Source organism: Rhipicephalus microplus, chromosome 9 (genome assembly GCF_043290135.1).
Source record: "Rhipicephalus microplus isolate Deutch F79 chromosome 9, USDA_Rmic, whole genome shotgun sequence".
Classification (NCBI taxonomy): domain Eukaryota; kingdom Metazoa; phylum Arthropoda; class Arachnida; order Ixodida; family Ixodidae; genus Rhipicephalus; species Rhipicephalus microplus.
In genome coordinates this window covers 122,459,177-122,531,265 of record NC_134708.1, presented here as the reverse complement: position 1 = coordinate 122,531,265, position 72,089 = coordinate 122,459,177, and positions in this window count along the sequence as shown.

The following is a 72,089-nucleotide window of genomic DNA, read 5'->3' as shown; positions in this document are numbered from 1 at the left end:
TGCAAAGAGAACGCCAATATCGTCCTTGTACATTTTGCAACCATTCTTGAACATGTAATTTTCATCCATAAGTGGTACATACTTTAGTCGCCTGACCACGCTATTCCTGAAATCTCAATAAAAATTACAATGTGGAAATTCGCTTTGTTTTTTATATTTGAAAATGTTCAGACTGCACGCCAAGCTTCTAAAATTCATATTGACCAAGCATATTCACTAAACCAAGTGAGAAAGGCTTCAAAGAACAAATAGAAACTGCTAAAAAATTTCAGTCCATAATCAGAATAAGCATTGCAAAACTCTCTCCCAAGGCCATGAATTAAAACTATGTTTTGCATCATATTTCACAATCGCAGCACACTTTGGTACATATAGTATATTCTGAAAGTGGGCAACAGCTTGTTATTCACAGGTTAAGTGAATCTTCATATTAAAAGAACAGCAGCGCACAAAAAGACAAAGAAGAGAACCACACACAGCGCCGCACTCACAACTGAAAGTTCAATCCGAGCAACAAGAATTTAAAAAGTAATAGCCGCGCATGACAAGTGAGGTACAACGAGATTAAGTGAGGTACAACGCTTTTCTTTTAATATGAATATACACCAACTCGCCCAACTTTCTATTCTGTTAAGTGAATCTTTAGCAACGTTCGTGCATGTGGTTGTTCAGTAACAATGTCTATACATAGTAGTGTAATAGGGTTTCACTGGAAAACAATAGACGCTCCATAGTGGCATGGCTGCAGATGTTCATAGCCAGCCAATTTAGTGTTAAGCATGATATTGAAGTGAGAAAATGCATCTGTTTTCTCAACAAGGCCTGCGCATAGATTGATTGTGCCACTTAGAGGTTCCCTGAAAGCGCAATTTCAGAGCCAGAATCTTTTATGTTCCATTCTCCCACACACATAAGTATCTCAAACTATTTATTAGACTTTTTTTCTGTGTTCTTGGGATGATTTCTAGGTCCTGATCGCTGCTTACGCCAGTGGTGTTTCAAACATTGCAAGAAAGAAACAATCATTCAAATAGTGGTGAAGATAGTTTTTTTTTTCCTGAGGGATATTGCAAAACAGGTGCGCTGCCAGCAGCTTCAAACAAAGTTCAGCAGAGGACTGTACCTGATGCTGCATCACCGACATCATTTTTGTCTCTCAGTAAGCTATGCCACTGCAGTTCGGCCTGGCACATAGTAACGTAAAATCTCATTATTTGAAACTGTGTTGATTCAAACTTACAGTTAATTCAAACTGACGCCCTGGTCCTCCTACAGCTTGAGTATTTGAATAGGGGAAAACTTCCAATAATTCGAATGCATCGGTATCAACAAACAATGTCTAATTCAAACTGGAAGGCCCTGGCTCTCGGCTACCTTCGCAGAAATTGGCCTAGAATCAGCACCTAAATTACTCAAGACTGTTATCTGTGTAAAACACGTGTAGTCATTGATTTCCATCTATGCTTTTATGGTTGTAAATCTAGTTTGCTGCTACTGCTGTATGGGTGGCATGACCCAGTGCGGCAATGTTTGTCTTTAGTCGTGTTCCTTCAGACAAATTTCATTATTATTCTAAATAAACTAATAAAGAAAAACTAAATTTTGATTGCATTAACTCTGCCATGTAAATGAGTGTATTTTGGAACACCAATAGCCTTACATATTTTGTTACTTTGACCCACTGCTCACACGAATGCGTCTCTGCTTGTATGTGACATCCCTTACTAATTAAATTGTGTTCATTGTTAGAGCATGAACTTAAATTTATGACATGACCTGCCACAAATGAGCAGTATATACTAATTAGCGGGAACGAGTCCAAAGATGCCTTCTATAGATTCTTGCCGCACCGTGTGACGTGATGTCTGTTCATTATGGTGACTGCCCGCTAATTTGAAAAATGTTATAGTCTCCTCTGAGTTTGAATTAAAGAGCTTTTACTGTAACATAGTGCTCCACCGTGCTTTTGTGCCAATTTGTAACATTTTGGTGGGTATTTTGAAGCTATCACTGATGCCAAAAATGTATATCAACTAATGATGCTGGCACATTGCAGTGGAGCATTTTCAATTCAGTAAGATGATCATCAGACAAACACTTGTTACGGCATAAGAGTTGCTAGCACTTGTTTGTAAGAGGTCCATTAAAGCTATATTAAAGCCACCTCACCAAGTCACCTGAACAACTCGGCTACCTGAATGAAATGTAGTCACTATTAGCGTTTACTTCAACATGCTGATAATAAGTTGCGTGTACTTAAAGTGAGAAGAGTTTGGGAAAATCTTCAAAGGCAAATATTTCCAAATGGCTGTAGTCAGCATGCAAGGTGATTACGACATACAACTCCATATTTGTCGTGTGACTGTCAGCTAGGAAGACAATGGTCAAGTTGTAAAAAGATGTTTTATCCTAAACACACAGAATGAATATGTGTTTGGAGATTAGGTGCAGCAGTCTATGATATAAAGTATGAGTGACTGCTGCTGGTCTAGGAATAACTGTTATTTGCTTGTAACAGTAGTCTTGGAACCTATAGTTGGTGGCAAATGTCATCCAACTGTTTTCCAACGTGCTCCTTGTTAACCAAAGATGTTTGAGAGTGCTCATCGCCAAATTTGCTCTTCTGGATACCACTGATTGGCCTAGCTGAATTATGTGCCACAAATTGAGCAAGTGGTGACCGGTACTGCTTCAACATTGTGTAAGGAATCTGGCAAGCAGAGTCATTTCAGGTCAGCTGCAGTGATTGTCGGGCTCTCGCTATCCACTCAACACCTGCAGGATCCACGCTAAAGCAGTGATAGCATCACTCCTCAAGACACAATTACATAGCACAAGTTAACGCCGATTGTTCTCAGACACTGTTTGTCCACCTGCCTTTGGATATTGTAGCAGCTCAAGAGAACAAAATAAGAACGGGTAGTAGTGTGGCGGAGCAGATTTTAATCACTTTAAGTGTTGGTCTCTCTTGCACGACAGGCCCCGCCGTGGTGGTCTGGTGGCTAAAGTACTCAGCTGCTGACCCGCAGGTAGCAAGATCGAGCCCCGCTGCGGGGGCTGCAATTTTGAAGGAGACAAAAATGTTGTAGGCTTGTATGCTAAGATTCGGGCTCACATTAAAGAAACACAGGTGGGCGTAATTTCCGGAGCTCTCCACAACGGTGCCTCTCAATCATATAGTGGTTTCGGAACGCTAAACCCGACATATCGATCAATCTCTTGCCCGATGGCGCATTGAGAGGAGCCTGACCCGTCAAGCGCCCTGCAGTCGCCAGCAATGGCTGGTTCTTTGACAAGTTCAGGAGGCAAAGCAGTGTCAAGAAGGAGAGTATAACTCTAATTGGTTGTAGCTGCCTTGATATACAGCATGTGGCTTCATTAGTGGTTCACCTGATTTAATGATCATGTAACCCAAATTATTACAAGATTTCAAAAACCGTTTCAAGGTCCATTTGAAGTCAAGTGTGCCTCGTATCCTATTTGAAATTATGCTCATAAATATTTTCCACAATAATGAGACAGAGTAGTCTAATCATTATACCATATGGTGAAGTGGCACACTTTTCATGTGGACAAAGGGGACAAGAAATGCACGACATTCTTGTTGCCTTCGTCCACGTGTCAAAAGTGTGCTACTTAACGATACAACATAATAATCAGTCACAAACTAGCCCAGCTCTCAATCTTACTGATCTGTCTAGTAAGTTACATAGCTGCATCTCTTTTTTTTTGCATCAGTAAAATAAACTGCAGTTCTTGGAACTCTGATACATTCTAACTTTTGCATCTTGCCACATGACTGTGTGCGCTATCACTGGGGCATCACACTCCGCATACCTTTGCAAAAGAAGGGCAGCTGGATAAACTGCCTGGACTCTAGACAAGCATGATCTCGACTGTAAGGCATGCTTGGATGTTAAAAAAAAACAAACGCCAGGCCTCCACGGAAGGCACAGCACAATCACAGCGAAAGCTAGAAGAGCGGCCTTTCAGTGCCTTTTCTAAACACGCATTGGGTAACTGATGCAAGCACACTTGCTGGGTATGCACTACGGTATTAATAACAATAATTTCTGGGTAGTAGGCCCGCATTTGCTATGCTATTTTTCATAATTCTTCTAAGAAGCGTGGTTTTTGCTAAACACCTGCAAGGAATTTTGTGTGTGCCAATTGTTCTTGCAGTGGCTGACGACAATGAATTTTGCCTGAAGTGGGTATGCGCCACAGTTAATAGGGGATCAAGAACAAGCTTTTGTAACGAGTTAGAGCATTGGATGACCCACTCGGTATGCTCTTTGCATTGTACGATGACTGGTTGTTCTTTAGCTGTTTTAAAAAAATTTATTGCTCATAATAATGCGGATGCTTTCCCGACATCAAGCCTGCCTGAAGAAAATTTGCGAACAAGTTTCAAGCATCGGCGTGGCTCTATGGTAGAATAATGGGCCAGCACACAGCGGACCCTTGTTCGAGCCCCACTGTGTCCTTGGTACTAGGTTTTTTTTTCTTAACCCGGGATGTTGATTACTGAAACTGGCGGCGGTGGTCAACTGCAGTGCGGCACGTGACCCAAGCTTTGATCTCATAACATCTTTTGCTGTAAAACAGCACAAAATTACAACGACGAATGTTACGAATGCTGCGCAGTCGCCACAGTGTGCCATGTGACTAGGTCCTCTGCCTGATATATGTGTGTGTTCGTTATAATGAATTTTAGTTGCGAGTTCAGCACCATGTCATCTTTTCTTCCACCTGTCTGTCGGTAATTTTGTGCTGTTTTTACATTCAAGTATAAGCCATCAAGTAGCCGAACTGTCGGTTTTTGTAAGACACGTTTCAGTGCATTAAAGTGTGCTGCAGTGCACCAAAATAATGTATTGACAAATTCAACATGCCGTTTTAATAACGACAGACTACATTACAGTCGCCGTTCTATTTGCTTTTTGGTTGCAGTTTTGTTAAATCGATTGAGATGCTATATTTTCAATTTATTAAAGCAGTTTACTCAGTAGATTAGATTGAAAAATCAGATTCTAGCTGAACGTAAACAAACTTTGAGAAACAAAAGCTTCCTAGTGTCTTCGGTAGGCTTTGGTGTAAAAAGACCCGGAGGGGATGCCACAGATGTTAGCAAAGCGAATTGTCCAAACAAGCTTGCGTATGTTGGGCTGTAGCAAGAATAGAGGGAACGTTTATATAGCTGAAGCGTTCTTCAGGGCAAAAGGCTCTTAGGGCTTCATCGACTACCAGCATACTGGGCCTGGTCCAAGGCTACCACTAAGCTTTTTAAGGCCTTTTCAGAGAGTTGCATTTCTGACGACCAATGTGGTATTGTGTTAGTCTGTATTGAGTACACCTCACCTGGACATGAAGGGCACTCGTACAGAATATGTGTAAGTGTTCGCACCACTAAGCTCTAGGGGCACTTGTCTCGGTACACTGTGGAGCGCGGCAGTGAGTGTGACAGTAAATTTGGGTCAACGCGTAATCCAAATCTCTGGGCTTTGAGGATGTCAGCTTGACTGAGTAGTTGCTTACAGATTCATCCCATGGCACTTCTGTCGCCCAGTATGTATTCGCATGAGGGGCAGCCTCCATGTCAATTTCCTGGTACAGCAGTGTGTAGAGAGCACCAAAAGATGACGTGGTCTTCCGTAATATGACAGTTTGGGATTTTGGTGGCAAGGCAATGCCAAATGCCTCCACCTAATTCGAAAAAAACTTTAGGTCGTTCAATTACCGTAAAGGAAAATACGCACCGTTTTGAACTTGGAATTCTCACTTCTATGTCTGCAAGAAAAGCAAACAATGCAATGCATTAACAAGCTTGGTTTCACTGCTATGCACGTGCGCTGCGGAAAGCACGTGGTAAAGTCTAACACAAATTGACCGATGTGGCATTTATACGTTCGGCTTCACCGCCGTGCACATGCGCTGCAGAGAGGCACGCAATAAAAACAATTACAAATTAATCAATCTTACATTCACAAGTTCGGCCTCACTGCCTTGTGCGTTTGCTACGGAGACAAAAGGTGTTTGTGCAGTATCTCCTAACGCGCTGGAAACAATGATTTTTTTTTCGACAGAAACTAATCGAAGTTCACAAAAGCGTGCGTATGTATGTTTTACCTGAGCATGCGATGCCATTACAACTATACCAGCGTTATTCTCTCACTCCAAAATGATCAACGCGAAACAATTTAGTTTCGCCATTCCAGCATATGAGAGTAATGGGAGGATGACTCAGAGAATTTAGCACTTTTGTGCTTATCCACATGGGAAGCCTCTGCGAAAGTGTTCTCAAATCTCGGCGGCATAGCTATCTGATATAATCAGGCATTTCTCGCTGTTACATATGACACGGTGACTAGCAAGGCAAAGTACAACTCCAAATAATAAAGACACCTGCTTACCTGTTGTGGCAAGGCAGCGCATTGCAGCTTGCGACGGCTGTCTATCGAGCAGCCGTATGTTGAAATCGCTATGGGCACCGGTTCGTGTACCACGTTGTCGACACGAAAGCTGCACGACTCACGGGGACAAAGCAGGCGGAAGGTATGCAAGTACTTCCAGAGAACACCCATCAGGCCTCAACGACCGGCGAGGCGGCGTGGCCACAGAACACCTAGCAGCGTGGCGGCGATCCGAAAAGCTCGGCTGTGACGTAACGACGCCAACGACGTAACGACGCCATCGAAAATCTCTAGCTCACCCCCCCCCCCCCCTCCCCGAAAAACAAAACAAAAACTTTTCCTAGGTACAGACAAATACTGGCGCATACGCAGAGCGAAAATACTCGTTGGCAACGAGGGCATTTCCTAGGTTTGAAGGTCTCGTCGCGCCGACGCGGGCCACATCCGCCACCGCGGCGGCAATCTTGGGTGGCTCCACACATGCCGAGATCTGGCCAGCACAAGATGAGAACCAGATGTGGACTTACACCGACTTTTAGATGTGCACAGTCTGGTTTTGTGCTCAGCGTTCACAGTTTTTTTTTCATTCTCGCAAACCCATTCCAAGGCGGGAGGGACACCGCAGCAATTCCTTGTCCCCTCCCGCAACTGTTAGGAAATAAATATATTAATCCTCTTTGACAATGCTGCCGTTGTATTTAATGCCCCGCCATGGTTGGCTTGTGGCTAAGGTACTCGGCTGCTCACCCGCAGGTCGCGGGATCGAATCCCGGCGGCGGGGGTGGCATTTCCAATGAGGGCGGAAATGTTGTAGGCCCATGTGCTCAGATTTGGGTGCACGTTAAAGAACCCCAGATGGTCGAAAGTTCCGGAGCCCTGCACTACGGCGTCTGTTATAATCATGTCGTGGTTTTGGGACGTTAAACCCCACTTATTTATCAAACCCAACCTGTTAACATGAATGCCTTAATCATATCATATCAATCAATCATTGTGCTGTATGCCATATATATATATATATTGTTACCACATGTGTAATTTAGGTATGTGCACCTGTGTAGCGGGGAACATGGTGGTAGCAGAAGAGGAGGACGTTCGGTTGGTGGCAAAAGCTCGCTGCTGCCCGTTCACTGCGGTATACCGTCGAGTCGACCGTTACGTCTGCTTCGAATAAACCCCTCGTAGACGTAACAGAGTGGTGGAGGTGCTGGGTACGACACATCGACGTACCACGGAGCTACAGCTGTTCGGAGTTCGCCGGAGCCGTCGTCTTGCCGGTCTGCCGCCGACAACAGTCGTCATGGCCCAGAGCGAAGGTCAGGAATCAACCGCCTCGACTTCGCGCCAATCTACACTGGCTACACCAAGGCATCATTACATGGAGCCCCGCCCGTTAGCGGAAATTGCAAGAGAAGATGTGGACGCGTGGCTAAAGCACCACAAAAGGGTGAGCCGGTACAACCACTGGAACTCTATCGATCAGCTGGAAAACGTCGCGCTGTTTCTCACGGACACTGCCCTGATGTGGTATGAAAACCACGAAGAGTCCTTGACAACATGGGCTATTTTTGCTCAAGAACTGAAGAAGTGTTTTGGTGACTCCGACTCAAAAAAGAAAAGCGTGGAGCGGACTCTTGCTGGAAGAGCCCAGACTCCTGGAGAAACCTGCACTGCCTATATAGAGGACGTTCTTAAGCTTTGCAAGATTATAAACCCGCAGATGTCTGAATAAGACAGGGTCGGACACCTATTGAAAGGCATAGCAGAAGACGTTTACAATTTTCTGATAGGCAGGGATGACCTCACCTCTGCCTCCGACGTCCAACATCACTGCCGCACGTTTGAAAAATTGAAGACTCGTCGCATCGCCCCGAAATTTGGTTGGCTGGCGAATGTGACAACGGTTGCCAGCGTCGACGTGAGCCCGCCCACCGACCTTGCCGCTACTATTCGGGCAATTGTGCGTGAAAAGCTGCAACAACAAGGTGGTAGGGTTGACGAAACCATTCCTCATCCACCTACCAATCCACCCTACTACAGGGCGGCACCATCACCTCCTTTGCCACCATCGGTATGTGTGGCAGACATCAGCGAAACTGGAAATCCGCGGCCACGTCGTGACTCATTCGTGGCAGACCAGCGATATGGCCGACGCCTTCGGCACGGCTCCGCCACACAGAGGTGGGCAGCCCCCGCTCAGCAAGCTCGTCACCGACCCTTCACAGCTGAGCGGTCCCAGCATTGGTTCGGCGAGCGTCCTCTACCAGTCTGCTACAACTGTGGCTTCGAAGGACACATTGCCAGGTATTGCAACTACCGGCAGCCGCCAAGGTATGACAGATAACCGAGATTTAACCGTTCTGGCGTTACCCGAGCACCGACATTTCCGGGAAGCGCGTCTTACGAGATCCCAGGACCGCTACGAAACCATTCTCCGGCCTCTGACCGCAGTGTGACACCACCACCTGCCCCTCGTGCCAACCGATCACCGTCTCCTCGGCGCCGCCACTCCTCGCCTCCTACGGAAAACTAGCCGGCGCGGCCGTTGGAGGTGAGGTCGCCGGACAGTTTTCGATTTCAACAGATATACCTCCGTTAGCTTCCATGTTTAGAAATAAGGTTCGAGTGCTTATCGATGGTGTACCAACGATGGCGTTGGTGGACACAGGTGCAAGCGTGTCAGTGATGAGTTTAGTTTTTACCCGCCTGCTAGGACGAAAGGTTATGTTTCGTTGGGACCGTCCTGATACGTTTCGTGGAGTGAGTGAAGAGGTGTTACAACCTGTTGGTGTCTGCACTGTGACTGTTAGTTTGGCGTGCCAGAACTTTGTCGCAGAGTTTGCTGTTCTCCCTCATACTACGCATGACGTCATTCTGGGACTCAATTTCTTGAAGCTATGCGGTGCTACTGTCGATTTCCGCACAGGACAAAGTACAGTAGATTCTGATATCCCAGTTTCGTTTATGAAAAACTCGCCCTCTCAAGAAAGTGCCCTTTGCGTGTCTGTGGACACAACTGTGCCGCCGTTGTCTGCAAAATGCGTCCCTATTGTCTGTTCACCTGCAAGCGAGAAAACATTTGACGCAACTGTGGAGCCCGTGAATCTCAGTCGCATAAAGAAGACAGTTTTATTACCATACTGTACACTATCGGTTGCGCAAGGGCATACTGATTTGTGGGTGAATAACTGCTCTAGTGAACCTACAGTGCTGCCGAAGGGTCTGAAACTTGCATAGATTCGTGAATACCAAGTATTCTCGCTTGCCACCCTCGCAGAAAGCAATGATTCTCCGGATAAGACCCGTTGCAATAATCTGCACGCCAGGGACACCACCATTATGGCTATGATTGATAAGTCACTCAGCACCAAGGAACGTAATGAACTGGCGAGTATTCTGCGCAAACATGCCGGTATTTTTGATTTCGCTCAGCATGATTCACCGTCATTTCCTGCTTCTCGTATAAAGCACCGAATCGACACGACATCTCACAGACCTCTCCAACAGAAACCATATCGTGTATCGCCGTCAGAACGCGCAGTGATCAATGAACAGGTTTGCGAGATGCTCAAGCAAAATGTAATTCAGGAATCATGTAGTCCGTGGGCCGCTCCAGTAATTCTAGTGAAGAAGGATGGGACATGGCGATTTTGTGTTGAGTACCGCCGTCTCAACGCCATCACTAAAAAAGACGTATACCCACTCCCGCGGATTGATGATGCTATCGACTGTCTATCATCAGCCTCTTACTTTTCGTCTGTGGATCTGAGGTCAGGCTACTGGCAGATTCCAATGCACGAGGAAGACAAGGAGAAAACGGCATTTGTTACAACAGATGAACTATTTGAATTCAATGTGATGCCGTTCGGACTCTGCAACGCGCCCGCAACTTTTGAACGATTTATGGACAACATTCTGCGTGGATTGAAGTGGGAAGTGTGTATGTGTTACTTGGACGACGTTGTAATTTTTGGGCGCACCTTTTGTGAGCACAACACACGCCTTGGCCTCGTACTGGACTGCCTAAGCAAAGCACGCTTGGTGCTCAACTCAAAGAAATGTCGTTTTGGAGAGCGCCAAACACTCGTCCTTGGGCACTTAGTAAACAAAGAAGGCATACGACCGGATCCCGCCAAGACGGCTGCAGTGGAGGCATTTAAGCAGCCAAACTCGGTGAAAGAACTGCGCAGCTTTTTGGGGCTTTGTTCATACTTTCGCCGATTCATTCCTGGCTTTGCCAATATCGCATACCCGCTCACGTGTCTGCTTCAGAAAGGTGCGCAATTTGACTGGACCCCGGAATGCGAGTTTCTCGGAGTTGAAGTTTCTTTTGACGTCCCATCCGATTCTTCGACACTTCAATCCTCTCGCTCCCACTGAGATTCACACAGACGCCAGCGGTATTGGTGTAGGCGCTGTCCTGGTTCAACGCTTGGGTAATCAAGAACACGTCATAGCGTATGCAAGTCGCTCGCTCAGCAAGTCCGAGCGTAACTACACTGTCACAGAGCAAGAATGCCTCGCAGTAGTCTTCGCAGTGCAGCGCTTCCAGTTCTACCTGTACGGACGCCCCTTTACCCTCGTGACAGACCATCATTCTCTCTGCTGGTTGGTTAATCTGCGTGACCCATCTGGTCGGCTGGCGCGCTGGGCACTTTGTCTACAAGAATATGACTTCACGGTTTCGTATAAAAGCGGCCGACGTCACGCTGACGCACATTGTCTTTCGCGACTACCGCTTCCAACGATGAAATGTGACGCGGACACCTTCGATACCTACATTGCATCACTCGACTAACCATTTCCCGATAACAAGACCTTTAAGGATGAGCAACAAAGGCACAGCACCATACAACAGCTTCTTGCTACCAAACCAAAATCGTCGCCTACGCGCTTCTGCATCCGAGACGGGCTAGTTTACAAAAAGAACTACACCAACACCGGCTCACGATATCTTCTGGTGGTTCCAAAGAGTCTTCGCGATTATGTCTTGCAGGCTATGCATGATGACCCAACATCCGGTCATCTATGCACAGCAAAAACTCTTTGCCGTCTTCAAGAAAGATTCTACTGGCCCAAAATGCGCCACACGACGGAACAATACGTGTCTAGCTGCAATGAGTGTCAACGTCATAAGCGCCCAACAAGTGCTCCTTTAGGGTGATTACATCCGGTGCCGCCCCCTAGAACTCCATTCGAGCAAGTCGGGATTGACCTCCTTGGAACCTTTCCCCGGTATTCTGATGGAAATCGCTGGATAGTCGTTTGCACCGACCATTTAACACGGTACTGCGAGACAGCTGCCATACCATCGGCAACTGCAGCTGATGTGTCTTCCTTCATGCTACGCTTTGTAATTCTTCGACATGGGCCTCCCAAAATCGTAATCAGTGACCGTGGCCGACAATTCACAGCAGACGTGATGGAAGAGATGCTTCGTGTCTGTGCTTCAAGGTTTCGGCACTCTACGCCATACCATCCCCAAACGAACGGTCTAACTGAACGAACGAACAGAACTCTCTCGAACATGCTGTCTATGTATGTTGCATCCGATCACAAGGACTGGGACAGCATTCTACCCTTTATTACATATGCATTCAACACCGCTCAGCATGAAACTACCGGCTACAGTCCTTTCTTTCTTCTATATGCTCGACCACCTCGTTATACCCTGAATACAATCTTCCCGTGTTTGGACCATCATGATCCCTGCATATCCGAGATCATCTGTCGGGCAGAAGAAGCTAGACGCCTTGCTTATTTGCGCACTCTTGCTTCGCAAAATTAAAACCGCTCTAAGGCACATTTTGACCGCCGACGCCGACACGTGACGTACAATCGCGGCGACCTAGTGTTGCTCTGGACACCAACTAGAAAACGCGGTTTGAGCGAGAAACTGCTAGCGCAATATGCGGGACCTTATCTTGTTGTAGACCGTATCAGTGATTTACCGCATAGCGCGTCTCCATTCAAACGGCCGACGGTCTGCAAAAACTGAACTTGTCCACGTGGCACGTTTGAAGCGCTTTATTCCTCGAGAGACAGTTTGACTCGCCCAGTGGGCCTCGTCTGCGCGGAGGGAAATGTTACCACATGTGTAATTTAGGTATGTGCACCTGTGTAGCGGGGAACATGGTGGTAGCAGAAGAGGAGGACCTTTGGTTGGTGGCAAAAGCTCGCTGCTGCCCGTTCACTGCGGTATACCGTCGAGTCGACCGTTACGTCTGCTTCGAATAAACCCCTCGTAGACGTAACAATATATATATATATATATATATATATATATATATATATATATATATATATATATATATATATATATATATATATATATATATATATATATATCTTCACAATGAAGAAACAGCAGCAGTTGAATACCGGACAACTCACTTTAATTGTACCAGAACACTGGCAAACTGATGCGATAAGAACCTCGTCTTTTTCTCTCGCTGCGCGCGCTCTTTGTTGTTCTGTTGGAGCTGCATATTCAATGCGGCATTTGCCCCCCTCCAGAGAGCAGCGTCCCGATGCTCTTCTACAGAAGACAGTGCAGTAGATGTATGGTGCGAATCAGTCCGAAAAATAGGGCTTCATTCGCACAACGTGCACGATTTCTGGTTTTTGCTGGCGAGTTGTGGAGGGGCTGTGAGGAACGACCACGTAATTGACGTCACTCAGGCATTGTAGAACTGTGTAGGGGCCAAATACCACTTCAAAAAATTTTCAGACAGTTCCCGGTGGCGGATAGGACTCCATACTCCGATTTTTTTACCGGGTCAATAGACGACATGTCGGTGTCACAGATTACAACGTTGGGTGTCGTAATGTTGCTGCTGGTTGATTCGGATGCGTGCGAGCTGTCTCGATTCTTCTGCTCGTTCGGTAAAAGATGCAACCTCTAAATCAATGTCATTGCAGTCGTGCAGTAACATGGCGTCAAGCATCGTCGTCACTTCGCGGCCATGAAGGAGACTGAATGGCGTTATTCGTGTAGTTTCTCGCTGCGCTGTATTATAGGCGAGCGTGATGTACGGTAGAATGTCGTCCCAGTTCTTGTGATCCACGTCAACGTACATACTCAACATGTCAGCAATAGCCTTGCTGAGGCGTTCTGTTAAGCCGTTGGTTTGTGGATGATAGGAAGTGGTTTTCCGATGGGCTGTTCCACTGAGCTAAAGTACTGTCTTCAGGAGCGCGGCCATGAAAGCGGTACCTCGATCCGTTATAAAGATTGTTGGAGCACCGTGCCTTAGGACGATACTTTCTATGCAGAATCATGTGGTTTCAACGGTGGTGCCACTTGACAAAGCCTTTGTTTTCGCGTAGCGCGTAAGATAACCAGTAGCGACTATTACCCACTTGTTGCCAGCATGGGAAGTCTGATATGGTCCGAGGAGATCCATTTCAATTTGGGCAAAAGGTACCTTGGGCACTTGAATTGGTTGTAATAGTCCAGCTGGTTTCAATGGTGGTGATTTTTGTCGTTGGCAATTGAGGCACGTGCGCACGTAATGTTTCACAATAGCTGGAAGTCTTGGCTAGCAGTATTTCTGTTGGATTCTGGCTAATATGCGTGTGTATCCAAGATGACCGGACGTTGGCTCATCGTGGCAAGCACTAAGTATCTCCTCACAAATTGACGTCGGAACGACAAGTAGGCGGGTGCTTCCTCTGGGAGAAAAGTTCTTTTTATAGAGAGCACCACTACGTAAGCAGAATGACGGCAGGCTTCTTGCAATCCTTCTAGGAAGGGTTGTTTTCTGGCCATCCAAAATTCAATAAGGGGAAGCAACTCGCTGTCTTCCTTCTGCTTGCACGAAATCGCAGTGGTGTCGGCGACTCCTACAAACGCCATGTTGTCATCTTCTGTGTCGTCGTCGCGCGTTATCGGTGACCTTGATAAGCAATAACCGTCAGCGTGCTGCCGTCCGGACTTATGAACGACCGTCGTATCAAACTCTTGAAGGCGTAAGCTCCACCGTGAGAGCCGACCAGACCGGTCTTTCAAGTTGTGCAGTCAGCAGAGGGAATGATGGTCGCTGACTACGTGGAATGAACGACCATAGAGGTATGGACGAAACTTCATAACCGCCCATACGACAGCAAGACACTCTTTTTCCGTTGTGGAGTAGTTGGACTCGGCGTGGGAAAGCGTCCTACTAGCATATGCGATCACACGCTCGGCTGAGTCTTGCCACTGGACGAATACAGCGCCTAAACCCACGTTGCTAGCATCTGTGTGGACCATGGTAGGAGCATCCTCATCAAAGTGAGCAAGCACAGGTGGAGTCTGCAGGTTTTGTCGGAGATCGTCAAATGCCGCATGTTGATCGTCGCCCCATGTAAACGAAACGACTTCTCTTGTGAGTCGTGTTAACAGCGAGGCTATGTGGGAGAAATTGGCAATAAACCTTCGGTAGTATGGGCATAGGTCAAGGAAACGCCTGACTGCTTTCTTATCTGTTGGCACCGGAAATTTTCTGACGGCTGCAATCTTATCGGGATGAGGTCGAACACCTTCATGGCTCACTACATTGCCTAAATATTGGAGCTCCTTGAAACCGAAATGACACTTCTTGGGTTTCAGTGTCAGGCCGGCAGACCTTATTGCCCTGAATACTGATAGCAGCCTGTTTAGGTGTTCCTCAAATGTTTTTGAAAATACAGTGACGTCGTCCAGATAGACCAGGAATGTCTGCCACTTAATGCCTGACAGAACGGTATCCATTAGTCTCTGAAATGTTACGGGGACTGAGCACAATCCGAAGGGCAAGACTTTAAATTCATAAAGCCCGTCAGGCGTTACAAAAGCCGTTCTTACTTAATCCCGCTCGTCGACCTCAATTTGCCAATACCCATTTTTGAGGTCCATTGACGAGAAGTACCGTGCATACCTCAGCCTGTCGAGTGAATCATCGATGCGCGGTAATGGGTACACGTCTTGCTTTGTCACATGGTTCAGCTGGCGGCAGTCGACACAAAATCGCAAGCTTCCGTCTTTCGTTTTAACCATCACTACCGGTGATGCCCAAGGGCTTCTTGACGGCTGGATGACGTCATCATTGAGCATTTTCTTCACTTGTTCCTGGATTGCTTCACGCTCTTTCGGTGCTACGCGGTATGGGCTCTGTCGTACTGGCCTTGCCGTCTCCTCTATTATTATTCGGTGCTTCATAAGTGGCGCTTGACTGACCCTCGAGGTGGATGAAAAACAGGCTTTGAACTGGTGAAGAAGATCTAGTAGACGCTGTCTCTGCGCTGGTGATCAGTCCGTGCTTACGTCAATAGGTAGTGGGGCTTACGTGGTTTCCGGCACGTCCTGTTGCACTACACAGCAGTCACGGATTTCAGTGATCTCGTTGAAGTAGACATCTGTAGTGCCTTGTGTAGTGTATCGGGATAACGTAGAAGTAGGCATCTGTAGTGCCTTGTGTAGTTTGTCGTCGCTCATTGGTAAAATTTGTCAACAGAACCTGCCGCACACAACATCGACGATACTTCTGGCAATTGCAACACCGCGAGAGAGTAGAAGCGTCAACACTTGTTCAGCAATTGCTTCTCCAGTATGTTGCGCGCTGCATGTGACCGAAACAAGGCGGTACAATAACGGGGGTACGGTCACATCGTCAATGACTCGCAGGGATTTTCGGTGCAGCGCTCGCTGAAAAGGTCAGTACACCGTCCGGTATATTGATGATGGCACCATATTCACGCAAGAAATCCATTCTTAGCATCGCCTGTTTGCCACACTCGGAAAGAATAACGAAAGTTGCGACGAAGGATGCATCCCCTATCTTCATTCTTGCAGTGCACTTTCCGGTGAGTGTGAGTAGCTGCCCTCCAGCTCCTCTAATCTGCGGTCCTGTCCATTCCATTCTAACCTTCCTGAGTTTGTCTGCCAGACTCTCACACATTATTGAGAAGTCCGCGCCAGTGTCGACTAATGCCATGACGTCATGTCCGTCAATCGTAATTTGAACATCGGCAGTAACAACCTCATCTCTCGTCGATTCATTGAAAATGAGTCTCTCTGCGCTCGGCAGTATTGGGGGATTTTCGGCACTTCGACGATTTGGAACCTACCCCCCTAAGATCACTGCTTTTAGTTTCTCCGACGTGGACTAAGAGATCTTCCTCTTGGCATGTCTGAGGTGCTCCGTCTAGACGATGGAGAACAACGCCCAAGAGAGGGTGAGCGTGACCGAAACCCAGGGGGAACATCCCGCAAGGTCATGACACTCGTGTCGACGTCAGGTGTTTCGTTGAAATGGCACCGAGGAATAGTGGAAGTAAACCCTTGGTACCATGCGACGCGATACGGGCAATACCGATCGAGTTGGCCTGCTTCCCCACAATGAAAGCACCGGAGCCTATGGCCAGGGGTACGCCAGATGTCAGTTTTGCGAAGCGGTGGCCTCCTCGGCGTCGAAGTTTGTAGTACCAAGGCGCTGTCATCGGATGTTGCTGGTGGTACTGATGCGGTGTCGGCACGTTCGCTGGCTGTCGGCGGACTATGTCTGCATAGCTTGCCCTGGGGGTGCTCGTGCTTGGCTCAGGAAGTGAGAGCGCTTGCCTGATGTCCTGGCGCTTAACTTCCGTTACTGAGGCAATTGCATAGTCGTTCGGTTTGGCGACGAGCTTCTTTACCTCTTCTTGTACGATTTCTTGTATCAGTTGACGTAAAGGACCTTCGTAAGGTGTCATTGCTGTGGTCGTGGCTGCCGTGCTGATCGGTGCACTGTGGGTTGGGCGATCGTACTGACGATAACGTAGATGCAGTGCGTGTTTGATAGATGTCGCCTCTTTGAAGAATTCATCAACACTTGTAGGCGGATTTCATACGAAACCAGCCAACAGCTGCTCCTTAACGCCACGCATGAAGTGGCTAACCTTTTTGGCTTCTGGCATATTAGGATATGCTCGACGAAACAGCCGCGCCATGTCCTATATACAGTTGGTTAAATTGATTTGAGTACCAGGGAATAACAAAATTTTCCTCAATGAAATGGTTGATGTATTAGCTAAGTCATCATTAAATGGCCCAGCTATTCACATACTTCCAGCATCTAAATTTGTTATAGGGGATAGATTTAGGAAGAACATTCTGTTAGAATAATTTTCTTTGCCATCAATATTAAACACATTGAATGTTACACCTAAATTATCGTTGGAACAGTAAATTACGTGACACGCGTGCAGTTAAATTTTTATTTACACAGAGTTGGTCTGGCTGCTTCCCCTAATTGTTGGTTTTGTGGAGTCTCTGAGAAATCAGAACATTACCTGATATATTGTAAAAGATACGCTACATTGCACAAAATCACATTAGATGTTGTCTTCCATCTCGCAGGATGGGAGGTGACCACTGCAAATGTACTTTCTTTGGGAGCTTTGTTCCTGGGGTTCACTAACAGGAAAGTTGCTGATGCCTTGCAGGAGTTATTGAAGCTTCAAATTGATTCAGACTGTAGAACTGATTATGACTCCTAAATTATCTCTTTTTCAAATTGCTTTATTCATTCATTTACTTGATGTTGTTGGTGAAACCATCTGCTTCATTTTCTGTATTTGTTATTTATAGTTGTATATTTCTAATTGATTTTTCCCCTTTATCCATATTTTTAAAATTGTGAGCTAACAAATTAACCGTACTTCGTTCGAAGTACCCGGTTCTTAAGCCTGTTTCACATGCGAGCGATTTTGCTCCAAGAGCGGAGCGGCAGCCGCCGCGCCAGGCCAAAACAGGTTTTTACCCCGGCGACTAGACGCCCTTGTGAAATTCGCCAGAGTTGGAAAAATTCGCTAGCGGCACAAGCGGCAGAGCGACCAGTGACGTCGTTTGACACGTGACGACGAGGGTGGAGTCGAGAAGTTGACGCGCGCGCGGCGAGGAACTGGTTCCACAGAACAACTCGCTCCGACTGAGTAGCAGACGACATCCGTCCTCTCACCGGCTCACAAATGTTTCGCACTGCTTTCAACAAGTCGCTGATAGAAGTGTAGAAACGATCTCTTCTTTGGCACGTCAAGATGGAGGATTTCTGCAAGAACCATAAGAAGAGCATTTTTTGGGAAGAAATTGCCGAAGTCGCATACTTTCATAAAGTAAACGTCGCGGCTTGAACTGGCCATGTTCACTGGTGAAGTCGAAGTGCAGCTGTTTTCCTTTCGTTGCTCTCGACGATGCTTTCGCCGTAGCGACAATCGCATGCGGTGCGTTTTTTGTTTCAATAACATTATTACTACTTTCTTTTTTCTGTTTTTGCGTTTTCATCGAAAGTTATTCCCACGTACAGGAGCCGCATGGCACGTCGTACTTCTATGTCACAGCAATTGTTGCTGGTTTAACAAATGATTACACTTGGTGTCGCGGTGCAAAGATGAAAGGCTTCACACGAACGAGAGAGCAAGGACGGCTTCTACGGTAGTGGACTTGAAAAGTAGCATTGCACACAGGTCACAAAAAAAAATTCGGGATGTGACTCAACAAAGAAGGAGCGCGAAGCTTCCTGTCATGGTTCGGGGAAATAAGGCACTCATCAGGGGCCTTTATTTTTGTTCTCCCCTTCAACAACACCTCGATTTCTCACTAATACACTGCCTGACTTGTCCGCGTCCTCTGCGACGATTTTCTCGCAATGAGCAATTGCACCGCAGAGCGCTCAAGTTTGCAGGCTGTCGGCAGGTCCTGCCACACTGGCCAGCTGCTCTCCGTGACATTCAGTGCAGGAATGGGCGGCTGGCTAGGCGAAAATAGATGTTCGGTCGCGAGCACAACATACACTGTGTAGATAACGAAGAACAGCTGTTGATTTCAGGCACCAGGGCAGCAACACATGCCTAGAAACATGCATCGAAATTACATGGTAGAATGCTACCAATTGAATGTCACTATGTCCCGACGACAAAGGTGTGTTGTGTGAAATGATGTGATACTTTGGCTTTCCTGCTCACCACCGCAGCATTTATGGACGCAAATGCAAGCTAAAGCAAGAATTGCTGCGTAGTACCTTACCTGCGCCGTGCACAAGTGTATATACAGCAGTCAAAGAACCGGGACAACGAGCGTATCACGTATATTATGCTACCTGCCGTTGATGAAACTCTTCATCCTGGAGTGCTTTACTGAACTATTGAAAAATATAAGAGGCTTACTCTTTAGGGTGGAAGCATACGAACTCGAGCTCCAGAAGAGATGTAGACCATTCAGAAAACCCCAATGAAGGATGTGTTCGGATGAGCCAAAGGGTGACTACAACCACTGCCGAAGCTTACTACTTAGAGTTTTTATAAAAACTCTTATTTTGACTCGAGCAACCAGCCACAAAAATTTAGGAATAAATTTTGCGAGTTGTGTATACTGCGCTGACAGAAACCTCGTTCAGTGTCCCAATATTAAATCGCTGAAAGCAAAAGCATGGAATCGGAGAAACATGGGAAGTGCTGCGAAAAACGTGCTCGCAGCTCTTAAGCGTTCACCTAGCTGGAACAGCTGTATAATAAAACCATACAAGCAAACTGTTTTTTTTCTTCTCCATGGTCAGTTATATCAGTTATATGAGCGCGCAACAAGAATCATACGTGAAAAAGCCAGGACAAAGCAAAAAGCAACTGCAAACGTTGCTTCTTTGTTATAAGATTCATGTTACACTTAGTTCAATCGGTGTACAGACGCGTAAAAGTCGAGCGGCTATTGATGATGAACCTCGTAGCGCAGGGGCGCCTAATGAAGCACACTTGGAGGAGAGCACGGCTTTCAGATACTAATGAAGACAGCGGTTGACCGGCGCCTTCCGCGGACAACACTGCCCGCTAGAGCGGCCGGCGTCGTGCAACAGCAGCGGCGCATGTGAAACGAAGGCGCGTCCGCGCGTCCTCCCGCCTCTCATCGCTGCGACCGCCGCCGCTCGTTCGCTCGTATGTGAAACAGACTTTAGCCAATCCCCCAGCGTTGGCCTGCGCCACACTTTCCGGGCACTTCCTCCCTTCGTTCCTGTACCATGTTTGGTACACTGCTATTTGCACAGACTTTATTACCGTGGCTTCTTTGTACTCCTTTGATGCAGCTGTCACGTCGGGTTAACGTCAATTGTGGTTAGGTGCCTTGCGCTGCAGTTGATTCATGTAGCAGTGTGCAGGGCCAGCATTTTCGCGAGCATCAGCGCTTCATATCAGCTTCTGGTGTTACCAAAAGGTATGTTCCAGTTGACATCATTGCACAAGTGAAAACAACTGGTTATATGAACATCTGCAACTGTGCAACATATATCTGTGCGTGCAACATTTGTACATATATTTAGCGACACTTGATGACGTGTCACTCAATAAAAAAATTGCAACACCATCACCTTCCCTCCTCATGCTTCGCATAAAGTCGATTCCCAGGTACGTGTGATCTGCCAAATTTTAAAGCAAAGCATTTCTTACTAAACTTCGGCGAGTCTATCTATCTATCTATCTATCTATCTATCTATCTATCTATCTATCTATCTATCTATCTATCTATCTATCTATCTATCTATCTATCTATCTATCTATCTATCTATCTATCTATCTATCTATCTATCTATCTATCTATCTATCTATCTATCTATCTATCTATCTATCTATCTATCTATCTATCTATCTATCTATCTATCTATCTATCTATCTATCTATCTGTCTGTCTGTCTGTCTGCCTGCCTGTCTGTCTGTCTGTCTGTCTGTCTGCCTGTCTGTGTATCTATCTATCTATCTATCTATCTATCTATCTATCTATCTATCTATCTATCTATCTATCTATCTATCTATCTATCTATCTATCTATCTATCTATCTATCTATCTATCTATCTATCTATCTATCTATCTATCTATCTATCTATCTATCTATCTATCTATCTATCTATTTGTCTGTCTGTCTGTCTGTCTGTCTGTCTGTGTGTCTATCTATCTATCTATCTATCTATCTATCTATCTATCTATCTATCTATCTATCTATCTATCTATCTATCTATCTATCTATCTATCTATCTATCTATCTATCTATCTATCTATCTATCTATCTATCTATCTATTATTTTTAGCTGGCCGTTTCGATAATGGTATCGATACCAAACTTCATACGGCTTAACACGACTGTATGAAAAATATATTTGACTAGTCATAGCATGAAAATCATGACATCCGTGTCGTGTAACAGCATGACTATATGCCACGCACACGATGGGCTCGTGGCCGTTTCGCTAGCGTCACATATACCAAATTTGGTAATACAGTATGTGAATGGATGACGAAGGTATGTGACTGATGCCAACATGATAGTCATCAGATATGTGCCATGTAACAACAAGACTACATACCACGCTCATAGTGCGCTGGTGGCCGTTTCGCTAGATTCACCTATACCGAATTTGGTAGTACAGGACGTCAACGGATGACGAAAGTACGATACTAGTGCAAACATGATGAACATGAGACGCGTGTCATATAACAACACAACTACATGCTACGCTCATGAAGCGCTCGTGGCCGTTTTGCTAGCTTCACATGTACCAAAGTTGGTATTACGTGACGCAAACAGACGACATAGGTGAATGACTCATCTAAATAAGATAACCACAATATGCGTGTCATGTAACAACTAGACTAGAGGCCATACTGATGGTGCGTTGGCGGCCGTCTCGCTTGCTTCACATATGCCAAAGTTGGTATTAGGTAGTGCCAATGGAAGACGAAGATATGTGACCGGTGCAATTATGATAATCATGAGATGCATGAATTGTGAGAACATGACTACATGCCACAGTCAAGGCGCCAGTACATTTTGACGCGATGTGGTGCGCGTGCTAGCCGGCTTTCATTTTGTCGCGTTACACCGGCGTTGCCACGCCAAGCGCCGGTCCTGTCATATACTCACAGGCACACGCCGCGCTGCGTTGCTTTAAAGCATGCGCGAAAAAAGGGAGGCACAGTGTTGTCTGGGTAACGCATGGGCGCGGAATGCAGCATGTCGCGTTTTTGCGCCGGTTGCCATCGAGCTGTGGACGCTGGTCGCGCCTGGCGTCAGACCGTAGAGTGCTAGCGTTTTGCTAACGTAGCGTCACTGTGCCCAGCGTGCGCGCACGTCAACGCTACATTGCAGTATATTAGGCCCTTCACGATGTGCTCACGGCCGTTTTGCAAGCTCCACATATACCAAATTCGATGTTACGTGACGTCAATGGATGGTGAAATATAAGACAGGTGCAAACTTGATAATCTTGACACGCGTGCCATATAAGAACATGACAACTTACCACACTCATAGCTTGCTCGCGGCCATTTCGCTAGCTCCACATATACTAAATTTGGTATCTCGTGACGCGAATAGATGACGAGTGTAAATGACACTTCCAAACATGATAATCATGACATGGAAGTCAAGTACGGCATCATTTACCTCCACCTGATTTTAAAGTGCTGACTTTAAAGTGGCATATCAACACTTTTCATTCTTGCTTCGCATATCATTGAATGCTACTGCACGTGGGATCTGCCAATTTGTTTATTTACGAATCTTTTTTTTCTTGTGTCGTGCGAGGTTGGTTGCGGATACCGGTGGCGGTGTCCGCAGTGGACAACTACGACGCGCGCGTGAATCGTGTTGTGATCTCATAACAGCTTTCGCTGCAATAAACGACAGGCTAACGTTTTTTTCAACTAATACTAAAGACAATTTTTTATTCAGGTCTTGCGAGCGCTGAAAACGAAAAGCTGAGAATGAAGAAATGATTACTAGCGTGCGCGTTTATCCTTCAAATTGTCGTGCAATCCACCACACAGTTATTCTTCAGAGCATGGAAGTTATTGTGTTTGCATGGAAGCCTGGTGCTTGGTCATTATTCTTTGTGTAATAGTCTTGAATAAAAACAAAGTATTGCGGAACGTCTGCAAGTATATCCTGCTTTCTCCACACCATTGCTGTCTGTAAAATTTGAAGTTAATATATAAAACGGCAGATTTCATGTACTCCTTTAAAAACAATATTGTATTACGAGAATATTTGTGAGCAAACGTTCATAGGGAGCGCTATATTAGCGCCGTAACGGTGGTTGCCATTATCTTAAAAAGCGGGAAAATAGTAACTCTCGTAGAGGTCGAGTTGCCGCGCAAACTCTTTTGGTAATGCAAGAACCATTACAAGCTCTGCTTTAGAGAAGCGTTTTACAAGGTTGGCCAGCGTACAGATACTGGTCGTTCTGGCACGTCTTTGCTTTACAAATAGCGTTCCACGTAAGATTGCAGCTCTTCGCCAGTGTTAGCGAGCGCTGCAGACTAGGCTGCGTTGTCTCGACATTTATGTGGTCTCTATAGGAATGCTGCCTGCTGCTTATTGAAAAAAGAAAATACCTTGGTGTGATTATGTTAGCCGGCGCAATGAGCAGCCAAGCAGCGCGCACTTAATCGAATGTGTCTCTTTATGACGTGGCCACGAAACTAATGTTTGTATATGTAAAAGATCTGCTTATTACGAGCGTCTGTATGCTATTAAATATGCTGCATTGGTGATGTTTTGCTTCAAATGTAACTTAGAAGTGTGGTGGTTTGGGCTAGTTGGTATGACATGATGATTGTTATAGCGCGAGACCATAACGACGAAGAAGACGAGCGCTCGTCTTCTTCTTGTCCTTTTGTTGTCTTTCTAGTCTCGCGCTATAACAATCGTTGTTCCACTTGAAGATGCACTACGCATCAACAACGTAGCACCGTTCTAATTCCCCATTCTAGGACAGGCGCCGCTAAGCAGCATCATCACCTGGTATGTATCCTGTGTTCGGTGGAGTGGAACACACCAAGTATACGATGCATGACACTCCAGCTAGTAAACTTTGTGGTGCAATTCAGACCTCCATTCGGGCTTCATCGGCGTGAAGCTTCGCTTATTTTGTCAGCATTGTCGGGGGGTGGCCTTCATGAAGCCGTATCAACATCAGTTGCACCAACCCACAGTCTGGTATTCAAAGTCTGGTATGATACCATGCAAAAGCTTGTAAAGAAATAACAAATCAGCGCGATAACGGCGGCAGCAAACTTATGGCAATGATAATAATCCAGCAGCTTTAGAACGAGATGCAGAGTCCATTCTAGCAAAACAATGGTTTTAAATGCTTATGAATGTTTTTTGGACTCGCCCAACGGCGTTTCTGCTAAAATTAGAAATGCGATTCGAGATCACAGATGCATACTGAAGTTGAGAAAGACATAGTGTGGTGTACAATTTTCGGAAGAGCACGGGAGAATGGAATATTCTGGACATTCTGCAAACACAGCATAGAGTGTGAAGACCCCGGGAAACAACACGCTTAGCGTGAGCAGAAAAGTGTGAGGTGCTACTGAAAAGAACATCTAGATCATTGATATAACATACTTTAAAGAATGACACAGAATTTTACGACTTTCTTGTTGAGCTTCTTCGGTGCAACGTGCATTATTCGCGGCAATCTGAGTTTCTGCTTCGTGGCCCCAATTCCAGCCAAATAAGTAGTTTAACCTTAAGGACGCTGACTGCTGCTTTCAACAAGGTCACGACTACCGGGCCACCCGACACCTGGTGGAGGTGCTGTTCATTGATGTTCTGAACGCCATCGTTAAGCCGTGGACCGAGTCCGAATTATGACGAATTTACCAACCTCTTCACGGTGAGCCGAGCAAGCCACCGACTGAAAGGAAGGTCCCCGCTGCTCGGACCAGATGAACCTAAAGCTTTGGCGATGAGGACGACAGGCATGATGGCGGCCGCTATGTCACGTTAAACGGTCGTGATGCGGCCCCTCACATAGCCACTGAGCTTCCATGAATTGCTTGTGGAAGACCCCAACGCCTGGCTAGATATGCTCAAAAAAGTTTAAACATTAAATGACTAGGACGTGCAGAGCAAGCTGCGTCATGTGTACTTTCACTCGGAGGATATAGCAAAGACCTGATTTTAAAATCGGGAGGTCACACCTCGAACATGGGACCTCTTTCGCAGCGCTTTCTTGAAGACGTTCGCGAGTGTCGCCAGAAAGGAAAGGACCGCAGCTATGTTGGAAATACGGGTATAACTACCAAATTAAAGCGCGGCGATCTTTGCCTATTGTTTCGTCACGCTGATCCTGCTATGATCGAGGGCAAAAAAGCCTCCTTCATCATACGAGGGGTAAAGCAAAGTCTCTTCTCTGGGCTTATGCCAAACCAACCCTCTGAGAATTTCTGCCAGAAGCGACCACAATTAAGAAGACGATGGATATGTGTACCCGAGAGTAACACTACTGATGAATTCAGGACTGCCCAGGTGTTCATGCTCATGGCACCGACGACTTTCGCGAAGCCATACAAGCCATTGTGTGAGAGGAGCTCACAACGCTTTCTTTTTCCACATTCAGAGGTGACCTACATTGCTGAAGTAGTGTGTAAGAAAATGTCTCCCGGCCAGCACAACCACAGCCGCAAGCTATAAACTATGTTGCTGCAGCACGACGCTCTTGTCAAGACGCCGCACCACTGCATTTCCGTCTCGAAACAACGCCGCCACCATTGTCGTCATCTCGCCCATCTTTTCAACACTGGTACGTACCCAGAAAGACTGACATTTGGCGTGCCCCCAACCATGGGCTTCTGTGCTACCACCATGGTGAAGCTGGGCACTCGTACCACCGCTGACAGTACCGTGAGATGGAATTGTGTGGTTTCGCCATGAACAACACGTTCACAGCCAGGTAAATGACCTCGAAATATCGCCGACTACCTGTCACGGGCACAGTGGACACCCGACACCCGACACCCTTCTCCTACGCAATCGTCAAGCCGCTCCAGTCCACCATATCGCAGGTGGTACGCCGACAATGCTCAATACCGACCTCAGAGCCCTTACTTAGAAAACCAAGGGAAACAGCTGATAGAGGTGCGGTTGCTGTATGACAAACTACCGAAGATCCTCCGCCACCAACGACGCCACAACGATATCAGAACACGCCGGAAGCAGGACGGAGCCCTGAAATAGAGACTACATGGCCGGAAGACCTGACGACGCCATGTGGAAGAAGCGCAGTACACCGACGTAGCCGTGATCATACGGCACGACTCAACCATAATGAAAGACGACGAGCTAGCGACTCCGACGTAGCATTCCACTGCGACAACTTCAGTGCTCTCGTCGACACAGGAGCCGACTATTCTGTAGTCAGTGGACCTTTCGCCCCATAATTTAAGAAAGTCAAGGCTTCTTAAGAAGGCTCCAAAATCTGAATCTCTGGAAGCCATCAAACAATTCAGGCTGGAGTCTGCGCAGCAAGAGTCACCATCAATAACCAGACCTACCCTACGAATTTAGTAATTCTGCAACATTGCTCGAAAACGTAATACTTATAACGGACTTCTTAAGTCAACACGATGCCCTAACTTTAACCTCAGAAAAAAATGACGCCATATACACGAAGTGAACGATGATAAAGAAGCTTGCTCCGGACCTTAAAGGTGCACTGACACAAAAAATTTGGCCTCACATTTTTGTTCTGCAATGCGTTGCTGTAGGGCTGTTAACCATGACACGACACATTGTTTGCTTCAGTACGCAATAGATAATTATTTAAAGGCCCTTTAATAACGATCAGTTTCAGTTTCGGCTAGAGAGAGTTCCAAAAACTAGGTGCAACTGTCGCCCCCTAGCATATGCAACTCTTGACCACATCAGCACACAGAACTGTGACGCACTTCTGCACGATCGGCATCAAGAATTACTTTTGAACAGGAAACGGCACTGGAATGTCGCCAAACACAAAACTTTCTAAGCGTGCGCCATGGCCGTGCACTCGCATCTAGCTTCCAAGAAATATAGGCTTCTGGAACTAATGCGGCAAAAGAAAAATGGCGGCAATGACGTCATCATAACTGGTTTTGTTGACCGCAGCGTGGTGACGTGAGGGAAGTAGGGGGTCACCTCGGGGTCACCACCGTGGGTGTCTATAGCGCTAAGGAGTCGGTCGCTCACGCAAAATTCAAACCTAAATTAAAATACTTTTCAAGCTATATTTGCTGCTGATATCTTGCAGACGATATACGAATGTTCACAAGAATTGACCCCGCAGGCTATCTAGGCCCCGAAATTTTGTGTCAGTACCTCTTTGAATCAGACAAACCGCGAATCCTCCGTATATCCACTATACCATCACACAAGAACGTGGCCTGTCCGGAGCAGTGAAGGCTTTAGGACGTAAACTATAGCAATTGTTATTAGGTAACTACTATTCATTTTATTTTCTTATTCATTTCGTAATACCCTCACACACAATCTGTCCTCCATCTTTCAGCATATCTGATGTTACCTGATCCTCACCAGCAGCTTTGCCTCTTTGCATGCTCTCCAAAGCTTTTCTGGCATCTTCTATCATTACTGCTGGGGTGTCATCTGGGTTACTGCTAGTTCTTATAGTATTAAGGTCTTGGTTGTCTCGGCTACTGTACAGATCTCTGTAAAATTCCTCCGCTATTTTAACTTCTTATTCATATTGGTAGTTATTTTGCCTTTTTTATCCCTTAGTGCATACATCCAACTTTTGCCTATTCTAAGATTCCTCTTCACTGTTTTGACGCTTCCTCTGTTTTTCAGAGCGTGTTCCATTCTCTCCATGTTATACCTTCTTACATCGCATACCTTCCGCATATTAATCAACCTCGAAAGCTCTGCCAGTTCTATTTTGTCTGTTGTACTTGACACTTTCATGATTTGACGCTTCTTAATTGGATTCTTTGTTTCCTGGGAAAGCCTGCCAGTGCCCTGTCTAACTACCTTGCCTCCAACTTTCGCTGCACACTTTGTAATGATACTCGTCATATTATCATTCATTGTATTTACGCTAAGGTTGGTTTCCTAACTAAGAGCTGAGTACCTGTTCTGAAGCGACACTCTGAATTCCTGCACTTTCCCTCTCAGTGCTAGCGTGTTTACAAGGTGTCTCCTGACGGGAAACGTACCAGAGTCTTGGAAGAACGCTAACATCATCTCAATACATAAGAAAGGAGATGACAAGGACTTGAAGAATTACAGGCCAATCAGCTTGCTCTCTGTAGTATACAAGCTATTTACAAAGGTAATTGCTAACAGAGTAAAGAAAACATTAGAATTCGATCAACCAAAGGAGCAAGCGGGATTTTGAACAGGCTACTCAACAATTGACCACATTCATACTATCAATCAGGTAATGGAAAAATGCTCAGAATATAACCAACCACTATACATAGCCTTCGTAGATTACGAGAAGGCGTTTGATTCAGTAGAAATATCCGCCGTCATGCAGACACTGCGGAATCAGGACGTAGATGAAGTATATATAAACATTCTGGAAGAAATCTACAGGGGATCAACTGCTACCATAGTGCTTCATAAAGAAAGCAACAGAATACCAATCAAGAAGGGTGTAAGGCAGGGGGACGGAATCTCCCCAATGCTATTTACCGCGTGCTTACAGGAGGTTTTCAAAAGCCTAGAATGGGAACAGTTAGGGATAAGAGTTAATGAAGAGTACCTTCGTAACCTGCGCTTCGCCGATGACATTGCATTGTTGAGTAACTCAGGAGACGAATTGCAACTCATGATTACGGAGTTAGACAAGGAGAACAGAAAGGTGGGTCTTGAAATTAATGTGCAGAAAACGAAAGTAATGTACAACAACCTCGGAAAACAGCAGCGCTTCGAGATAGGTAATAGTGCACTTCAAGTTGTAAAAAGACTATGTCTACTTAGGGCAGGTAATAACCGCGGAGCCGAACCACGAGATTGAAGTAAGTAGAAGAATAAGAATGGGGTGGAGCACATTCGGCAAGCACTCTCAAATTATGACAAGTAGATTGCCACTATCCCTCAAGAGGAAGGTATATAAGAGCTGTGTCTTTCCAGTACTTAGCTACAGAGCAGAACCCCGGTGACTTACAAAGAGGGTTCAGCTTAAATTGAGGTCGACGCAGTGAGCAATGGAAAGAAAAATGGTAGGTGTAACCTTAAAGACAAGAAGAGAGCGGAGTTGATTAGGGGACAAACGGGGGTTAAGGATATCATAGTTGAAATAAAGAAGAGGAAATGGACATGGGCCGGGCATGTAGCGCGTAGACAGGATAACCGCTGGTCATTAAGAGTAATTAACTGGATTCCCAGAGAACTAAAGCGGGTTAGGGGGAGACAGAAGGTTAGGTGGGCAGATGAAATTAAGAAGTTTGCGGGTATAAATTGGCAGCAGCAAGCACAGGACCGGGTTAACTGGCGGAACATGGGAGAGGCCTTTGTCCTGCAGTGGACGTAGCCAGGCTCATGATGATGATGACCCTCAGACAATGTTAGCTCATGAAAATAAAATAACAAAATATAAACAATGTGTACAAAAAGAACAGGCATGTAGGTGTATGCGTTTATACAACGTCAGTTAGTGCAGAACAAAACAGGTGATTATCGGTCAAGATGACATCAGGTAATAATTATTGTTAGTATTGTAGCGAAGGGTTGTTGCAGCGCTTCCTCCCACCGCTATTAGGTTAGCTTATGACCTAATTTCCCACCCTTTTCTGTTAGGTCACTAGAGGGTGGTTACTCCCTCCCCATGGACCTGGAGGAGCCTGCGCTGCAGCCGCCTTGCGAGCTCTCCATTCCTCCACCTTAGCTTCTTCAATGTTCATGGTGGTTTGCGGTATGGAAGCGCAGTGAGGGATGTCCGGCGAAAGAGAGAGGAAGCACACGAGCGAGCGTTATATTTAGGCATGGTCCCATCAAGGTAAAGCACTCGTGGAGAGTCGAGCGAGCGTCGCCTAAGTGGCTGCGCAACATCTAGTGAGCGCTCTTGAAACGGAGAGCATAGCTGTGCATCTAGCGGGAGCAAGGAAAACTAGCGTACACACCAGCACAACGATGCGAAACAACCCTCCAGCAAAAGGAGTGAGCTCCTGAAACCATTTCCAACCCCCAGGACGCCCGGGAGCCATGGATTGAATGTAGCAGAAGAGCCGGTCACCATTCCACCTCTCTCTAGTGACGTCATTTCTGTCGGCATTGCAGTACCCGCAGACATTAAAGGCGTCATCGAGGAGGATCAGCACCTGCTTGTAAAGTGTCCAATTCGTGTCGCAAGAAGCATCGCCGAGTTGCGTGATAGCAAAGCAAATGAACTGCTGACAACCTTCAGCCACGAATATGGGCATCACAACAATGGTGCGACGGTCACCTACTTCGAGAAATTCCGAACACCAAAGATAATCCTTCCTCTCAAATGATGTCGCACCATCTGCGCTGAATCGAGGTGCCCAAACAGACTTCGAAATCAACCGGAGCCTCAGAAACTCAAGCAAGTTGAGCTCACAGTTCTGATTGCGTCATTCAAGGACTGCTTCTCGTCGTCGCCCAGAATTCAAAACACCCTATTCGGGAAACACCGTCATATCATAAGAAAGTGCCCAACCGGTCCTTCAGATCCAGTATTGAGCTTCGGCACGAGAACACGACACTGTAAAAAAACAAGTCAACTATCTGCTACTTGATAGCAGATAGTTGACTTGTTTTCCAGCCGCCGAGGAGTTCCAGGGTACCTCCGGTGGGGTTGATGAAGTGGAAAGATAGAACCACGCGGTTCTCTGTCGACTATCGCCGCATCGTCCGCAAGAATGCCTACGGGCAAATTGAAGTCGCTGCGAGTGACAGAGAAAGGACTGCCTTCATAATCTCAAACGACCTGTTAGAGTTCAAGGTCAATTTCGTTTCTCGGGTTAGCAATTACATTGACACTCTAGGCTGAGTTTCGCCACCGGCATTATGCTCGATGTCAGCGTCGCCGTCACTCACTGTATATGTATGCCTATCTATATAAATAACAAACGCAAGAAAAACATCCGGAAAAGACTCTGGCGCACGGAATCGAACTTGGGACCTCTAAAACACGAGTGCGAGGCGTTAACCACTGAGCCAGGGAAAGACACGCCCGCCAACTTTCAAACGACAAGCCATTTATATACCACTTACGTCTTTTGACGGGTCTCTCGGGGGAACTATTGCGTTTTCATTATTACCAGCAAGATGACATAGTGAGCGCGCGTCGCCCCATCGTCATGACGTGGTGGCGCGCGCTCTCATCTCCCACGCATACTTTGTCTCGCCGAGAGAAGCGGGGTAGACACTTGCTCGCACGCTCTTATCTAGCGATGGAGAGGATCGCACGTCTTGGCTGGCCTTGGGACTTCACCGGAACGACTCTATTCTAATTAGCGGGCTCACAAGGGTCACTGCAATCGGTGCACAGTCTTCGTTTTCGAAAAGAGCGCGCTTTTTTGACACAGCAAAGTAACAACTGAAACGCTTATTCCTGTTGATATGTACCTGTGAGTGAGTTTCTAGCACCCATTTTGCTTGAGACAAGCGGAGAACGTTTCGATCTTCTTTCCATTCTATGCGTGACCTTCAAATTCGTGGCTCTCTCATTCACTTTGCGACTAAACTGTGACTTTTTTATTAAATACTTTATTTCATTGACCATATTTTTGTACAAAGAACTATTGGGCCAGTAGCCGAAGGCAAGTGTAGGTCCGTAGTGAGTATACACATAACAGCTAGAACATCATGCGCATATTTAATACTGTGGAATAAAATCTTCTAATTCATCAAAATGCATCTACTCAACTTCAAATAAAAGGAAACAGTGGATTCTACAACAGCTTAGAAAATAAATGGTTCAGTACAGTATAAAACACATCACAAGTAGATTGGGAAAAATTGCATAATATTTAGCGGTGCAATTGTTTCAATTGTTCCAAGCAGGCGTAAAATGATTGGCCATTTTTACTTCAAAAGGTTTGGAGTTTCAAATATTGGCCCCAAGACACTCAAGCAGTCGTTCGCCGTACATTTTTTGAGTAACTGGCAGGTTTAAATTTATATTTGTTGCAGTCTTTGTGCTGCTATTCGGTGCAATGAAAAACGTGGTGATAACGAGTGATTTTTACGGTCAATATTTTTTATGAATGTGGTTACTTCAATTTCGCATGATATAGAGAACGGTAGTTTACCGAGAGATTTCGAAGCAATTAAGTTATCGTGCTGTGGTCGTTTGTATGTTAAAACCGCCAATACTTTTGCAGACCGATAATCCCCTCACTCTTGTCATGCAGGTGTTTCAGCGCACATTCCTGCGCATACTGCTTTCCGTTTTCCTACCAGCTTCTTTGACAACACCGTTGCAGTATCAACATCGTTCCAGCGAAAGTGGCACACTTACCTGTCAGGCACTCTTGGTCTTCGACACAAGCTTCTCAACCGCAACGTACTTGCAACCACTAGATTCCACCACACACTACACATCTGGATCCCTTCCGGCGCCACCGATCAGCTACCTGGTCCTCGACAGAACCTGATCGACGCTATCAGCATCGCCATCGATGCCTGTGTCAGCTACAAAAGAGCAGCCTTTGCCGGCGGCGCTGTGCGGGCTCGGCGGCTGTGCACCAACGCCGACCACTAATCCTTTCACTCTTGTCATGCAGTTTAGTAAAACTTACAGTCTTCTCGCTAAGAAGTCTAGTAATTACCTGCTCTTTCGGCTGTCGAGTCCACACTCCTGTGTTTTTGTTGCACTTGAGTATTTTCGTGTGATTCGTACGTTGTTGATGATGTCGGGCGATATTGAAAGCAATCCAGGTCCTGCATCTAATTCTGTACTAACTGAACTAAAGAAATTGTCTGCCGGTCAGACAGAAATAATCAGTCAGGTACAGGACCTTACGTCCCGTTTGCTATAACAGGTAAATCTATAGCAGATCTCAATAGACGCATGACTTATCTGGAAAGGCACTTTCCAAATGTTATTTTCTTATGTACTGATGTGGGAGCGCTCAGAAGAGACACCGCTCGCGTAAGTGACCTTCTGCGCAAGCTAGAAGCGTGCGTGGATGACGGCGAGAATCATTCACGGCGCAATAACTTCATCTCTTATGGCCTTCCTGAATCAACTGGATTGGAAGCACTTGTCCAATTTGAACAACTTGTCATCAAGCACTGCTATGATCATCTAGGTATTACCACCAATCTGAAAGAAATTGAGCATGCACATCGCCTGGGTCACCGCAAAGATACTTAACACCATGGCCCCATAATAGTTCGATTCGCATTTCATAAAACAAAAGGAGAGATTCTTTTTAATTGACGGAAATTTAAATGAACCACTTTTAGTGTTGGTGAAGATTTTTCACGTCGTGTACAAAACGTCCATCGGCAAATGATTGATTTTGCTAAAACCAAGTAGCTGCCTTTTTTCGTCACTTACAAAACACTGCTAACGGGTCAAAGCGCTACGTCTACGATGAGCAATCGCAAACTGTAAGGGAAGCATCGTAGCGATTACCTCGGCGCAGATCTGCCGGGCACACCCACACACCTTCATCCAGCCTGTCACTCTCGGTAGTTTTTTTTTTCCGAAACGCATCACTTTTTCTGAGCTTGTTTTGTCATCAAGCAGTAATGTATTGGTGATAACCGAGACTTGGCTGACAAATGATATAACCAATGCAGAGTGCTTGATGACCTACCTGGATTTAAGCTTTATCGTAAGGATCGTACAGGCGCACGTAGAGGCGAGGTTCTGATCGCTGTGCACCAACAGTCACCGTGCTCGGTGGCCGGGACCGACTCTCCTGATTTTGAAGTTCTTTGGGTCATTTGCCGTACTAACCCTCATTCTGTTCTTGTAGGCGTTTGTTATAGGCCCCCGAACAGTGACCCAAATTTCGTACATAAGCTCAACAACAACCTGGGTGACCTTGGCAAACAGTATCCGCAAGCAGAGATACTGCTTTTCGGCGATATTAATTTGCGTCAAATAGACTGGAGTAGTAGCGTCCTGTCAGCTGTGGGCAGTGAGCCCACAAGAGACTTTATAGATTTCTGCCTGAATTGCAATCTAACCCAACTTGTATCCCAACCAACGCGCGTTACAGAGAGCAATTCCAGCATCTTAGATGTAATACTAACTAGTCATCAAGAGTGCTTATCATCAATCATATATCTGCGTACCGTCAGTGACCACAGCGTAATCGATGCGGCTTTCGCGTTTCGACCTGTTAAACGCGATCTTGCCACCAAAACAATCTGTCTTTACGACAAAGGCAATCATAGTGCCATAAATATTGAATTGGTATCTTTTTTTCCTGAGCTCGGGAGCAAAGCCATACACGCTTTGTGGATGAGAATTGGACAATATTTAAAGATAAGTTATCCGCTCGTGTCGAGACGTTTATTCCAAAAATAATGTTACCACAAACCGAAACAAGCCGTGGTTTTCACGTACACATAGGAAACTAAGAAACAAGAAAGAATGCCTCTTCCGATCAGCCATACAGTACAAAGTTCCGACTTTATGGGAAAAATATTACGCCATGGAATGTGATTATCTAAAAACCATTCGAAACGCCAAGCACGTGTTGTTTCATGGAGAGCTGCCCAAAATGCTAGTAAACAGCCTTTGCAAATTCTGGGAGGTGATAAACCCTCAGAAGATGCGCAACACTAGTACCTCAAATGCGCATGGCGATATAGTCAACAATAATGAATGCGCGAACTTCTTATCGAGGCCTTTTTCTCTGTTTTTTGCAATTGAGGGTTAAGTTCCCGATTGTTTTTCACCTACGCGCAGCACTGAGTCTATGGCTTCGATTGCATATTCTACGAACGGCATCATTTTAGTATAGAAAAAATTAAGCTTTCTTCTTCTGCAGGTGTAGATGACATTCTTTCAAAACTTTTCATAAATGTTAAACATGTGTGTGCCGCATACCTTACATTGTTAATTTCGCAGTCACTATCATCAAGCATTCTGGCAGCAGATTGGAGAGTAGGCAAGGTCGTTCCAGTCTACAAATCAGGTAACAGAGATTCTCCACTAAATTACCGTCGCATATCTTTAACAAGTATCGCCTGCAAAACTAAGGAACATGTCATCTACTCCCATATTATCAACGTCTTGGTCTCAATACATGCACTTTTTTCATCCTCTTTAACAGGGATTCCGAAGGGGTTATTCTTGTGAAACGCAGCTGGCCATTTTCATTCACGACTTACATTCGAACCTTCACTGTATCATTCAGACTGATGCTCTTTTCCTAGATTTCACTAAAGCATTTGACACTGTCCTGCGCAAACGTCTAATTCTTAAAGTATCTCTGTTAAATCTAGATCCTATTGTACATGCATGGATAACAACTTTCCTGAATAATCGTTCCCAGTTTGTGTTTGTTAATAATCCCTCTTCTAACCGACTACCTGTAACTTCAGGTGTCCCAGAAGGGACTCTCTTATGGCCTCTACTTTTTTAATTTACATTAACGATCTGCCATTGCATGTATCTTGTAACTTTCATATGTTTGTTGATGAGTGCGTAATTTACCGATCAGTAAGCAACATTCATGACCAAATACTCATTCAGCATAATCTTAACAGCGTACAAACATGGTGTTATCATTGGTTATTGAACCTAAATCCTAATAGAGGAGCTGGTCTGTCGACGCTGCGTGGCATTTCCAAAGACGGCAGCACCACACTTTCGCCAGCAGCATACGGTTGACCAGCAAAACAGGTGAAGAGATTGAATGGAAAATCGCAAAAGTTCTTCCCATTCACAAAAGTGGTGACTCGTCTTGTCCATATAATTACAGACCAATTTCTATTACGTGTACTCCCTTCAAAATGCTTGAGCATATTATTTTAAAGTCCCTTACCGAATACGTGGAAGACAAAGCTATTCTCCATTCCAATCAACACGGTTTTTGTCGCGGACTGTCACACAGCTGGTTGAGACCTTGCATGACCTTGCCAGTGGCATTAACGATCAATCGCAGATTGACGCAGTCTTTTTAGATTTGTCAAAAGCTTTTGACCGCGTTTCCCATCCCAAACTGATCCTAAAGCTGGGAAACTGATTCTATACTAGGAAACGAACCTATGACCAAGTGGATCGAACACTATTTGAGCGACCGCTATCAATTTGTTCAATATGGTGCAGATGTGTCTGACATGGTTCCAGTATTATTGGGAGTGCCCCAGGGTGGTATTTTAGGCCCCATGTTATTTCTTTTTTCATTAATGACGTTGCAGACGTAGCCGATGTAAAAATCAGATTGCTCGCAGATGATTGTATCCTATACCAGTGAATAGACAGCTACCAGCATCCTTTAAAACCAGATGATTCGCTAAAAAAGGTCGAAATCTGGTGTCGAGAGTGGCAAATGGAAATAAATACTGAGAAAACTGTCGCCATGTCAATTACAAAAAAAAGCAAGGGCAAATTTTTTGTATTCGCTGGGAAATGTCCCAGTTCGCAACGTCGCTGCCTGCAAAGATCTAGGCATCTTGATATCGTCCGACTTAAATTGGACTGTGCATGTCGAACACAATACAAAGAAGGCACTCGGCAGGCTATTTTTTCTTAAGCGAACCCTTCGTCATTCGACACCCCAAACAAAACTTTTGCGTATACCATGCTTATTCGCCCAATCCTCGAATATGCGAGTGTGGCCTGGTTCCCCTTCACAAACAAACATGTAGCCGCACTTGAAAGAATACGACGTAAAGCAGTCCGTTTCATAGGCGTACCGACTCACCTACTGCTTTTTTGATAAGCAGCGGATCTGCCCACCCTGACAAGTTGCGCCAAGCTTCATAGTCTGAGATTTTTGTATCTGGTGCTACACAACTTTTTGATAATAAATCCGGGTAATTATGTTAAGGTTAACAGTAAGCGCCAAACACGAAATAAACATTGTCACACACTTGACAAGTATCCCTTCAAGAACAAAGTTTTTGGCCACTCTTTTTTTTCCTCGAGGTATACGCGCTTGGAATGCCCGGCACCCCACCGTGTTGACACAGCCGACAGTTGATGATTTTGTTAATCGAACGAGTGAATGTGTGCTGACTTTTATTTAGACGTGATTTCCTGAATCGATGATGTCGCAAGTTTTAACTCTGTCTGTACAATTTAGTTGTGCATTTTTTTGCTAGCCTCCGCATTTCATCTGATGTTTATATTCATAAAGGCTCTTTGCTTATCAATACGGCGAATTTCGCACTATGTTTGAGATATTCGCTTCAAATTTCAAGTGCTTGCAACATGTATTCTCAGTCTGTGTATTGCTTGTTTTAACTATGTACAATGTGACACCACTCCTGTAATAATCCCATCATGGGATTGACAGTATTCTGAATAATGAATAATAAATAAAGAGATAGGCCATGTTGAGCATCTGCACAAGAAACAGGCGGGGCGTGTAAGCGTCGGCCATCGAAGCGTTGCTGCCAAGCCCACTATCGCCGCTTCCTCTGCTATTTCAGCCAGCATCGTCCGAACTGTTGTCGAGTTAGAGGTACTGCCCTCGTGGTTGAGGCTCACTGCCGCATACTCCTTCCTTTCGGAATACCGGCCGCATCGACGAAGTAATAGTCCCTGGCGTGTTCCTGAGTCCTTTGAAAAAGAGCTATGCCCTGACCCGTCTTATACTCTCGTTTTGCTCGGGGTGAACATCTTGCGGTATTGAGACAACGGTGATTTGTTCTCGCTGTGGATGCGGAATGCTGCAAAAGCGAGACTTGACTTCCATTGGTAGAATCTCCACATCCCACAGGATGTTTTCACCGAAACGCCCGGTGAACAGCCTCGCTAGTTGCGCCCTCTCCTGTGCTCTCGCAATTTCTTCCAGCGTATTGCGCCTGCTGAGTTAAAACAGTCTGTCCGAGCTTGTGTACATGAGGAGCCCGAGACAATTTTAACGGTCTTGCTAAGTAATTCTTTGACCTTCTCATGCTCTGAGCTCTGCCAGTTGTGCATGGCTGCAACGTAGGTGAAGTGACACATCAAAAAGGCGTGTACCAGCCTTACAAGGTTCTGTTTTCCAAATCCATATTGCCTCTTGGGAACCCTTATTATCAGTCTAATGGCATTGTCAGTTTTTCTGGCGAGTGTGGTTACCGTCAAGTAATTGGATCCGTTTGATTGCATGGTCATACCACTACCCGGGGCTAGTTCACCCTAGGCATCCAGCAGCCCGTACCTTTATTTAGGAGACCTGCAACAATTCTTGAGCATGGTTAGAAAACGCTGCCCACTGGTAGTGGAGGCTTCCGAGAATGCGTGAGCCAAATAATAAAGCGCAGCACGTAGCCTAGTATTCACTATGCATTATCAAAGTCAGCTGAAAATACCTTTCTATTCTCTCCGCAAATGACAAAAGACGCTGAAAAATTACTCGTAAAAAGCACATCTATCATCCATGGGCTGATTAAAACATGAAGCGCTCGGTCGTTACAAACATTGCCGCGGGAGGCCGGTGCTTGAGCACTCGTGCCCGTACGATCACACTGAAAAAAGCCGCTCATTCGAAGAAAGAATAAAATAAAAAAGTACTCAAGGTCACGAGGCGCACGCGAGGTATTCTCGTTACTCCTGTCATTCCCCTCTACTTAGCTTCTAGCGCTTTCGTCGGGACGAGAAAAGAGAGAATGCAAAGCCCTTTCGAATCGCCTGCACCATATGAACTAGTTCAAGAGGTGTTGTACCTTGTAATTCGTTTCAGTGGTGCAGCATTGACGACCTCGGAACCTTGCCATTCGTTTCGAAAGGTGCAGAAGAGGTGCAGCGCTGGTTCACAATTATCGTGCACCTCCTACGCTGACAGTGCCGGTATGGTGCAGCCGCGTGTGCAGCTGAGCACACTAAGCAATGCTTTGGCGTACGCGATATACCCGCATCTACTAACACAATGTATTTTGCCAAGATGTTTGCGTCTCATAAACTGTAGACATGTGCGGTTTGCCATCGGTCAGTGTTAGCTGAATGGTGTAAACTAAGCGAACAGAAATAAGGTCTGCACCTTGTGGGCATATTGTCTTTCGTTTCGGGTGTCGCACTCTGTCTGCACCATTGAACTTGCACTGCGCAATTTATGAACTTCGCGTGCACAGCCGCGAACCGGTTTCAATTGGTGCAGTTGAATTGAACAGACCTGGAATTTCAGCATGCGACACATCTTTGTACCTCCAGTCGCACTGGAAGTATTCTTAAAACATTTGCGGCATTAAACTTGTGAAGCTACAAGGTCTTCTAGTGAACTCATTCCATGCTTACTTGAAAAAAGTGTTTCAGGGCCCTTTTAAGGGGGATGCAGACATCCTCTACTGCCTCCCAGCATCTCTATTTGAGGCTCTTGCACTTCGGTCTGTTGAAATGCCTGCGTTCATCTTGAGAGAAGAGAACAAGGAGCTTTGCGCCAAAATGCCAGTGTGGGTATGAGTTTGTTGGAAGAAGACGACGAGAGGCCATCCAAGGTCTATTCGAATATGCCGCGAAGACTCAAGCGAAAAGTGCTTCAGAAGCTATTTCCAGCAACATCAGCATGGGAAGTTATGGAAGCTGCTAATAAAGCACGACTATGCGTGGAGGGAACAAGCACTAATAGTGAAAAACCAAGTTTGATTCAAAGTCAAAGCAATCAATAAGTTTTACAAATGAGATTTGTTTTCCCCGACAATAGTATGCATAGGAGTAATGAACCAAAAAATTCTGACAGGTAATATTATTACAATAAATTGTTTTCGAGCGCCCTTTGCCTATGCTAATAATACTCAGTGCAGCCCTTGCACTACATCGGTACGCAAACGGCAAAGCCCGCTCATAACATTCGTCTGCAAAGACACACCCCCTCACGTGTTTTCGTGTTCTGCGCTTGCTTGCGTTCTCTGTTGTGCGCTAAATTGTTAGGTGCATTTTATTGTTGCTGAACATCATCAGTGCAGTGTCGAATGGGCAGCGGAGCGATGCCAGTTATATTTAACCCGGAGGGCTTTTGTCGGTAGCTGAGGGAATGATGTGCTCTGCAAAGATGCTGTAGCAACAAACGTATGCCTGGTGACCCATGTGTTCTAGATACGAAGCAAGGACAGTGGTTTGGAATGAACTGCTTGCTGGACTTCCAACCATCAATATTCCTCTGGTGAGGTTTGGGTCGTTTCAAGGAAAACTGTAAGCTGGTCAAACTATTTGTTACAACACATGGCTCAGAAGTGAAAAGCTAGGCGCGTTCCCACGCACCAGTGTCTCAGACTTCACTCACGCTAGGCGCACTGACTCCCGGTGTGGGCACGCAGAGTCACCAACTGATTGGCTGGTTTCTGCTAAGCATGTCACTCGCATTTCACCTCTCCCCGGAGGACACCAAGTTCCTTGGTCTCGCGTGGTGTCGACACACACTGTAAAGTACTACTTTCGTGGGTGGGGAGAAGCTGGGGCAAACTATGAGAGTGTTTGGGCTGCGGCTGGTCAAAGTTCTTCACGGTATACTTTTCGGAGACAGAGGTGGAGGGCATATCACTGGTAACAGAAAAGTCTGGCGCAGAGGAACTGTTTACACGCTCCCCCACAGTGGTCTCTGTGAAGAATCATGTTGCGGCAGTAGCGCATTTTCTAGCCTTCTAACCAGTGCTAAGTGTGTTGCTATTTGTGAAGCAGGTTTGAAACATGCAGAGGAGTAGAAATAATGACACGAGGACACACCTCAATGAGAATGTAGCAGTGCAGATGCACGTTTGTCTGTAATGACTGCCATAGAAACGCTTTTTTTTTGCTGGTAGTCCAAATTCACCACTTTCATCCTTGCCTTCAAGATCTGTCACAGCCAAAAAACACAAGAGGGCCGTCAGGAAGAAGAGGAAGTAGGCATCGTCTGCGTTGTTTCAATGCTGTTGAGAATCTTTCATACTCTTTACGTGGTGTTCTTCAGGCTTCAGTGAAGATTAAGCTGGAATGCTCAGTTCAGGTGTCCCATAGCTTGAGTTACCGGTGGTATTAGACGTCACAATAAAAACCATCGTTTAAGCTTCTCTGGCTCTGGTTTCCTCTTATGATTTACTTTGACGCTGATCGGTGTTGTAAGGTCCAAAGGCGTTGTGATTTCAGGAGGTTCAGTTGGTCCAGGTTCAGGCATGTGTTCAGGCACAATGATCTGTTGGATATCTCGGGTGCTTGTTAATTGGGTACTTTATGAATTCACCCCGCCGCGGTGGTCTTGTGGTTAAGGTACTCGGCTGCTGACCCACAGGTCGCGGGATCAAATCTCAGCTGTGGCGGCTGCATTTCGGATGAAGGCAGAAATGCTGTACGCGCATGTGCTCAGCTTTGGGCGAGCGGTAGTGAACCGCAGGTGGTCGAAATTTCCGGAGCCCTCCACTACAGCGTCTCTCATAATCATATGCAGGTTTTGGGACGTTGAACCCCACACATCAATAAATTACTTTATGATTATTCCTAACCAGATTGTCAGCAATGGCCAAGTTATGTTTAGGAAAGAGCTCACGGCCTAAGTTGGCTTGGGTCATGTCGGGGTAGATGGGTGCAGGCCCGGTAGTGCAGCCTAGTGGCACGACAGAGGTTCAGTTCAGTGGCAGTGCGGTTGCGACCAAAGGTTGCTAACAAGGCTCTATTGTCCATGGTAATTTCTCTCATTGGAGGCAGTCTTGTGGTGGTTTAGCCAGCGGAAAAAACTTCGAATGGGCGGAGTGACAGTGTTGGCCACTTGCCGGAGGAGACCCTGAGTGGCTAGCAGCGTTACGCCCGTGGTTCCATGTTGTAGCTGCGTAGGTTGTGGTGGCTGAAAGACCAAGTGAGCTTGTGCTGCCGCAAACCAGCCTTCACGCAGTATCAGGGGAAGAGTGCTGTTTTCCAAAACTGCTGCCATCACCCCACCAGAGATAGGGCCAATGGTTATTTTCAGGAGGGCCGACCCAACCAGTAATGCTGTACCCTTTCCAACAACGGACAGAGCTTGATTAGTTTATGACAACAGCATGGTAGAGGGAAGTTGTCTTGGAAAATCACGGAGAGCTTGGGTAAGCCTCTTGCTGGCCGATTTATGTAATCGTCACCGTAAAAAATGGGCTCTGCTGTTGGGAACTTTTTAGTGTTCCGGGCAAGCTATGTAGGTCCTGTGGCTGTCCAGCACCAATGGTGAGCGACGATGGGGTCCTCGGTGGCTTGGTACGCAAAGCACCTGCCGCTGCTAAATACCCAACTGTTTGCACTTGAAGCAGACGACTTGAGTGATGTCTTGGTCACTACGGAATGCTGGAGCCCCATAGCACGCGGACATGACTTCATAGCGTTGTTCTTGTTGATCTCTGGGTAAGTCAGAAATGCGTTGTCTTGGTTGTGCTGTTGTAGCTGTTGTAGGCACTGGTTGGTGGGAAATGTGTTGCTCATGTTCTAAATTATCATTTCGAAGCACCTGCAGGGAGGCCATACCGGTGGTGTTGCACTTACCGAGTGCTGAATATGCTGACTGCACTTGTATATGAAGTCGCGTTCGTGAAAGGCCGATTAGCCGCGATGTGTGCAATAACATGCGGCTCATTTAGGCCGTGCAGTGGAGAGTCAGTTTTCTGGGTATCGAAAAGCATTATGGGGCAACTTTCAATCTTCCGTAGCTTCACGTAAGCCTACTCTTGTAGGCTCATGCCTGGGCCCTGTTTAATCCTGATGACGCGTAGCTGCCACTCGAACAGTGTCAGCTCTGACGAAAATGTCTTCTTCAAAGCATCGCTCCACGATTCCCAAGTCAGATGATTACGCCTAAAAGCGAGATGCCAATTTGAGCTATGTCTTTGAGTGTACTAGCTGCAATAAGGCGTGTGGTATCGTCATTCCATGCGTCAAGCTGTTGTACGCGGTAGATGTCAGTGATCCATGTGTCACGAGGCTAGTCAACCCACAAGCTCTCGTGTAGGTTCTTGTGCATACAAACCGATGAGAAAACCCACATCGGTAAAGAGAACACGAGACCGTTTATGCACACAAGAAAAACAACTAAATATATTCTCAATACACTAGATAAAGAGAAAGGAATAAGAGGAAAAACAAACAAAGCACACAAATTCGAGGAGAAATTAACCTAATGACCGCGAAATGCTAAGGATGCGTAAGTTCCGCAATAGCAATAGCGACTGTCACCGTTCGGTCGCGGCACTCTTGTAGACGGCGAGGGTTGATGCGATGGGGTGCAGACAAGGTAGATCAGAGGTCCAAGCGTTGCTCGTGGTTGAAGGTAACTCCGGGCGCACCAAGGTCAGTGACCTCTCAGCGTTCGTCCTCCGACGTTGGGACGTAGCCCTGGAAACGGGACGAGCCTGGCAAAAGCCAGATGGTGAGAAGCCTGGCCAACGCCAAACGACGAGCGGCCTGGCCAACGCCGGACGACGAGTGGCCTGGCCAACGCCAGACGATAGATGATGCTCGGGTGCCCGACCAGGTGGGAGCCCGCAGCAGCCTTGCCTCAGGAATTCGGCCGCCACCCCCGCGCCCTGGTAGCCTGCTTGCCTCCGTCGTGTCCCGGGCACGTCTGCCCCGTTCTTCGTTCGGGCTTCTTCCAAACCAGCGTGAGGGCCTCTCATTGGTCCGAACTTCACGCGACTCGTCTGCCCATCGTCTTTCTCACCGAATACATCGCGAAAGCGCGCGTCCACACCATCGGTCGTCGTCGTATTCTTCCCTATGCCGGTGCACTCGCGCACATTTTAAACCGAACACTGGTTGCACTCGCGCACTTCACGAAACGCGCACTTCACTTATCACAACATGCCCCTTTTTGGAAAAGTTTTTTGCCAACGGAAAAAACTGCCGGGTGCGTGTTTCACCACACAGGATACGTTCTTGGAGTTCGCATGAACACATGCACACTGGTATCACTGCAACAAGTCTTAAGGAGCACACTTACAGGAAAAAAAATCCACATATGGTAAACAATGTTCCGATGGTTGGTTGAAATGCTTTGCCTCCCATCTTTAGCAACACCTGAATTCGTATCTATGGCCGTAACCTGCTCATGAAGTCGGCCCCTGCGTTTTCAGAACCTTTGATATGTTGAATATGAAAAGTGTACTCTTGTAGTACTAGACTCCACCTTAGCAACCTACTGTTCAGGTGTTTTGCCTTCGCTAAGTATTGTAGCGGTTGACGATCTGTCTGTACGATAAACTGTACTCCGTACAAAAAAATATGAAATTTTTCTACCGCCCATACTAGCGCTAAGCATTCTCGTTCGATAGTCGAGTAATTCTGCTCCCGAGGCAACAGCTGGCGGCTGGCATACGACACTGGGTGCAACAGTCCCTCGTGTTCTTGCATGAGGACTGCACCGATGCATGTGTCGGATGCGTCTGTACGGAGTATGAACACACGTTTTGGGTCTAGTGCCTTCACGATCGGCCCAGAAGCAAGGGCTTGCTTCAGCGTTTGAAATGCTCCTTCTGTTTCAGGAGTCCAACAAATCTTGTTTTTCTCCATTTTTCTGGTTAGCTGAGTTAAAGGCTGTGCTTTCTCCGCATAGCGAGGTATTAAATCTCGGTAATACCCAGCTAGTCCCAGAAAAGATCGGAGTTGCTTCTTGGTGTCAGGTAGAGGTGCACTGGCTATCTTCAAAACCGTAGTTTCCACAGGTTGAATAGTCCCGCCTCCTAGACGATGTCCCAAGAAGACTATCGACTCCACAGCAATTTCGCACTTCTGAGGCTTGATGGTTAAGCCAGACTCCCGTACTTTCTGCAACAAGCGTTGCAAGGTGTCTATGTGCTCTTCCAGGTGTTCGTGGCTATGAGACCGTCATCGATGTAGTGGACTACATTTTCAAGGCCCTGTAGGAGTGTTCTCATTAGACGCGTGAACACCGCAGAAGCTGTCTTTATGCCAAACGGCGTGTATATAAATTGGAAATGACCGGATTGCGTTGAGAATGCCGTTATTGGCCTCGATGTCCGGTCAAGTCGGACTTGCCAATACCCCTTTGTGAGATCAAACTTTGAGAAGTATCTCTTTGTGCCCACCTCTGTAAGCATTAGTTCGGTCCTAGGTATGGGTTCAGCGTCGGAATCCAGTACCTCGTTGATGCGACGGAGGTCGACGCATGTGTGATAGGTGTTATCCGGCTTCTTAATAAGTACCAAGGGCGAATTGTAGGGCGAATGGGATCGCTCAATCACACCCAGTCTTAACATGTCCTGAACTTCTTGTTCTACTACTTCCTTCATGGCCAACGGCAAAGGATACTGCGGTGTGTTGATCGATTCAGAGGTCGTCAATTGAAGTCGGCATTCCAACAGATTTGTCTTTCCCGGTATCTCAGAGAATACATCTTGGCAGGTGGTTAGAATCTTCCGAGGTTCTGTACGTTTGTCTTCTTCTAAGCTACTGCCGATCGGAATCGCTTCTACACCCACAGTCGGCTTAACTGTGCAAGCTGGTAGAGGGGTATCTGTCTCCTCCTCTTTCATAACCACAAAAGATGCTGTTTGTGGAATTGTGTCTGGTTGCCGGCCTTCATTTCGTTTTAACAAAATAATATGGAAAAGTTTGGCGTCATGCCCCAAGTCCAGCCAATAGTCGTAGTCGCCCTTTTTCCCAATGACCGGAAACGGCCCTTTCCATTCCATCAACAACTTATTCGCTGTTGTAGGAAGCAAAATAAGAGCTCGGTCTCCAACTTTCAGCTGACGGCTCTTGCTCTTCCGATCATAGTGATATTTTTGAGTCGTTTTCGCTCGTATCAGGTTCTCATGGGCTAATTTTAGCGTTCTTTCCAGACGATCCCGGAGATCGAGGACATATCCGTAGGTCGTTTTCACCTCCTCTTCGATCTTTTCTCCAGTCCACAGCTCCTTTAACAAGTTGAGTGGTCCTCGGACGTATCTCCCGTAAATGAGTTCGAAAGGAGAGAACCCCATGCTGGCCTGAGAAACTTCTCGATATGCAAATAGAAGTGGTGCAAGCAATCAATCCCATAATTTTGGATCCTCTTGGCATAGCTTGCGCAGCATTTGTTTCAAAGTCCCATTAAATCGCTCTACCAAACCATTGCACATGGGATGATAGGGCGTCGAACTCAGATGTTTGATTGCCAACAGATCGTTTACTTCTCTCATCAGGTCCGACGTGAAGCACGAGGCCTGATCGCACAGGATTTGGCGGGGAAATCCAACGCGGGAAAACATTTCGACCAACCCGTCTGTCACAGTCGCGGAGTCAATCGCCGGCAAAGCAATGGCGTCAGGATAGCGCGTAGCGAAATCGACCATGGTCAGTATGTATCTGTTGCCCCTATTTGAGACCGGCTTTAAGGGTCCAATAATGTCCACGGCCACGCGCTCAAAAGGAGTGTCAATCAGTGGAATTTTCCCAAGAGGAGCCTTTCCTACTTTGTGCTTTGGATACATTCTTTGGCACGTGTCACAGGACCACACGTATCTTTTAATCTCTTTCTGGACCCCTGGCCAATAGAATGAACCTAACACCCGATCAATCGTTCTTGTTACTCCTTGAAGCCCGGACATCAAACTCTCATGGGCCATCTTCAACACTTGACTTCGCAGCTTGAGAGGAACTACGACCTGCTGTATCAATTTGCCAGAGGATAGCCGGTAATTTCGATACAACAATGACTTCTCCATGACAAAGGAATACTGGGTCGATCCTCTGCCATAAAAAACCTGCCCTACTTTGTCCCTGCAAGATTCCAGGGTCTTGTCTTCTGCTTGGGCCCTCTCGAGCTCCCTCCTGTTCATCTTCAAACTTCTGACGCTAACTGCAGCTGAATCCGGCCGGACGCTTGTGCTCTTCATACTACCAAGTGATGCCTTTAAACGATGGTCTTCTTTCTTCTTATACAAGGTCTCGGCTACGCCGTTCGGAGTGAAGTTCCCTTCAGCCAGTTTTTTTTCCATTTCTTGTCAGAGTCGTCAGCAGCACGAGATCCTGGCACATTGCCAACGATGGTGTCATATAGCGGGGAGGACATGCATTTCACGATACACGTGCCTGAAAAATATGGCGAAAAAATCTCCACCTTCGCCTCTGGTACCGTGATCCGGCTCCCGTCTGCTAAGAACAAGGCCGTCGTGGTTCCTGTCAGTGCTTCATCTGGCACCAAAGAACGCCGAACCACCATTGTATTGCTTCCTGTATCCCGTAGGATGGAAGCAGCTTGGCCGAATATAATGCCCTGCAGCACTGGCATCGGATGTTTTTCTGACTTTGGCTGCGTATTTACCGCACTGGTCATATTCTCCTTCTACTTGTCCGCAGGTATATCATTCACTACTTCTGCCTTTTTCTCTGGCGACAAGATACAAGAAGTCCTCTTAGTGACGTTCTGCTTTCGGGTACATACATTAATATCATGTCCCGTTTTGCGACAGTAGTCACAGTATTGTCTTGTCCGAGCACGACATTCTGCTGCCTTGTGACCTGTTTTATCACAGACAAAACATCGAGTGGGAGACGTCCCCGCTGTACTTCCGCATTTTCCTGCGGCGCCGTTCTCCATTTTGTCGCGAAAAACCAACAAATTTGACTGTCGTTGGGCCTCTAAAAATTGTCCGCAGCCTCGGCCATTTCATCTAGCTTACGACATTTTTTCTCACGTAGGAAAAGCGCCACGCGGTTATGGCATTGATTGATAAACTGTTCAGCTACTATGAGATCTCGAACAGACGAATATTTTTTTGCTGTCTTGGACATCTCCACCCATCTCTCGAAAAACTTGCCAATCTGGTTGCATACTGCTGGCCTGTTTCTCCATCTTGAGGTCTGCTATGCGGGAACTTCTCCTGGTAGCCCTCCGCCGTGAAACGAAAACGCTGCAGTAATGCTAGCTTGGCTTTCTCGTAGTCAAGTGCCTCTTCTGGAGACAAGCGACAAAATACTTTTAGAGCTTCTCCGCTCAGACACAGACTCAGTGCCGTGGCCCACTTATCCTTAGGCCATTCCTGACCGGTGGCCACATTCTCAAATCTCTTGAGATAAGCATCAAGGTCATCCCGGTTTTCATTGAATCCGGGTATGAAGTTGTGCGGGTTAACGTTACACGGTTCTCGCACCTGTCGACCATGGTCCGACGCCGCGGATCCCCTGGCCCCTTCCACCTGAGCAAGTTGAAGACGCAGTTGAATCGTCTTCTGGCATTCGGCCTCAAGTTTTCGTTCCAACTCTGCCTGTTCCATCCTCTCCTTTCTTGCCTCTCGCTCAGCTGCCCTTTCTTCGCGAGCTCGTGCCTCACGCTCATCAAGCCATGCCTTCAACTCATCGCCCTCTAGCCCCATGCGTATCGCTAACGCCGTTAAATCAGACGTAGTCATTTTCTCTCCTTCTGTAAAAACCTTAATTGCATAAACAATCTCGTCCTGTCGCGGACGCCAATTGTCACGAGGCTAGTCAACCCACAAGCTCTCGTGTAGGTTCTTGTGCATACAAACCGATTAGAAAACCCACATCGGTAAACAGAACACGAGACCGTTTATGCACACAAGAAAAACAACTAAATATATTTTCAATAAACTAGACAAAGAGAAAGGAATAAGAGGAAAAACAAACAAAGCGCACAAATTCGAGGAGAAATTAACCTAATGACCGCGAAATGCTAAGGATGCGTAAGTTCCGCAATAGCAAAAGTGACTGTCACCGTTCGGTCGCGGCACTCTTGTAGACGGCGAGGGTTGATGCGATGGGGTGCAGACAAGGTATATCAGAGGTCCGAGCGTTGCTCATGGTTGAAGGTAACTCCGGGCGCACCAAGATCAGTGACCTCTCAGCGTTCGTCCTCCAACGCTGGGGCGTAGCCCTGGAAACGGACGAGCCTGGCCAAAGCCAGATGGTGAGAAGCCTGGCCAACGCCAAACGACGAGCAGCCTGGCCAACGCCAGACGACGAGCGGCCTGGCCAACGCCGGACGACGAGTGGCCTGGCCAACGCCAGACGATAGATGATGCTCGGGTGCCCGACCAGGTGGGAGCCCGCAGCAGCCTTGCCTCAGGAATTCGGCCGCCACCCCCGCGCCCTGGTAGCCTGCTTGCCTCCGTCGCGTCCCGGCCACGTCTGCCCCGTTCTTCGTTCGGGCTTCTTCCAAACCAGCGTGAGGGCCTCTCATTGGTCCGAACTTCACGCGCCTCGTCTGCCCATCGTCTTTCTCACCGAATACATCGCGAAAGCGCGCGTCTACACCATCGGTCGTCGTCGTCTTCTTCCCTATGCCGGTGCACTCGCGCACATTTTAAACCGAACACTGGTTGCACTCGCGCACTTCACGAAACGCGCACTTCACTTATCACACCATGCAGTAACGTCTTGCGTTGGAGAATCGCCGAAGTACGATATCGACGAGGACAGGTCAGGCAGCGTAGTAATTGTTGGCGGTGGGCGTAGAGCTGCTGAAACAGAACAATCAGGTTTTCGAGAACTGCGGTATCGAAGGGCGAACGCGCGTTGCCGGTGGCCTCGGTGATAGTGATCCTTGGCCATGGTGTTGCTTCACGGCGCCGCTGTCAAATGTCGGCTTCGAGACGCTGAACGAGCTCTTCTTTGGTACCGGTGCTGTCTAATCTGTGCCGATTCAGTTCTTCATGGATTAGGTGAAGTCCGAAAGAGAGTAGGGTCACGCATTCGAGCACTTCCCAATTTGCTTGCATGGTGTGCCATGAGATGACGCTCGGCAGATCGTGGTCGCACAAATTGGTCAAAAAGGCGAAGGTTACTGACCAGCGTTTTTGTGTTGCCGTCACTGGCTGTCTTGGAAAAGGTCCGTCGTCGACTGCGCCAATGGGAGGCTTAGGCTGGTTCAAGGAAATTTCTAAATTGGTCAAGTTATCTATCACATTACAAAGCTGACAAATACATGGCTAGGCTCGTCTCCACGCGTCTGCGTCTCGGGCTTCACTCACGCTCGACGCACTGACTTCCGGCGTGAGTGCACACAGTTGCCAACTGATTGGCTGGTTTCTGCTAAGTATGTCACCCACACTGCAGCCCGGTTTCCCTCTTGAGCATGCAGTGCCTACTATTCGCGTTGTTGGTGAGCAGAATGCCAAGTCATATATCACGGTACAATTAGCATGTCTTCATTCGCCTACGCAGCGGTAATTTATTGGAGCAATGCAAAAAAGAAAAACATAACGCAGGGAGTGTCCGCGGAGTTTTGTTCTTATTACGATTTTGTGCAGTGCAACGTAAAAAATTGAAATATTTTGATCAATGAACAAAACTAGAATATAATAAATTTGGCATGACTAGGCATCATTTCTCCCTGTTAAAACAGAAAATCACAAATATTGTGCATGCTGAAGAGCCTGCGTATGCGTGAAAAGAATAAACCACGCTGCAGATATCACGTGTATAATATGCTACGCTGTTATATTCTTTAATATACCGGCGGAAGATGCCATGAACGGCGAGCGAAATTTTGAAGAATAAGTTTTCTTCCAAAACTGAGGCAAATTCAACGGAAGTGCACTTAAACATCATATTTAGCCATGAGTATGCATTAGATTAGCTTGCGTTAACTTAAGCGCATTCCTAGATGAATCGCTAACGATCGTTTTAGCGCGAAGAATTAGTGATCAGGGAGCTGTGAAAAGTAATTTCAAATCAAATTTCGCACTAGTGCACACAAAATTACGTCTCTTGTTTACAAGGTGTTGCGTCACATCCGCTCTATTTTTGTTCCGCCGGAAGTGTTCCCTCCTTAGAAATGGCACTAACCCCATGAGAAGCTGATCAACCGCCATTTTTTGAACGTATGGGCTTCTATGGAGTCTTTGCTGCCAGTCTATATATACCTTGCGGCATGCTTTACGTGTGTCCCGTGGTTTTGTGGCTCAAGGCTTTGCTGTTCGCCAAACTTTGGTACACTTCTGAGGAATTATATTGTTGTAGCTGGTGGTTATCTGTATCGCTGTTATTTTTTCAGTTTGAGCTTATTCAGTTTTAAGCAGACCTTTCTCGATGTCTGTGTCCTCTCCGGGCCAGAGGGCTTCTCTCTGGTCTGCCTCCACTCCTTCACATTATATTCTACTGGATTTCTATCTGCCTAACAGAATCAACAGCGTTCCCGTGGCTGTAGGGCCAATGAATGGGGGAGTTATTCAGATGAGGAACCCCAAGGCCATTCAGCCTGAGCTATACGTGGTGTCTGCTCATTATCTAGAGATAAACGAGGTCCGTCAGTTTGGACGTGGTGGCATCCTATGCTGCTCTCCTGACCAGGCTTGTGTAAATGACCTTCAGAAATTTAGCAGTTTTGCCTCATCTTCTGTGAGCTTTACAACAAGCTCACCTTTTTCGTTGTAAAGGCCTAGTTCGTGTAGTAGGCGTCAGTTTACCTTCAGCGGAAATCTTGGATATTTCCTCGGAGGCAGGTGTTGTGTCCGTACATCGTTGCAACAGGGTTATCAATAACGTGAGGGTTCTTTCCAAGATGGTTATTGCCACATTTGCCAGGACATCGCCTTCTTCAGAGATCAAGGCTTGCTATTTATTCTATCGAGTTGAACCACGTGCCCCACACCCTCTTGTATGCGGAAAATGCCGGAGGTATGAACATAGCATGAATGGTTGTCGCTCTAATGTCCGATGTCGCATCTTCGGAGCTGATCATAGTGATAAAGACTGCACGTATAATAAGGTGTCGTGCTGCTTATGTCAAGCCAATTGCAGAGCCGACCACTCTGACTATCCTGATAGATCAAAGGAACTGCAAGTTATTGACATAAATGAAAGAGGGCGTTTCTCGTGCCGGGAAGCTCTAACAGAAGTACAAAGGAGGACTTATTATTCATTTATTTATTTATTTATTTATTTATTTATTTATTGAATACTGCTGACCAAGAACTGGTCCAAGCAAGACAGGTACAAGAGCCAGGATATAAACAAAAACACATGTGAAAAAATAAGAAATATATATCAAGAGAAATGGAATCGAAACACCGACTAATACATAACATAAAATTAACAGTGCGTAGAATAGCTCTAAACAACAGAAAATTGGCTAAGATCAGTTAGACAGTTCCACTCTGATGCAGTACGCGGAAAAAAAGGAAAATCGGAACGCGTTGGGTTGAGAAAAATACGGGGTTAAAGAATGGGCGTGATGATGACGTGTATGCCTAGTTGACAGAGAAGATACGATACATATGCACGCGGGTCAAGGGCTAACTTATAATTAACAAGAAGATACAGAAAGTTAAGGCGGTTCCTTTTTCGCCGTAATTCAAGTGTTTCAATGTTGTTAGCAGTCATAAGTTCAGTCGGCGAGTCCGTAAAGTTAAACTTTGAATAAACAAACCTAACAGCCTTTCTTTGCACTGCTTCTAGTTTTTTGATGTTAGATTTAGTGAAGGGGTCCCGTACAACACAAGAATATTCTAGTTTTGGTCTTATGTACGTAAAGTAGTTAAGTAGTTTTATGTCAGAAGGAGAATTTCTAAGGTTATGTTTTACAAAACACCGCTCACGGAAGGCAGCAGAATATACGTTGTCTACGTGTAAGTTTCAAGAGAGGTCATTAGTTATTGCTACGCCTAGATATTTGTAGTTGTTAACCTGTTGTAGTGATGATGAGCCGAGGTTATAAGTAAAATGTAGAGGTGTTTTTGAACGAGTTATACAAAGATAAACAGTTTTTTGTGCATTGAGTGCCATACCATTGTCATTACACCAGTTTAGTATGTTATTAAGACTTAAGTTCAAGTTCTGCTGATCACTAGAACAGGTAACTTGACGAAATAGCACACAATCATCCGCGAACAGTCTGATTTGAGTTCCTGGTAGTACTGTGTTTATAATGTCGTTTACATAAAAATAAAAATAATAGCGGCCCCGGAACGCTACCCTGTGGCACGCCTGATGTTACAGGAAGAGAGCTCCAATTGTTCCCATCTACTGAAACAAACTGTGAACGTTCTGTTAAATAGCGTTGGATCCAGGCAATGAAAATATTAGGTAGATTGATGTCCTTTAGTTTTGTAAGTAGTTTGTGATGAATAACTTTATCAACTGCCTTACTAAAATCAAGGAATATGACGTCCATTTGTCCATTTTTATCCAGAGTTTCTGCAAATAAATAAACCACTAAGACTAACAGAGTTATGGTTGAATAGCCTTTTCTAAAGCCATGCTGAAAACTAGTTAGTATAGAGTATTGTTCGAGGAATTCGACAATGCGCTTAGATATTACATGTTCAAGCATTTTACATATTGGTGATGGTAATGAGATGGGATGGTAGTTTTCTACGAGTAAATGGTTTCCTTTCTTAAACACATGCAGGAATAATACGAGCCCTGTTCCAATCACTGGGTAGTTTTGCACTCAACAGCGAACATCGAAAGATCACAGTGACAAAATGAGCAATACTCTCTGCATAACGGCGAAGAAAAACATTAGGGACATTGTCTGGACCACAAGGTGATTTAGTGTTCATATTCAAGATCACTGCAACAACACCAGAATATGATATAAAGTCCACTTCATTAGGCCGAAACACTCTTTGCTGAGGCGTAGGAAGACTCGTCTCAGCAAACACGCTGTGGAAAAATTTGTTTAAATGTTCCGCAATGAGCGTCAGATCTGTGACTGTATTGCCATCGACTAATATATGTGATACCTGCTTCTTAATATCGCTCAGGAAGTTCCAAAACTTCGTAGGATTATTTTTAAAAAGTTTGACAGTGTTGTTTTAAAGTAAAAATCCTTTGATTCATGCAAAGCACGTGCCAATTTTATTTTAAGTTCTTGAATAATAGCTGATTGGCGATTACTCTTTTTGAGCCGTTTTAATTTGCGTTTTAGATGGATGATTTTGCGCGTAATCCATGGGGTGCTTTTAGCAATCTTTTTATATTTGGTTGGTACGAATTGGCTTACACAGTGATTGCACATTCTAGTGAATTGGTTCCATAGCGCATCAACATCACCCTCATTTTCAATAAAGTCATCATAACAACTTCTCATGTACTGCACAATAGACGCATCATCAGATATTGCGTAATCCTTGAAGCTTCGTGTAGTTGTGCGTTTGTGACCGACTGAGTTGATTAAGGGAATGGTAACACTTACAAGATGATGGTCAGACACGCCACTTTCAATTAGAACTGTATATTCATAAATATCGCGGCTTAGGAACGCTAAGTCCAATATTGCACTGGACAAACCTTGTTCTCGAGTAGGCTGCCTAACCACTTGAACGAGGTCGTGAGTAAGCATGATGTCAGATACTATGCTAGCATTCTTGTTCGATTTGCAGCTTGTCTGAAGGAGTTGCCAATCAACATTCGGTAAGATGAAATCCCCGATAACAAAATTTTTTTACTCTGAAATTGTCTCACATGTTCGTGCAATTTCAGCAAATATTCAGGAGCAGCGTCTGGTGGTCTGTAACACGCGTATAGAACAAAGCATTGATCCCAACAAGTTATTTTGATACACAAACACTCAAGGTCAATGACATCCGCTAAAACAATGGCTTGTATTGAAGGCTTGACAAGGATAGCAACACCTCCGTCCTTATTCGTCCGGTCTTTACGAAAGACACTGTAACTCGGTGGAAAAACTAAATCATCACTTATTTCATTTCGTAAGCAGGTTTCGGTGAATACAGTAATGTGCGGGTCGTATTAGAGTAGTGTGGACTCAATAGAATCTTTTTGTTTTCAGTGCTTCGTGCGTTTATATTTAGGATTCGCAAGTTCTTTGCCTTTGGTTTCTTAGGTTTGCGGTATTATGATCTACTTGACGAGATAAATGAATGCGTTTGACGGATGTGGAAGGGCCCTCGTTATCACCCCTCAATCTCAATTCTTCTTTGCTTCTGTGTGTAGCCTGTGGTATTCGGGCGGTTCATGCCCGCATTGCCGTTTTTTCGCAACGGAACTTTATCATTCAAGTGATAATCCCAGACGTAAGGCACGTTGTTTATGTATAGTTTATCGAACGCTAGTGAAACCTTTTCTCTTTTGTCCCGGTTCTGCTTCGCACTAGCCCACAATTTCCTTCGGACGTCGCGAATTCTTTGGGAAAAATCTTCACCAATGGAATAGTCCGTGTCCTTGAGTTTAAAGCCTCTTTTTAGTATTGCATATTTACTTCTTGAATCTAACAGTTTAAAAATGACAGGTCTCGTCAAGTCATGTCGTTTCTTGCCTAGTCGGTGTATACGCTCGATTTGTACGCTCTCAATTTCAAGGATATCCTCAAAAATACCTTTATTTACTGCAGTTTCAAGTGTGGTGTTAGTTTCATCTTCTTTTTCTGGAAGTCCATAAACGATCAAGTTGGAGCATCTGCTATGCTTTTCCATGTCGTCTATTTTTGATTCAAATACTTTAATAGTGTTTTACATGCAGGTAATTTGCTCTTGAAACAATGCTACTCTTTGTTTGAGAGCGGAAATAGAATCTAATTTCCTTTCAATGTCTGAAATACGCCTTTCCTTGATTTCTTTAATGTCTGATGCAATTTCCTTAAGGTGTTTAGCAATTTGCGCTGTGTCTGGGCCCGCATTTTCTTCTATGTCACCTCCAAGCAACAGCAATTTCCTCGCCGAGTAAGTGAGTACATTTAACTTATCACCTAAGGGTATTAACATATCACTTAAGGAATTAAGAGCATGCAGGAGTTACCGGCCGACTGCCTCTCACTATGGATGCGTCTATGGCTCAGTAAATTTCTTCACTCGTGAATTGATTGATATGTGAGATTTAACGTCCCAAGACCACCATGTGATTATGAGAGACGCCGTAGTGGAAGGCTCCGTAGATTTCAACCACCTGGGGTTCTTTAACGTGCACCTTAATCTGAGCACACGGGCCTACAACATTGCCGCCTGCATCGGAAATGCAGCCGCCGCAGCCGGGATTTGAACCCACGACCTGCGGGTCAGCAGCCGAGTACCTTAGCCACTAGACCACCGCGGCGGGGCTCTTCACTCGTGAAGAAAGTGGTAGAAGAGTCCCTTGAAACACTGCTTCTAAACATATCTGAGACCTTGGTTCAAGCTATTTCTTCACAGCTATCTGTTATATCGAAACAATTATCCGAAGGCTTGCGAAACCCTATCCAGCTAAATATTTCATCACCTATATCTCAGTCGGAGGCTCATAGTAATAAGGAGATTCGACCTACTAACTCACAAAGAACTGAGCAGGACTGTCTGTCTGATTCTGGGTCACAAGATATTTAGGATGTAGAGAGTGATGCTCGAATACTTGAACGTACCAGATCCCCGAACAGCAAAAATACAGAGTTCTAATCCGAAAACCAAGCTTTTATAAACCCTTTGACAAAGAGAGATTTCTTACAGGTTAGTGTTTTCGACCAAGAAGTTGCGACTGATGGCCCATCATTAAAACAGGGTACCTTAGAGTCCTTCAAGGGAACTGCCATTCCATACTTTCCGCAATAACAGATCTCTCATACCTTATTTCTCAACAATCTCCAGATGTTATAGTGTTACAGGAAACTTAGTTATTGTCTGAAAGAGTTTTCATTTACAAATTATAAATGCCTTAGTATGGAAAGGAATACACGAGGGAGGGGAGTAGCGTTTTGTTTATTATAAAGATTGGGACATAGAGTGAACGTTGTTGTCGGGGCAATATCATCTGATTACGAAGTTCTAGTAGTGGAACTTGTGTTTCCAGGCTGCGCGCCACTTACTTTCGTGTACATCTACTTTCCGACTAAAAAAAAAGATAAAATTATTTTGGACTCTATTCAGAGTTTCTGCAGACCTGTCACAATATTTATGAGTAGTTTTATTTCACAACATGTAACATGGGGATTCCGTACGGATGCATCAGGCGAAATTCTGTGGAACTTAATTAGTGAAAATGTGTGTACATGTTTAAAATCTAAGGAACCCACATTTACTCCAGTAAATCTATGTTAGCCTTGCCGTTTGCCAGCTCTAGCTTTCAGATTTGTTCTCGGGTGGTAGTGATACCGCCATTGCCAGTTATCACTGGCCAACAGTGATTGATGCCAAATACTGTTTTGGTCACATTGGATCATCAGCCTCAATCTTTTGTAAACTACTGAAAATTAAAAAAAGTTTGCAGTGAGCTTTGGCCTCTTGTAACAAATCTGAAACTGACATTAAAGCCAAGAGTCTGTGTTTTGTACTAAAACGTCAGCAGAAGGGAAACCTATAGGTGATTGGCGGAGTTCCGATTATAAACGAGAGTACAGGCAATGAAAGGCTGCATGAAAAAACTACTTAATAAGCAGTGCCATACTAATTGGAGCTATTATAAGTAGGCCAATGTTATGTTCAAAAGAACTGTTTTTATGGTGAAATCTCAACATGAGAAAGACCGGTATGCATTCCTTTCGAAAAGTAACAACAACAAATATCTCCATAGATTTCTTAGGTCTAATAAACTATTCTGTCATCCATCAACATGAAGTCCGTTGTCGTGAGCTCTGAAGAATTGGCTGATTTATTAAATGATATTGCAGTGGGTTCACGAAACCACTTTACATATCAAAAACAAGTATTGTTTTTTGCCGAACCTTACTGTGTCGATGACTTCGCGAGCGTATCTATAGACGAACTTTATCACGTTGTCCGGTATCTCTCTAATTCAGCTCCAGGTCCAGACGGCATTACGACATGTATGTTAAAATGCTATACGAGGCTCTCCTTATTCTTGTTGATTACTTAGGAATGACGGGATTCGTTCAAACTAGAAAATAGCAAAAAGAATCTTCTTGCTTGAAAAAAAGGTGCAGGTGCACATATTCAAAACATAAGACCTATCGCATTGACTTCGCATGTAATGAAGTTAATTGAAAGAGTAATATACCTCATAATAATTACACTTATGACACTCAGTACGAAGCCCTTGTCAGAAAGAATTTAGACCAGGTTGTTTCATGTGGGATACACATACCACTTTAGAAAGACGCGTTAAACTTGCTCGTCACAGGCGTCACTTTTCAGCATTACCAACTCTAAATGAGGCTAAGCCAAATGAGAGTGTACATCATGCCACCATACTCGACAAACTAGAAAGCTTGAACTTCGCGCGGTATATTATTATATTGGTTTTACGAACTTCTAAATGATAGGAAATTTTATTGTTCACAACAAGGTTTCTCTTCTCCAAAATACAGTAGTACAAAGGGGTTCCTTAAGGTTCTGTCCTGTCTCTAGTTTTACTTATATCCTATTAAGTTCAGTTCTGCTCCACAATAACGTCCGAGTGTGTGTATATGCAGATGGCATTGCGTTCTTCGCTGCTGCATGTGATATACATTTTCTCACTCTACACTACAATCATATTTACCAGTTCAGAAGTTTCGTTTCAACTTATTGAAATGACACTGAATGTTAGCAAAAGTTCAGTGACTGTATTTACTTTGAATTCTCCATTTAGCATTCCCTTCATTATCGCCAAAAGGTGATACGACAAAATGACTGTGTTAAGTATTTAAATGTGTTTTATGATGAAAAACTGACTTGGTGAAACCACATTGAACATATTAAATCTAAAGCAACTCGTGCTATTGGAACGATTCGTAAACTAGGTCGGCTACCCACTGGCCTACGCAAGGACAGTTTAATTATGATTTACCGTATGTATGTTAGCCCAAGTATAGAATTCGGTTGCGTTTTATATTCTACGGGGCCTGAATATAAAAATATTGCCTTCGTTGTCTTAGAACGAGAGGCCCTTCGAAGTTGTCGGGGGGTTCTAAAATATACTGCGAACAGTGTGCTATAACAAAAAGCTTGAATCCCCACCCTAGCTCGTAGATTACACATGCTCATCATTAAAGCATAGTTAAAAAATACGCATCTTCAATGAAACGTTCACGATTCGTGTTCATTTTCAAACTGAGAACATTTTTAATACGTAGACCTCAAAATGGTCATAATACGTAGACCTCAAAATTTGTCTGCTAAAGAGCAGCTACAACCTTTGCACAATAACATCAGCAGCATTGTTTCAAGTGACTCATTGGCAAAAACCGTAATTGAATTTGATAATACACAGTGGACTCCTTTTAAAGGAAACCTGAAGGGACCAGGAAAGTGTGTTTTCCTTAAGAGGAGTTTCGTTGACTGAGAGATAAATATGGTGTAATATTCAAATACGAAACCAAACATATTAGGGGCAGCAGTTCCATTCAAGCCGCAATTTCTTTGAAGAGAGTTTCATCTAAGAAGAGTCTACTGTATTATCTTCTAATGCAAACGTCTATCTAACATATATCTAAAAGGCCTATTAGAAGACTACCCACTTCAATTGAAGATCGTTAATGGTGTTGCTACGAATGCATCGATGTGTGAAGAGAAAGCGGGTATGAGCATCTTCACAGATACATTGTCTTGGTGATTCTCAGTACGTCTCCCAGATTACACTCCGATATTTTAAGCAGAGCTTCGAGCAACTATTGTTACCCTTAGAAACATCTCAATGAATGATTCTGAAGTTGTTAATGTCACTGATTCACTTTCCGTATGTAGATCCATAGCCTCAGATTTGCCATTAGGGTATTCCCTTTGTAATGACTTCGCTTCTTTATTCCAAAAACATTTAACTACAGCGCGGTTGGTGTGGCTGCGAGGTAACCGAGGCATATATATAAATGCAATGGCTGACACTCTCGCGCGGTGGTCTCGAGATGGTATTGTATTGTTCATTGTACACGATACCAATTTTGTCACTAAATCCCGATTTTGTAAATAATATTTGCTCCAGGATTCCATGAACAAGTTCAAGAATATGGTTATCTTTATTTTGCCTGAAATAAAAAGTCGTGCCTCTCGCAAACTGGAAGTGTGCGTCACAAAATTTTGATTCTGAATTCCGCCTCTTAATTTCTGTTTATACAGGTCTGGTCAGGTGCCATCTCCCTTTGCTCTTATTGTCAAGAGCCAGAAAGCATAGATTATTTCTCTCTTATTTGCCGACGTTTCGCAACCCACAGGAAAAAAATTTGGAACCTTTATTCGAAAAATCAAACACTGTCTTTAATTCTGGAAGTATCCTTTCCCTTGGGACTTCTTGTCTGGGCCACAGCAACAGGATCTTTTTCGTAGCTGTTTCTGGATTTCTCAGACACAAGAAGGTTTGCTTGTTAAATTTCTTTTTCTCTTTTTACCTAACTATTCTAATATTTGAATCTAACATTCACTCACTTGTTTTATTCATTATTTACTTACTTACTTTATTCGCAAGTCACTTTACTATTATGCAGAATTTATATTCCTTAGACGACTCAATAGGTATTTTTTGTTCTTCAAGACATAATTTGTTTTTCCCATTACAATAACCGCTGGTTTATTGGCCGATTCCCCATAGTGGGTACGTGCCAAGGTATATAGGAACAAGCAAGCAAGCTAGCAAGCAAGCAAGCAAGCAAGCAAGCAAGCAAGCAAGCAAGCAAGCAAGCAAGCAAGCAAACAAGCAAGCAAACAAGCAAGCAAACAAGCAAGCAAGGACGCATAATAGAGGCCTGTCTCAGTTCTTAAGTCCCTGTCGGTTGGCCACATTTTTACACTTGGCGCTGTTAAACCCGGGAGGTAACCGCCGCGAGGTACAGTCAAGGGGCATCCCTGTTGGCTACCCACTGGGATAGCTACGATCCACGGAAGCCTACCGAAAAGCTGTGCACCATGGATGAGCTCAAGATGAAAAGAACCACTCGAAAGGCTCAGAACACCAAGCTAACTGAAGAGGCAAGAACGCCACTTGAGAATTATGACGCGAGACTATGACAAAACGACGCGATTCACGAGAGGCTGAAAAATAATAGCGACGAACTGAGCAAGGCTCTAAAGGAGACCGAGAGCCACATAAGTGAAGAGGACTTGTAAGCGCAGTACGCCACTTTATGAGTATTCAGTACGCCACTGAACTTGAGGACAATGCGACCAGGACCATAGTCGAGCTTCAGGGCAAACAATGCCAGCACTGCTAAACATCTGCGATACCATCGTGTATCGAAAGACACGACGTGCTGGCGTTTGTGGGAAGTGCTGGTGTCCATGAGCCATGTTGCCGACGCCGACAATTTTTCCATTCGCTGGTGGCATGTCACGTGGAGCACATTTATTTATTTAATATACCTCAAAGGCCACCCAACAGGGGGCTTTACATGAGGGTGTGGGCAAACAATATAGGGTTAATAAAACAATGATTCTATGGCATTTTTAAATCTATCCGTGTTGCTATGATGGGTGACACTTGGGGGAAGATCGTTCCAGTCCCTGGCTGCTTGAGCGAAGAAGGAGTGATGGTGGGCTGTGGTACATGCAGGAGGTGGGTACACGGCCTTGTGGTGGCTTGTGCGGGCTGAAGTACGATGAGCTGATTGAATGGGACAGTTGTAATGAAACGTATGATACATTTTGTGATACAAGGATAGTCTGGAAACCTTACGGCGTAGGTCAAGGTTAGGTAGATCTGCTATTCTTTTAAGGGTGGTAACACTGGTATGATACGAGTAATCTGAGTAGATGAATCTAACTGCTCGGTTTTGAATTAGTTCGATGGACTTACTTAGGTTAATTTGGAATGGGTCCCAAATGGCGGATGCGTACTCTAGTTTTGGGCGAATTAGTGTTTTGTAGGCTAGTAATTTGACTGATGGAGGGGCAAGATGCAAGTTACGACGAAGGTAACCGAGAGCTCTGTTAGCATTGTTAACTATTTTACTTACGTGAAAAGACCAGTTTAGATTCTGTGAAATGTTAATACCGAGATATTTAATGGAACTTAGGGAAGAAACTATGGAGCCATTAATATTATAGTTAGTGGTGGGTAAGTTTTGGCGTCTGTGAAATGAAATAAGTGCAGTTTTATTAGTATTTAATACCATGAGCCATTTGCGACACCACTCGTCCAGCTTTAGTAGGTCCTGCTGGAGAGTAATTGTATCTGAAACGTTAGTAATAGGTCGGTAGATTACACAGTCGTCGGCAAAGAGGCGGATGTTAGATGAAATGTTATCGGGTAAATCATTGATGTAAATTAAGAAGAGTAGGGGTCCTAGAACTGTACCTTGTGGCACACCGGAGATTACGTTGGAAAGGGAAGAGGGTGTATCGTTAGCTTCAACAAATTGCTGACGGTTAGTGAGGAAGTCCTGAATCCAATTGTAGACAAGTTGGTTAAGGCTTAATTGGGAGAGTTTTAGTAGTAGGCGGTTGTGGGGAACTTTGTCAAAGGCTTTCTCAAAGTCAATAAAAAGGGCGTCAACTGGTATGTTAAGGTCTACACTAGCGCTTAAGTCATGGATGAATAGTGCAAGCTGAGTATCGCATGAGAGTCCCCTTTGGAATCCATGTTGGTTAGGGTGAAAAAATTTAACTGAGGTAAGGAAGTTAGTGATTTGTGAATGAATTATATGTTCCATTATTTTTGAACAGACGCTGGTTAAGGAAATTGGCCGGTAACTAGATGAACCAGGCTTAGGAACCGGAACGATCTTACCCACTTTCCAGTCGTGAGGAACGATGCCGGATGAGAGTGATTGCTGAAAAATATAGGAAAGAATGACACTGGTGATTTCTTTGGTGTTTTTGAGCACCTTAGCATTTATACCATCGATGCCGCAGGATGATGTAAGTTTTAACGACTCGATAATTTTCTGGATGCCCTGAGGTGAAAAAATGACGTCCGGCATGGTAGGGTAGTTGTGGGGGGAGACATCAGGGAGGTTTTCAATCGGTTCTCTGGTGAAAACGGAAGAAAAGGTATGGTTTAGTTCTTCTGCTACTGCATTATTCGCGATAGGCTGTCCAGTTGGATCCATTATTGATATGCATTTGTTTTTGTTTCGCGGGTTAATCACTCTCCAAAATTGTTTTGGGTTAGTGCGGAGTAAGTTGGGCAAGGTGGTATTATTAAACAGCCGCTTCGCTTTATCGATGGCAGAGCAGAATAGTTTCGTGGTAGTCTGGTATTTTTGCCACGCCACAGGATTGTTGCTGTTTTTTGCGGCGCGAAATTGTCGTTTCTTTTTGTTTTTGAGCCTCTTGAGTTCAGGATTAAACCAGCGGGATGTGCTACGTTCACCAATCGTAATTGTTGGAATGTAAGTACTAATAAGCTCATGCATTTTAGATTTAAACATTAACCAATTTTCAGTGACAGATCGTTTGTTAAAATCTTTAACTACAAACTGACAGAATTTTGTTAGTTCTTTATTGAAATTATTATAATCACCCTTATCGTATAAGGTAAGCTTTTTCCTTGTTTTGTCTGGGCGCTTCAGCTTACATTGGAATGTGCCATGAATGACCTTATGGTCGCTGATTTCGTCGAGGTACGAAAGCGAAGTGATTCTATCAGGATGGGTTGTTAGTACTAGATCAAGTATATTGGCTGAGTGTTTAGATTGCCTCGTTGCTGCATTAACAATTTGAGTTAAAGCGAATGTTAAACATGTATCGACGAAGTTGCTTTCAATGTTTTGTTTCGATGTGACAAGGACGAGGTCAGACCAATCTATGTTCGGAAAATTAAAGTCGCCGAATAGGACAACTGGTGCATTAGGGAAATGAATCTTTAGTGATTGTAGCGCGTCATGAAACATTGGTATAAATGTACTGTCGGAATCAGGTGGGCGATAGCATGCACCTAAGACTACGTGGGGTTGAATGGCTTTACAGCACACAAACACCATTTCGAGTGAGGTTGGTATATTGATACGATAGCAGCCAAGGTCACGGTGAGTAGCAATGAGCACGCCACCACCTCGCCTGCCATCTCGGTCGGTACGAAAAATATTGAAATCTGGATAAGAAGGGAATATTTCACCGCTGATGACAGACGAGTTTAACCACGTTTCGGTTAGCACTATAACGTTGGAATCTGAAGAGTCAATTAAACAGGACAAGATATCCCGCTTTGGTAGTACGCTCCTGATATTAGTAAAAAGAAACGATAAATAGTCCTTGGGACCGTAAGGGCAACAACTAGCTAACTTCTACGGCGTGCGAAGAACGACTTGTTGATTAACCGGGTCATACACGTAGGTGTTCTTCCCTGCTACAAGTTTGTTATGACGAAGGCTGCTGGGAAAAGTTTGAGTTTTTTTGAACTCGACCAGTTTTTTACGGGCTAGGCGTGTGGCTGGTGAAAAATCTTGCACAATGTTAACATTGGGATGCTTGTGATCTCTACTAGCAGTTAGTACCTTTTCCTTATCTTTGAAATGGGTGAATTTTACTAGAACTGGTCTAGTTTTATTCGGCGAAAAGGTACCGAGTCTGTGTGCGCGTTCTATGTCTTTCGGAGCAATAGTTAATTTGAGGTGCTCGCTTGAAAACCTGATAATCTTTTCCTCAGATTTTGTCCAACTTTCGTTAGACTCATCATCTATCCCGTAGAACACTAAGTTATTTCGCCGCGCTCTATCTTCGGCGTCATCAGTGCGTGCAGTCAGCTGCTCAATCTGATGCGCGTTTGCCTCTGCGAGTGCATGCACACTCTTCACGTCAGCTTTGATCGCCGTCAGCGATTGGCACTCCCCTTCAATTTTCGTAAGTCTCTCTTTTATGTCTTTCAGCATTTTATCGTTATCAGCCTGTTTATCTCGGATACCTTTGATTTCGCTAAGTAGTGCTGATTGGCCTGTTTTTAGTTCGCGCAAGGCTGCTAACACATCTGAATGGTCGTCACCGGCAGAGGCACGAGTGGCAGGCCCTGGGTTTAGTTCGACATCGCCAGACAGTTGCAGGAGACTCATGATGATATTCACACAGTCGCAAAGAATGGCAAACGCTGCATGTGGGCCCGGCAGCACTAAAAGACCACGGTAACGCGTGGGTTTAGTGAATAAGGAAAAGCGGTTTGTTACCTGCACAAAGGATAGAGGCGTGTGGTGAGTTGGTGTCATCGCGATCGTGCCGCCGGACCCACTGAAAGCAGCGATGATGTCACGGCGATTTATATAGGTGCAGTCACGTGTGGGAATGGCGAGAGCGCGTGGTCCCGGACGAAGCATGCGCAGCACCGTGGGGGGCCGCACAGGCAAGGCAGCGGGAGCCAGGCACCATTGTTGATGCACGGCGTCAGATGCAAGGCTGTGCCCTGCGGACGTGGTCATTGGGTGGCATAGCCGCTCACCAGCATAGTCGTCGAGCAGAGGCCGGGGGCTGGATGGAGGGTTCCAAGGACGAACACGCATGGAATCGCCGACAAGACGTGCCGACGAAGCCTTCCAGAAGGACGACGATGGACCAGCCATGATGTTGCCGAAGCGGTGAGCTCGGGTAGCAGTCATTGCCGCGGAAGCATTGGTGATAGCACCGCAGGAGCAGCAGGCCATGACTAATAGCTGCACAAAGGATAGAGGCGTGTGGTGAGTTGGTGTCATCGCGATCGTGCCGCCGGACCCACTGAAAGCAGCGATGATGTCACGGCGATTTATATAGGTGCAGTCACGTGTGGGAATGGCGAGAGCGCGTGGTCCCGGACGAAGCATGCGCAGCACCGTGGGGGGCCGCACAGGCAAGGCAGCGGGAGCCAGGCACCATTGTTGATGCACGGCGTCAGATGCAAGGCTGTGCCCTGCGGACGTGGTCATTGGGTGGCATAGCCGCTCACCAGCATAGTCGTCGAGCAGAGGCCGGGGGCCGGATGGAGGGTTCCAAGGACGAACACGCATGGAATCGCCGACAAGACGTGCCGACGAAGCCTTCCAGAAGGACGACGATGGACCAGCCATGATGTTGCCGAAGCGGTGAGCTCGGGTAGCAGTCATTGCCGCAGAAGCATTGGTGATAGCACCGCAGGAGCAGCAGGCCATGACTAATAGCTGCACAAAGGATAGAGGCGTGTGGTGAGTTGGTGTCATCGCGAACGTGCCGCCGGACCTACTGTGGAGCACATGCTGGGAACAATTCGACCAGTTCATCAACGCAACGGCAATTTGACACCTAGCGGCAAATTTAATTAGCTGAGTCTTGTTTTGAAAACAGACAGTGGGGCAGCTATTGTGTGGTTGCGTACCATAATAACGTGCTACGAAGACGTTTTAACCATGCTGAAGGAATGCGTACCATGGGAATGGGTCAAATTTCAAGATGAACATTGCTCTCCCTTCCTTTCGTCGGCGTGCGCCAAGAAAATGAGGGCTTGACGTGCTCGTAAGAACGACCCCAAAAAGAATGCATTGCAGTGACGTTGCTTTTCTACGTAGACGACTCTGTTCTGACATTGCCAACAGTGCCACGTGACATGGCAAAAATGATTTAACACGACAGGCGTAGTTTATATAATTGGTTGCTTGAAGAGGTTAGTAAAACTTGAGATAAATATTAGGACGCACTAAGGGAATGTGCGCATGTTCTTTCCATTTTTTCTCCGTGAATTAAACGACAGGTGGAGCTAATGTGCCAGCGTTTCACGTGCGTTCATGTGCCCGTGTTCAGCGCATTGAGCATACAGCCGTAGAAGCGAAAGTACCGCTAGTTCGCAAACTCATTGTGCTCGTTTATTCTATCGCGTCTGAGCCAGCGTTTCCAAACCGTCCCCCAGAAACAGGTAGTGAACCACAAAATAATGCTGGTTCACAGAAAAAAGAAGAAGAAACGCCGTTCGCGTGCTCGTGGGTTGGGGTTGTCTGGGCATGTCGTGCACACGTGACCTCTTTGTCGGATGCCGGAAAGGTTAGGGAAGAGATTTGGCTTGCGCAGGCTACGCAGAGAAGTGGCAAGAGTTTCGAGCTCACCTTCTCTTATCCTCCCTGCGTGCCGCTTCCAAAAAACCGTTCGTAAGCTCGTAATGAACCGATTGAAAAAAACTTTTTGTGACACAATGGTCCTCATCAGACACAACTACTTCCCCGGCCTAGCTAAAATTTGGTATGGGGCCTGGTGAGTGGCTCTGTAAGGCTTCGAATGGTTACTCCGGTGGGTTCCTTCAACGAAGTGGCCAGACTCCGCAAGCTGTAGGACCAAGTGCTTATTAGCACCCGTGGATTGTAAGTTGTTTGTTTAGCAGGTTGTCTTTCTCATCGATGCTCTGTGACCTTCTGCTGAGGGCTTTGCCACATGACATGGTTGTTTTCTACCATACATCTTGTGCACTAGAACCTGCAGGGTCCACCATTGACAACGTTGAAGTTCAGCACGTGGTGAAACTAGATCACCTTCTGCAGTTTGTAATAAAGAGGAGAGCCTCGAAAAGAGCGACTTTGGGGAACAAAATGGATACGATGATGTGGCTGATCCCAGAAAACAACAATCCCAGATCCCAGAAACAACGTTGCCACAGCAGCATCAGGCCTTCACGGTCAAGTTTATATGCTGCTGCTAAAAATTCGATATGTAGTTTTCCTAAATGGAAGCAGCAATTGACGAAATCATTCCGCACAGAGTTACCGCTATCAGAGAAGAAGAAACTTTTCTCTGTCGACATGAGGTGCTTTAGATGCACTACTAAAGTTCATTGAGCATAGAATTGTCGGCGTAAAATTGTATGCTCAGCATGCAGAAGTTGTCTTGCGTCTATTATGTGCGACCCAGAAACACTGAGTTAAGAGCAAGTAAAGATGTCAATACGAGTGCTTAACTCTCGAGAACTGGAAAAGAGAACGCGCTGAATGTCGTGAAACAGTTGAAGTAGAAGTTACAAGGGAGCACTAAACCATAATTATTAATGAAGTGTGACTCCCGATTCATGAAGATGACCAGACCAGACAAGGCCAAGCACAGAGAATTGCGTAACATGATCTGCAAGGAAAATGAAGCCTCCAGTGCCATAAGACCCAAATTGAGGAGCGAATTCGCACTGGAGCCTGCTTTCCATTATAACCGAAAGTGACTTCTCTAGAAGAGAAACGAGAGTGAGCCAGGAGTTTGAAGGAGTGTTAAAGAGCAGAAAACGTTTATTGAAACCAGGATAACCTAGCCAATATTGAAGTTGCGCGAGAAGCACAGGCACTATGCAACCATGCTGAAAGAACTTAAAGGCCTGCTTATTTACGAGGAAACTTATCGTGAGAACTTTGCGCGCACACATGAGCGATACTATAAAAAATGCAACACTGAAATATCTCGTACAGACGAGACATCTGGCCGTACAGACGAGATGCCGAGAATGTGTTCAATTTGCCGCGTTCAGCCTGTGTGAAGAGAATAAGGATCTTTGCTCCAGCATGCCAGCGAGCGCATGAGCTCGTCTGAAGAAGATGAGGAGAAGCCATCTTTTACGTTCTGGGCTCATGCGGCCGCTAATAAACTTCTGTCTGAGTTCTTAGGTTCATGAGCTTTTCAGTAACATGACAAGAACTTTATTCAAGTCCGGAGAGGCAGATATTTAGGGAAGCTATAGGCTTCTTCCATATCATGTCGGTGGCTCCGCCCACGACGGGACCAGCAATGAAGGTTTCGTCGTGATGTCGTGGGCTTTCTGGACGGTGTGGACTTGTGTGTGAAGGCTGGTGCTCTTCATAGATGCATCCTATCGCTTTTTCGTGATATCTACGGAGAGACACTAAATGATGCGCACAGCCAGAGCATGCGATCAAAAGAACATAAGTTGTGGCCCCATTTGGGGCACCACTACGAATGGTCGGCGTCTATCTGATTAAGGGATCGAAGAGTAGGATACGAGCGGTTTCGCAGTTGCCGGAGTTTGTACGCCTGAGGCTAGGTGAAATCAGGGTGGGGGGCTGGAAGTTTTTCCTTGGCCAGACGGTAGCGGGAAACAGTTTCATCAAAGGTACACAAGGAATCTTTAAAAATGTCAACCTTGTTATGAGCATGACTATTCGCGACTGAGCAACACATGAAATCACGCGCTATTAGCTGAGCCCGGTCATTAGGGTTACATCCGAGCGGGTTAACTGAACCATCTAGGAGGGAGGGAAACCACGTCATGTGGTACCCTCCCTTGCTGTACATCCAGGTTTGTTAAATTGCTTTGGTCACAATACCGTTCGCTCGTTCAGACACAAGGGTGTTCGAGGAAGGTCCTACCACCATACGTGAGTCCGAAATGATAACAGCGAGGTAATTTGCGCCATGAAAAGCCAGAGCGATGGTCTGCATAAAGTCTAAAAATAACGACTGTTTAGTCCACACGGTTGCTGAAGAATAAGTTAGGTAATGACACTGCACTCGGCGCTGCGTCCGAATTGTGTTCGCGGCAGGGGCTGATTACGTTTGATGCGACAGATGGAGCTCACGGAGGGTAGGCCGTCCGTCCGTCCGTCCGTCCGTCCGTCCGTTCATCCATCCATCCATCCATCCATCCATCCATCCATCCATCCATCCATCCATCCATCCATCCATCCATCCATCCGTCCGTCCGTCCGTCCGTCCGTCCGTCAGTCCGTCCGTCCGTCCATCCGTCCATCCATCCATCCATCCATCCATCCATCCATCCATCCATCCATCCATCCATCCATCCATCCATCCATCCATCCATCCATCCATCCATCCATCCATCCAAAAAAAAGCCAAATGTCATTTGCTTTTGTAGGGGGGTTGTGGGACAAGGTAGGAACACCGGCGTCTCGTGTCGTCTGAATCACCACTCGCATGACCACATTGTTAATAGTCGGCTGGAGTTCTGAATGTGTTTTTTTATGCAACTGTTGCACTTCGCGGACAATGAAATGCGTTGGAAGCCTACAGTGAGCGTCGATCTTCACGACTGCCAGTTTAGTTTATATCGCTTGAGGTCGAACGTGGTCGTTTATTCTTTCCTCTCGCATCCCTTCCCTAATTGTAGTTGATATAAACATATCCCAGAATTTACGGTTGTAATATGTGAACACACTTGATTATGATTTATGGTGCGAGAATTAGAGTGTTACATACAGTTATATCTAGTGCCTTCTTAAGTTATTGTAATGACAACAATAACAGTGTTCCAATGAAAGCAAAACTTTATTACAAATATTTTTTTCCGGTGAAGGCGGAGCCCACAGTCCAGGGCCCTTGAGGCCTTTGCCATGTTGCAAACTGTCGATCAGCTTGAGCTGTTCTTCAGGCTTAGAGCCCGACAACGCAGCCTCCCACTGCTTCGGTGTTGGTGTACCGTTTCTCGGCACTACCTGTGTGCGTTGGCAGGCCCATGTCACGTGGTAAAGTGTGGGGTGTTCTCTGCATAGCGGGCATTTGTTGACCTATATTCCCGGATAAATTTTTCAAAGATGTCAGCCCTTTCGTGGTTCGCACTTTCGCAGCCAAGCTTTTCTTCTAGAGTCTGTATATTAACTATAAGCTGTAGTGGGGAAGAGGGAGACTCCCTCTTTCCCACTACAAAGGGGCGATAGTAAGCCAAGGCGCTCACACGCCAGCGGCTCCGATCAACGTGTAGAAGGGTATTGCTGCGGAGCCTCGCTTGTTTATTACGCACGGTTTACACATCTGCATGAATGGATGAATGTAAATAGATGAATGGATGTACATGGATGTCAATTACATAATATACTGTGACATTGTTGTAACAAAATAGATATCCCAATCTTAAATACAGCTTATTTGCTAACAGTGTTTTGTCATATAAGTTCTCCGACAGTAGCAAGCGTTGGCCTGGTGAAAGGTTGCATTTTGACATGTCAGCATTACACGCTCGTTCCGCTTAAATTCTGTCGGTGGTATCGGTGGTGTCGGCGTTCTTCGGTTAGGCACAGACAAGCAAAGTTGGAAGTGAGAGAAATTTTAGGGTGTTTGCAATCACGATAGCAGCCAAGGGCAAAGGCAAGCTATCTGTGTGCGTGTGTTTTGGCGTGTATATGAATGCATGTGTGCCTGCGCGTGTGTGCAGGCGTGTCTGCTCGCGTGGATATCACTGTCACGTTCTGGTTGCTTAGCAAAGTGACCGAAACACTGCGCCAGGAAACTTTCAACTGATGGATAACAAAACCTACCTTCTATTATGAACTTAAATCAACACGCTGTCTTAGCATCACGCACTTGACTCCATTTCGGCCATGGGAAAATATTAATTAGGTCCCGAAGGTTTACCCCGGGTTAAACCATGTCCTACCTATGTCAGGACTGTCGAGCCAGTGCCATCAGCCATACTTTGCACTATTCTATTAAACCGCGCGAAGTTCGACTAGGTAAAGGGCTCATCAGACGGTGAAAATGAGCTCACTACTTAAAGCGACAAATTTTGTGCAGCTTGTTCTTTAGGCCGCCGGTTCAAGATGTCAACATTTATATTACGCGTTTGATGAGACATTTAGGGCTATCTTAGGCCTTCGCCTTAATTGACAGTGTTGTGTCGTAAGTACTGTGGTTGGAGATGCACCTGCAATGTTTGAAGACGAAGACAATTAAGTGCTGGAGACAAACAAAAAAAACACGAGAAAATCCGTCGTGACAACTTGAAGCATGACAAAATAATTATAATCACGTGAATATACTCAACGTTAAAGAACACGGTGGCACCGCAGAAATAGCATTCACAATGATTTTTGTTCCTTTGTTATTTCTAATACATTTATCTTATCATGGCCCCAACAGGCATAGATGAGGCAGCTAAAAAAGTGTGATTTGAATTTCAAATAAGGAATTACATTTCTGGCGTGATGATGAATTGAGTCTGTAACGCATTGGCCCACACTATCACTGTCGTGTTGTGAAGCATCTTCCTCTCCACGTCGAAGAGGCCAATCGCTACTGAAGTTGAAGCGCTTCGTTCTGCTTGGAGGCCTGTCGATTCATCATCGCCATGCTGTCGAGTCGCTGCCTCCACGTGCAATAACTTTGGCGTACTTTCACAGGTAGTTTCAGGCTCTTCAAATACAGTCGAACCTTTGGGTCCCATTATATCCGACAAGTCGGAAGTAAAGCCAGTCCTTTTCACAAAGATTACCCTAATTTT